Source organism: Sebastes fasciatus, chromosome 4 (assembly GCF_043250625.1).
Source record: "Sebastes fasciatus isolate fSebFas1 chromosome 4, fSebFas1.pri, whole genome shotgun sequence".
In the NCBI taxonomy this organism is placed as follows: Eukaryota; Metazoa; Chordata; class Actinopteri; order Perciformes; family Sebastidae; genus Sebastes; species Sebastes fasciatus.
The window spans coordinates 30,959,391-31,020,338 of record NC_133798.1 but is presented as its reverse complement, the minus strand read 5'-3'; the positions used below and the strand labels follow the sequence as shown (position 1 = coordinate 31,020,338).

Below are 60,948 nucleotides of genomic sequence, written 5' to 3'. Positions count from 1 at the left end.
ATTACAGTGAATGCTTTTCCAAACGGGAGCTGCTAACCGCTAACTTGGCATACTTTTAATGGTGCCAATTTGCCAAAATGTAGAGAAAAATAGGCTAAAAAAATGGGGCTAATTAACTGACTCCATATATATCCTGTTTATACTGCCATGGCGGGGCTGGTAGTCTCAGGTTGGTCTGACGTGGGCTCACGGTGTCGGACTTTGAAAACACCTGATTTAGATCAATTTGTTTTCCCATTTAAAGCACACAGAACATTTCCTACTGAGCTTTAACTGCTGAGACACTGCAGTGTTTCCTCTTCATTTCTGCATCGTCAGCTGTTTCACAGACAGAACCACAGCGCCACCTCGTGGTCAGTTAGATATAAGGGGAAGTTATTGAAGTCATACGTCAGGTTAGAGTTGTGTTAAGTGTTATTTCTAATGGGGGTATTTGTTTCAGGACTTTATGTTGAGATTCAGTCGGTGTTAAGATCTTCGGGTCATTGTGGAAGTATTTTTATTAAAGTTGAACTCAATTTATGTAATTTATCCTCATCTGCTGTTCTCCAGGTTTATTTTCACCTGGAAAAAGTGTTTTATTTTAAGTAGGTACTTCTAATTGTTGTTGGAGAGGAGGGATTTAAATTGAGTTTTTCCTGTACTTATTTTTCAGTTCAATAGTGCATAATGTGTCACTAAGTCTATTATAATTATTCCTGTGCATACGTCTTAAAGCAAGTTAAAATTGGTAAAACTGAAAAAATAAAAAATTACGAAATTAAAGAGCGGAATAAAATAAATCCAGGATAATGAAAATATAGTAAGAATAAAAAAATAATTAATAGATATAAAATATTAAAGAAAATTCACCTAAAGCTAAGTATTGATAAAGAAATAAAAAAAATGAAAGGATAATAAAAAAATAGTAAGAATAAAAAAAATAAGAATAATGCAAATTAAATTAAATGAAACCAGGAAAATAGAAAATGAGAAAAAAATGTAAAATAAAAATAAAACCAGGACAAGTAGAATCAGTGATTCAATAACATATTTTAATTTTTCAGTGTTTTAGTATAAAAATCCCACCGGCCTGCTGTCGGGCTGGTTTCCGCTCCCGTTGGCTATAACTGTGGTTTTTCCCAGAGAATCAGCTAAAGTACCAAATCTATTTACACACAACAACATCCACATCCAGAGGGGCCAAACAAAACAGGAAGTCTACCCATCGCTACCCTGCCAAAATAAAACATCAAACACTATCACCTCACCTCTCAGATTTAATGCTATTAATCAAAAAAAAAATAAAACAGAAGAGGAGGGGCCTCTACATATGGCTCCTCGTGTGCCCGTAGTATTTTCATACAATACTCTCTCTATAAAGTAATGCATATACATTTTCTGCTTTACAATAAATTAGTACAGGCACATTCTCTTCTCTCCTACAGCCGACTGTAGTTCAATTAAGGTGGAAAAGATGATTCTGTGACATTTTACAGAAGACTTGAACTCATCACAGCACACACACACAAAAAGGCTGAAAACCTGAAAAACAACTTAACTGTAAAAAAAAAAAAAAAAGAAACACATTAGTGGGAAACTTGTGGGCAGCAGATTTTTTTGGTTTCGGTGTGAATGATGCACTTTAGGCATTTTAAACTTTGAGAGCATCTATATAGATTTTATATAAATATGTACAAACAAAAAAAAAAGTAGTCCAGTAAAAACATTCAGGTAAAAAAAAAAGATGCAAACAAAAACAATTAATGCCAAAGACGATAGAACTTGAAGCTTGAGAATTCAATAACTTACAAAAACCGTAAAAAAAGGAGCTGAAATAATTCATTACAGTATGCATGTTTGTTTTTTTCTCTGTAGAGATAGCACCAGCAGAAACACCGACACCGTCAGTGGATCATCACCTCCGACTGTATAAATATCTGAACACCATGTACCAAACAAACTGAGGGAGTGAATAAATTAGTGTCAGGCCTTGTACAGGATATTTACAGGAGCTGCTGCAGTCACACACACACTGATGGACATTTTCATGGCAGTGAGATTGTTGCAGCAGTCTTGCAGCACATTTTTAAGGAGGTCAGAGGTCAAATCTGACACATTCAACAGGTTTAGACCCGTGATTTTTCAGTCCTCACAGCCCAGGTTTGACTTTTTTTTTTCTCTTTCAACTTTTTGCACCCGCTAACCGAGTCGTTTTCGTTGCATAGCTCTTTGACAAAACAGGATGGACGTCACAAGCTACAGTATTTTGGACAGGGAGGAGGAAAGGTGGTGGGAGGGGGGAAGAAGTGCGTGGAGAGACATGAAAACGATCTGGTTCCAGTTTGCAGGAAATGGTAAACATGACAAGTTTGTTGTGCGCATGAGGCAGAAACTGAGCACCTCTGCTGTGATGTGTTCACAACAAAAAGCTAAAAGAGGAGAGATGGATGATGGGAGGATTTCAGAGGTGTTGGGGGGGTGGGGGTGGGGTGGGGTGGGGGTGGGGGGTTCAGTCCGAGGCGGCGAGGCCGGCGCTCTGCTCCAGCCCGCCGCCGACGCGGTTCAGGTGGTTCATGGCTCGGTCAAAGGCGAGCCGCACAGCTTTTCGGATGCAGGAGGAGCGAGCCTCCGTCAGCTTGATTTTGTCGAGCGTCTGGTTGACCCCGAAGGGAGCCATCTTGGATCTAGGAAGCCATTGCCTGAGGAGAAGAGAGGACAAGAGGTCAGTGTTCCTGATGAATCACTGCGTTCTGCTGAATCGATTCATACTGCCTCAGTCTCTCACAGCTTATGGAAGAAAATGCATTTTTTACATGAACATGTTTATGCTGATACACTTGTCTTTCCCCAGATGCCTACGGTCCTGTGATTCACCATGACGGTGCATTTAACAGACACTGGATGTTCAGGAAATATCTCTTGCTGAATAAAGGCAAAACTGAGGTGATTATCTTTGGTTGCCCAGAATGAAAAACACACGCATCTGTAAGAGTAAAGGTCCCGACACACCAAGCCGACGGTCGGCTGTCGGACAGTCTTGGGCCGTCGGTCAGCGTCCGTCGGCCTAGTTTTTTCAGTGTGTTCTGCACTGTCCGCTTTAATCTCCCGGTGTCGGAGTTTTTTTGGCCGATTCAGCATGTTGAATCGGCGGCGGAGCTCGTCGGTGAGAGAAATCACTCTGATTGGCGGTTCAGCTCCAGTGCACGATAAGAGAAACAGAAGTGAGGAAAGCAAGCCAACAAGTAACGTCAAGAGGAAAAACACAGAAGGATCTTCTCATTTTTCATCTTCATCTCATCTGATCATTCCAACACACGGGTATTTTCACAGCGACGTGGCCATCTGGAATGAAGCTAAGTGGGGAGTGAGAGTGGTGAGAAAATGGTTGTCAAACGCCGCTTTGTTTCATGTACGTGTCATAACAACGGCTTGCATATCCGGCGTCCTCGGTCTTCCGGTTTCCCTTTTTGAATGATGAATACAGACTACCGCCGCCTGCTGGTGTGGAGAGTTATTTCATCTCACGCAGGTGCAGAACGTATGTGATAGTCGGCTGTCGTCTTTGCGGTGTGTTCAAGTGCAACTAACAAATACTCAACGAATGGCAAGCTTAAGGCCAGATGTTTGGCTGTTTTCTTGGTCTCGGATCAAAATTTTACCATTATATTAAATCAATCATCGCGTCAGCCTTTTATCATCTTAAAGAAAATAGTTATAGTAAGAGGAGTTATGTCAAAGCAGGATCCATGCATTCATCTCAAGCTGTCTTTTCTCAGCTCTACTAAAATAAATTCTTTGGTAGTTAAAACGTGTTGAAAATGCAGCTGCCAGACTAAGACTTTTTTTTTTTTTACTCCTTTTTACTTTAGTGAGTCGGCGAGTTCCTCACCAGCTGCGCTTGCTGTCGAAGAAGTGGACGAGGAAGAGTTTCTCTGCGGACCTGAACTGCATCCGCTCTCCGGCTCTGAGAACGTCCGGCTGCGGCTGGGGAAGCTCCACCCCGTTGTGCTGACCCCCCGTCCTCCGCACTCTGGGGTCCATGATCTGTGACGGCCAAAAAAAAAAAAAAAAAAGTGAAGCCGCCTCCTCACAGTATCAGGGTGGAGTATTTCCTGGTGGCAGCAGCCGCACAGAAGAAGCCCGCACTCAGAGACACAAGCATGCACGGCCGAGTCGAGCCGGAAACGCTCTGAGCGAAGCGGCTGACTCCACACACACCAAGCAGTCCATGATCGGCCAGCTGGAAGCTCCCGCATGGCTGTGAGCACAAATCACGAGCTACAGCACGCACGATGGCAGAGGGGCAGATGGGTAATGAGACACAGAGGGGACTAGCACTCACTCACCAGGGCGGGGTAGGAGGGATATCCACTACATTTAGCCCAAACTAGTTTTAGAGGCTCCAGAACAAATGGAGAAGCAGCGGAGGGCTTCCACACCTCTACAGGAACAACGATAAGCAAGTTATGAAGTATTCAATGTAGGCCTGTCACGATAAATACATTATCGACTTATCGTACGATATATATGGACATGACCTCGATCATGTTTACGTAATCGACTCATCGTACAAAATATACACATGACGTATCATTTTTACGTCATCGACTTATCGTACGATATATGGACATGACGTCCATCATTATTACGTTATCGTACGATATATGGACATGACCTCGATCATTATTGCATCACTTATCGTACGATATATTGACATGACCTCGATCATGTTTACGTAATCGACTCATCGTACAAAATATACACATGACGTATCATTTTTACGTCATCGACTTATCGTACGATATATGGACATGACCATCATTATTCCATTATCGTACGATATATGGACATGACCTCGATCATTATTACGTCATCCACTTATCGTACGATATATTGACATGACCTCGATCATTTCTACGTCATCCACTTATCGTACGATATATGGACATGACCTCGATCATTATTACGTCATCCACTTATCGTACGACATATGGACATGACCTTGACCATTTTTACGTATTGTACGATATATGGACGTGACCTCGATCCTTTTTACATTCCCAACTTATCGTACAATATATGGACATGTCCTCGATAATTTTTACGTTACCGACTTATTGTACGATATAGGGACATGACCTCGATCCTTATAATGTTACCAACTTGTTGTACCATATATGGACATGACCTCGATATTGTCCGTTGTGTTTACATGCGTGTTTGAATTTCACCAACATTTTAGCCAACACGGCGCCAGAATAAACAACAGGGTTTTGCCGACCATTATAAGATGTGGACATCGTGCGGACATTGTCCACATAGTCCATTTTATTTGTTGTTTTGGTAGTGTGGTTTTTATTTTTAACTAAAGCAGTTATCGTGACAGGCCTAATTCAATGCAACAGACACAGAGCACGTACAGTCTGGACACACAGCCATACACACAAGAGGACACAAACACACATTTTTTTAAAGATCGCCTTTAAAAAAAAAAACAGTTGAAGAGACTCCTGACTTTCACCGGTGAAAATGACAAACATTACCGGCGGCAGATTATATCGGTAATTCAGTGAGTAATTCGCTGCCAGACCAAAGTTAAACTTGTCTGTTTGGTTAAAGTGCTCTCTGTTCGCTGGTGACTGTACTCATCAAAGATTGTTTGTGAGCGTTGAAGCGCCACTCTGTAACATCCCTGTATAATTGGAGTGTTTTTGTAGTTCCAAGAAATCCAACAGAGTGAGACTTCTTCTCTCTAGTGGATTGCATCACGTTCATTTCAGAACTTATTCAACTTTATTTCGAATATCAATAATTTGTTTATAAACTTAAAAGTTTTGAATCAGGACCTTTTAGTATTTGGATTAAGTAGCTAATGAAAAATAATGAGTAACATTGCATATGTTCTACTTTGTAAGTATCTGACTAGCTGTATAGCGCAGTCAGATCTCAGTAAGGACAACATAGTTTTACATGTTAAACCAAAGATAATCATCACGTCAGCTAAAAGACAAATGGATTGGATATTGCTCGTTGTGTAGCCATGATGTGAGCCAATAATTCACTGAACCCACACAGAAAATAACGGATTTTACTTCACTTCCACCTTGTCCATAACAGGTTTCCTGTTTCTGGAGCTCATTTACCACTTCCTTTTATGGCGGAAACCTGCAGCTTTGAGTCTCTGCTGACTTCACCCAGGACCTCGGAGGCCCCTAGACCTCAGTTTGAGAACTAGTGAGGGGGGAGGAGCTGCTGGTTTGGTAAAATACTATTTCAAGATTTTTTTTAAAAAGACTTTTACTTCACTGCTCTTCGGGTCACACAGGTGGAAGAAGTGATGTAACGAATAAATAAATAAAAACCAAATGTATGCTCACACATTAACAGTATTAGTAGAATTACAGAGGCTTTTTAATAAGTTTAGTAAATCAGCAGAGAAAAGAGAAGAGTTGACCAATCAAAGCGTGCCGTGCCGCTTCATGCACATTCAGCAGATGACACCGAGCAGACCGACGTTGCTCTGCTCACCTGAAGAGATCTTGGCAGCTTTGGTGAACTCTCCGTTCTCAATGCAGGTCATCAGAGTGCTTTTGTCATCCACTGTACTCCGCCGAGCCGCCGGCGACCGCCCTTTACCGCTTTTAGACACGATGACGGTGCTGAAAGAGACGAGGGGAAAGCTAGATAAGGAAAGCGTTTTTTAAAATAAAAAAAATCAGAGGACAACTTTTAGATTTAATGATGATGGTGGTGGATTATGTCTTTGCGGCAGGTTTCATGTCTGAAACATTTCTTAGGTCAGCTTCTTGTTACAGTTAGACAATTTAGCTTACAACGTTGTCCTTTAAGTTACATTAAGATAATTTCATGTTATATTCTTGTCATTATTACTTATTATAAAATTATTTAATTCTAACAAAAATCTTTAACTACAACATCTCTTGTTAAAACATGTTTGTTTTTTTTCGCGGTAACGTGGGGTCAAGCCAGCCTTCACTCTCATCTCTGTGGTCAAATGAGCTGACGTTAAAACTGTAGAACACCCAAATACTGACATTTATGTTAAATACATTTATGTTAAATGCATTCAAACAGCCCCGATGGAGCTCACCATGGATGTATAAAGAGAACGGAGCTGATAGGAGAGCTAGTGACAGACTTGGAGAAGTTAGAGGAAGTATACACTTTTGACTACGTCCGGTTTTCAAAATAAGGTGTTAACAAAGGGAACTGTATATAAAAAATACATACATGTAAATAAGATTGATTGGATTATATTCACCAGAATAAACCATTACATGTCCCTTATAAATTAAAAGAAAAGGAGGGAAATGTCTTTATTCTTTGATTTTTGGGTTGCTGGAAAAAAAAAAAAAATTCCTGACAATGACTGATTTATTTGACTTCAGGACATCTCTGACTACATCCATGCTGAAAATCAAACATTTGTCCAAAATAAATGTCCCTAAAAGTGTATGATTTAACTTTTACCCATGGTCTAGTGTTTAAAAAGTTAATAAAAATCGCAATAAATCGTAATATCGAATCCCAATTCTTGTAGAATCACAATACTTAAAAATCGCAATACATATCAAATCGGCACCCAAGTATTGGATCATCCCAGCCCTATCAGCTAGTAACTGGGTCAGTAGTATCATCTCTGATTGATAAAACTGAAATAATTTTGTGTAAACAGTGAACTGCGAGGCTCTGGATGTTCTCACCTCGTGCTACAGAGGACGCTTCCGCTGGAGGAGATGCTCGACTCGGAGGCACAGCGGCGGCGAGGCTCAAGCAGGCGGGGAGACGGTGAGATTTCCTCGTCCTCCACCACAAAACCGTTCGCTATTCCTGAAGGGAGGGAAACCACAGGAAACCTGTCTCAGTGTAGTGTAGCGTTATGGGCTTAGTAGTACTCCGATCATTAAAATGTTTGTTTTTTTGCTGAAACATGACAACCGCTCTGAGTCAGTACCTGTGCCGAGGCGTTTTATCGGCGACTCCTCGTCATCGTCCTCCTCGCCATCAGCGCTGCTGCTGCGTTGTCTTTTCTTCGGCAGGAGGAGTGTCTCCAGTCGAGGGATCACAACTGACAGGAAGGTTTTTGCGCCCAGGGGCGACGGCAACGCGGCGGATGCCTCTTGGGTCTTGGGTGGTTTCTGGGGGCTGGTGCTCTTGGACTTGCGGAAGAGGACGCTGTTCCGTCGGTTGCCGGCGCCACAGGCTTCGGTGTGGATGTCGCCGTTGGGGAGCAGCGGGTCTGGGACGTGCCCGTTGGGCGTGTCCGTGGGCACTGAGGTAGATGTGTCGGTGTCGCCATCGAGCTCCATGGGAGCATGGTCCTTGCTGGGTTTGACGGCCTTCAGAGGGGGCGGCTCCGAGTCGCAGGGCGAGGTGTTGATCTGCGACAGTGAGGTTAACAGCTCTAACGTTGGCGGAGGTAAAGACGTGTCCTCCTGTGGCGTGCAGGGCTCTGCCAGGGGTTCAGGTAGTGGTTTCTCCTCTGACTTGGTGGGGGTCGGGGTGGGTTCCGGGGGGACTGATGGCGGTTTTCGGTGGGACTTCTTCAGGCTCATCTCGCTGCGGACTTCCATGATGGTCTTTTTGAGCAGTTTGAGCCTCTTGCTGCGCGACGGGCTGTGCTTCATGGCCGTGCTCAGGTCCAGCTTCTCCAGCAGCTCCTTCAGCTGATCCTCAAGAGGGGTCAGCCGACGGTAGGCGGGGCTCAGCAGCCGGTCCACTGAGAGACACAGATGGTCACATGATCATCACAGTATTATCTCCATTACATCACTCTGGCACTTTTACAGCTGATTTTGGCGATTTTACCAGAGCAAATACTAATACAGTACAGTTAATTATCAGTGCGGTCATTGATAGATTTCCTGTTTCTTAATGATCAATCAACTTACCGTCGTCCCAGGAGAAGGTGGCTGGCTTCTCCGGTTTTGGGGCTTCGGGAAGATGCAACCCGCTGGGGAAGTCGAAGCCGATTCTCTCGGCCTCTCTGCGGGCCCTGCGGAGGATGGCTCCTCCGTGGTCCTGCATCCGCTGACCTGCCTTGTAGAAGAACGTGTCCTTGGCGTTGTACTTCATGCAGTTGAAGATGATGAGGTTGAAGTCGGCCTCGAAATCCTCCAGGCTCCTGTAGTCGTGGGCGTCGATGCGTTTCCTCATGGTGGAGAAGTCCATGGGGTTCTTGATGTGGTCCAGGTAGTCTGGAACCTGCAGGAGACAGAGGGGACACGTTGGAGGCCGCCATTACAGACATCACTTCTTTTATAATTAAAACTCTACCAGGTGACGAATCAAGCACAGTGTAATTGATGGACAGTAAAGCAGATCGTTAAATGGTGGCATACCTCCTTGATGTTGACGGGCTGAGTGAAGATAGTGTACTGGTCCTTCTCCTGCAGCTGACTGAGCACGGCTCTCAGCAAGATGTTGAAGGGGGTCAGCTGGACCTCCAGCGCCGACTGCTGCAGCTTCATCTGACGGGAGAACACACGAGTGAAGAAAGGAGGTTAAACGCGCTTCAACTGTTTCACAAGGAATAGTGAGCCTGTCCGGTGCTCACAGAATAGGGCAATCTTGTAATAGGAGATACTTCAGAGACCAGGTCCAAAGAACACCGGAGCACACGGATTTGCACACCAAGCCGACATCAAAGAACTAGCGGCGACGAAGGCCACCCGTTGAGTCGCCTCGTGTTCGGCCAACTACCACGTACGTTCTGCGCCTGCGTGAGAGGAAATAACTCTGCACACCGGCAGGCGGCGGTAGTCTGTATTCACCATTAAAAAAGGGAAACTGGAACACGGCGGATATACAAGACATTTTTATGATACGTACATGAAACAAAATAGCGTTTGCCGACCATGTTCACACCTCTCTCACTCACCACTTAGCTTCACTCCAGATGGCCATGTCGCAGTGAAAATCTCTGTGTAATGGAATGATCAGATGAGATGAAGATGAAAAATGAGAAGAGCCCTCTGTGTTTTTCCTCTGGACTTTAATCGTTTTCTTGCTTTCGTCACTTCCGTTTCTCTTCTCGTGCACTGAAGCTGAACCGCCAATCAGAGTAATTTCTCTCACCGACGAGCTCTGCCGGCTTCTCCGCCGATTCAACATGCTGAATTGGCGGAAAAACCTCCAACACGGGCAGACTAGAGCCAACGGTGCGGGACACACCGAAAAAACTAGGCGACGGACGCTCACCGACGGCCCCAAACTGTGCGACGGCCGACCGTCGGCTTGGTGTGTCAGGACCTTAACGTTTCGACTCCAACTGCATCTTCATCAGAGTCAAAAGACAAGACAAGTGAATTTGTGTCCTTTTTTGTGTGAATGTTTTTGAGGTCGGTGTTTACCGGTACAAGGAGCCAGTGACAGCGAGTACATTGGGAAAATCGTATTACTATGTACTATGCAACAACAAATCTTTACTACAAGTAACTTTTAATCCAATTAAGTGGCTGCTAAGCTTTGAGTGAAAGAAACAGTGAAGTAGTAAATGATGAAGTGACTCTACCTCTTCCCTCTTCAGCTTCTCTCTCTTCCTGATGAGCTCCAGCAGCAAGCGAGCTCGCTCCAGGTCGTGGCGGAGGCGGTGCCACTCTTTCAGCTGCTCCTTCAGCGCCTGGTTCGTCTCCTTGCGGTCCTGCAGAAAACACACAAACTTTGATTCAGTAAGAAGAACGACATCAAAGGATGTTGCTCCACTGTGAGTGTCAGCAGCACTGACCATTTGCTTGACTTTGGGCGGCTGAGGGTTGGCCTGCAGCCGGCGGATCAACGGCACGTTGTTCCTCGACTGTCTCTTCTGCACCCAATAGCTCAGCACCCGCTCAACGAACACGCGCTTCCTCTGAACCGCCACCTGGTTCAGGATGGTGTCGAAACTGACCCACGGGGAAACAGAGGATATATTAATCAGTAAGTACTCATTATTTCAGAGGGGATAACCTGAGCAGAAACACAACCTTCTATCTGACAAGCTTTATATTTAGGGTCTGCATCTTTATATCTGTAATAGGTTGAGATCATCTTACTGCTTGTGATTCTTGACCCGTTGGACTTCTTGATCCACCGTGTTACAGATATTAACTTGGTGAGTACAATGTTATTATTACAAAAATAAGTTGTAATAAACCAGATTTAACTTAGCTTATTAATGCACGTTATTACATTGTCATGGTTTTCTTACCTTAACTAGACTGGTCGTTACTCGTGTTTATTGTCCACATTTGTGGACATGATCAGAAACAGGCCTGTCGAAAACCTTTCTGAGCTGTACATAAGTTAATATTAAAAAAATCTGGATGTGGATTCAGGTCTCAATGAGTAGGAACTGAGTGGACCTCTGAAGACCACTAGCGTGCACTGCACTGCAGTGATACTAGATCAGGACGCTGGGAAAACTAAAACTTGATCTAATTAATAGATCTTCTATTAAATGGTGATAACAATCACTTAGTTTTTGTTAACCAGCCAGTATTTTCTTTTTCCAGGTTTGTATTGGATTCTGTGGATCTTAAGATGCATTACTTGACTAATTTTCTGTACATATTTTATCGGTTATTGACACAATTATCTCAAGTATGATTTGACTCCTGAAACCTGACAGTGTGCAGAAGAAGAGAAAGTTTATCCGGTTGAAGTTAAACAGAGAGAGACTTGTGTATGAACTTATAATTTATGTGAGAGATGCATTCTGGGAGTCTTGTTTGCCTGCATACCTTGAAGCAGTGATACTGGGCCCAGAGTTGGTGGGGGTCTCAGGCTGTGGTTCTGGTTCAGGCTCCGCTCTCTTACTCTTCTTCTTCGCCCAGCCCTTGGCCCGGGACTTCCCCCTCTTGTCGGCCCTCTTGTGGCAGGCTCCGTTTTTCGGGTGGGGCTCATCGTAGATGTTGAGCGGCCGGCAGTCGCGGCCTCCAGGCGTGTGGCTGCAGCAGTAGGCGGTCTTTTTCACAGAGAAGGTGGCGCCGCCGGACAACGTCACTTCTTTGACGGGCTCCATCTTCATGTAAAGGCCTGCCTTCTGGGCGCAGCTGACATGGAAGGCGGTGTAACAGTTGATCTTGTCACATTGAATGCACGCCCCTGCGCCCTTTTCTTTACAGAGATAGCAGGTGAGCTTCCAACGTGCTGGCGGGATATTGCGGACACCGTCGATGGGCTCGATGAAAACAGTGTCAGAAAAGCCGACCTCAGGCACCCACAGAGCGCACGCTACATGGCCCCAGCGGTCGTCGTCAGTCTTCTTCAGGGCTCCGCCTCGGTTGGGGCAGAAAACGCACTCAGCGGGCCGCGACGGACACTGCAGGCAGTGGCGGCACAGCCACTGGCCCTCTGGGATGTACGGCACACCGTAGCACTCCTGGTGCACGGCGATGTTGCAGGAGTCGCAGAAGAGGATGACGTTACTGTCGGCTCCGTCTCCATCCATGCATATACAGCAGACGGCGTCCTCGTCCACCAGCGACTGCAGGTCGCTCTGACCCTGCGTATCGGAGTACGACTCCTTCTCAAAGCGGTCCATGAGGAACTCAAACAGGTTGTGCGACACCTGGCTGATGCCCTCGCTCTTCCTCTTCTCATTGATGAGCTCCAACCAGGCGTAGTCTTCCTCGTCCATGTCGTAGTCCACCTCCTCGTCCAGCTCTTCCGCCGTCCTCTCCTTGTATTTGTAATACGACACCGGCCTCTTCGGCACCACCGGCAGGTTATATTCAACCGTTCTAACCTTTGGCTCCAACAGGCCGCCGGTACTGCCGTGCGTGCCGGTGCCGCCGTGTGAGGCCATGAGCGCAGCGTTCTTCTTCTGCTGGTTGTTTTTGAGACGCACAGAGCGCACCAGGACCTGCTGGGGCTTCTCGTTGTTCTCCTTGTTGCTGTTGCACTCCATGATCTCCTGCGCCGTGGGGTCGTCGTCATTGATGACGTCCAGCTTGTCGTAGATGCTGAGCCGGTGCACGCGGCCGTCCACCTCCAGCTCCACAATCCGCTGAGCCTGTGCATACGTCAGCGTCTCCCGGTTGGGCGATGGCTTGATGGGAGACGAATCCCTCTTCATCACCGCAGGTCGGTGATGTCGACTTTTCTTCTTCATTTTGAAGCCGTGAAGACCCTGAAGACCAGACAAATGAAATAACAATTTGTAAACAACTCACTTGTGTGATGTTGTTGTGGCAGCAACTGACAATTTTTCATGTCGAAGCAACGACCAGCACACACACAGAGCGGTGTGTGTTGGATCTAACAGAACCTGCAGTAATGATTAACAGCTTTAACCCTCAATGAGGCATTGCAGAAACAAAGATTGGCATTTAATGTGTTTGCACAAGGATGTCATCACCTCTTCCAGCCTTCAATCATAGAGGACCAGACAATTATGTAAAGACAAAATGCACAACTTTTTATCTCTGTGAGTGATAATTTTTAGTTCCAGTGCTTTATACTTGTTCTGCAGGTCTATCAAACTATCAATTTATTACTAATGCAGTGCGTCTGTCACATGGTACAGACAAGTCATCTGCCCCGATAAATCTTTATCAACATCTATTCAGTGATGCTGATTATGCAAATGACCTGACTACATAAGGGACGGTTATTGTTTGACCATGTTTGATATCGGTGTCTGTATTCCCAAATACTTTATTTTGGGGGAACATAAACCTGTTTAATAATTTTCCTCTTGTAACAAAATATGCTTAACAGCTAAATGCATCAGCATTAAACAGAGAGCATTGCATAAATGTAATAAAGTGTAAAGTTAAACAAGTTTCCTGATTTAAATCAGACATTAATCGATCAAAGAACACCAAGACTCAGAATCCGACCAAACGTTCGATACTTGACATTTTTTAAATACTAGAGGCTGAAGATAAATTTCAGTCAGTAAAAAATTGAGGTTTCATATCCAACAACATACACAACTATTCAAAAGAAATGAACAATATCACTAAAAGGAAAGTGAAGTCAGCTCATTTATATAAGAGGGTTTCCACATGAGCATGAGAACCCTTCGTCAAGTGATTTGTACCAAAACAACTAACAATAACAAGTCTTGGAAGAACTGCTGTGTCTTTTGTAGTTCATGTTAGGGTATTAAATATTGATCATGTTTGAGTGTTGACTCGGGTATCAAAATCCTCAAATTTGAGAAGGAGGAAACATTGAATGTGTGGCATTTTTGCTTAAAAATGACTTGCATGATTAATCAGTTATCAATATAGTTGCCATTTTTTATGTCAATCAACCTTAAACGAATAATCTGCTCATCATTTCAGCTCCACATATAGAGGAAGCTTTACGTAGAGCTGAAACGATTAGCAGAATAATTTTAAGACACATTTGTTCTCTGCACTGTGTGGAAGCACTTTGACACTACTAAACCAAAAGATAGTCAGTTAACTCTCAGAGAATGAAGAGAAGCAGCTAACTCTGGCCCTGAACCCAAAGAATGTACAGTAGTTTAGTTCAACTTGAGTATTTCTGTTTTATGCTACTTTCTACTTCTACTCAACTACATTTTGGAGGCAAATGTTGTGCTTTTTACTCCACTACAATATTTGATAAATTACTAGTTATTTTGCATATTTTAGATTAGATTAATAGGTCCTTGGTCCTGGAATGATCTGCAGGCCAAGCTTAAACTTGAGACCCAACTGTAACAGTCTGCAAACTAAAACTAAAAACAGTATGCAGCTGCAGCTTGCATCTTTAAATGTGCAGCCCCAGTGTCTGTTTGTGCAGCTTTAAATTTATGAGATCATGTTGTGTTCAGTTGGCTGCTGGACGTAGTTACAGTAAAAAAGGGGGCAGAAACAGACTGTGACTGATAACGTTCACTGGATGAATGAAAGAAATGTACCGTCTGAAACGGTACAGTTTGCATAATGAGTATTTTTACTTGTGGTACTTTGAGTGTAGTTTCATGCTAATACTTTAAAGATATTGTGTGATTTGGTGTGGTATTGCTACTTTTTAAGTTCTTTAAATATCTGAGTACTTCTTCCACAACTGGTTGAGAGCAACTGAACACAAAGTGTCAACAATAACGTTGTTTCTGCTCTGTTGTGCAACTAAAACTAAAAAACAGTATGCAGCTGCAGCTTTAAATGTGCAGCCCCAGTGTCTGTTTGTGCAGCTTTAATTCATGAGATCATGTTGTGTTCAGTTGGCTGCTGGATGTAGTTACAGTAAAAAAAGGGGGCGGAAACACTGTGACTGTGATAACGTTCACTGGATGAATGAAAGAAATGCACCGTCTGAAATGGGACATTCTGCATAATGAGTATTTTTACTTGTGGTACTTTGAGTGTAGTTTCATGCTAATACTTTTAAAGATATTGAGTGGTATTGCTACTTTTAAGTTCTTTAAATATCTGAGTACTTCTTCCGCCACTGGTTGAGAGCAACTGAAAACAAGGTGTCAACAATAAAGTTGTTTCTGCGCTGTTGTGCAACTAAAACTAAAAACAGTATGCACCTGCTATTGTACCCTGCAGCTTTAAAATGATGAGATCATGTTGTGTTCAGTTGGCTGCTGGATGTAGTTACAGTAAAAAAGGGGGCGGAAACAGACTGACTGTGATAACGTTCACTGGATGAATGAAAGAAATGTACCGTCTGAAATGGGACATCATGCATAATGAGTATTTTTACTTGTGGTACTTTGAGTGTAGTTTTATGCTAATACTTTAAAGATATTGTGATATTGTGTGGTATTGCTACTTTTAAGTTCTTTAAATATCTGAGTACTTCTTCCACCACTGGTTGAGAGCAACTGAAAACAAAGTGTCAACAATAAAGTTGTTTCTGATCTGTTGTGCAACTAAAACTAAAAACAGTATGCACCTGCTATTGTACCCTGCAGCTTGCAGCTTTAAAATCATGAGATCATGTGTTCAGCTGGCTGCTGGATGTAGTTACAGTAAAGTAAAGTGCAACATTAGTAGTGATTATTCATTAATGCATTATAATCCAGTAATATTATATATATGATTCTGAAATGGGACATTCTGCATAATGAGTATTTTTTACTTTTGATACTTTGAGTGTAGTTTCATGCTAATACTTTAAAGATATTGTGTGGTATGCAACTGCAGCTTGCAGCTTTAAATGTGCAGCCCCAGTGTCTGTCTGTGCAGCTTTAAATTCATGAGATCATGTTGTGTTCAGTTGGCTGCTGCATGTAGTTACAGTAAAAAAGGGGGCGGAAACAGACTGTGACTGTGATAACGTTCACTGGATGAATGAAAGAAATGCACCGAGGAGAGCAGCTCCACCTCCACACCAGACTCCAGCTGGCCTGCCTGCAGCCGCTGCTTGGTTGCTGCTTGTTTGCTGGATCTCAGCAGCAGCTCGTCCGGTTTCTCTCTCTGGTTGAATGCTGGTGTAATGTAATGCTAACCACCACCAGCCTGCTAGCTCCTCTTTATCGAACCACAACGTTGATTATCGTCATTAATCCTGCAGCTTTAACGTGATTTACTCAAAAACACATGTGTTAGAAGAAAACACGACCCGGTGGTGTCCTCAAAACGGACCGTGGCCTCTCCGGTGGCCGGTTAAACCGCAGTAGGACACTCCGTCCACAACGTTAGCCTGCTAGCATTACAGCTAACGAGGAGGAGGAAAGATGGCGACCAACACAACAAGAAACTGCCTCGATTTGGAGTAAAAGGAGGCTTTTTCTCACAGTAAAGAGGACTGGTTTTGGGTTTAAACCAACCCAGAGTGTAAGGGGGGGTTATATTGAAGAGGTGAGGCTGAACTTACCTCGGTGTTTTCACCAATTCAGCTTTATATTTTATAAAAACAGCAGCAATGGCGGCGCGGCCCTGCAGGAGCGAAGCGGCAGTTAAATCCACATCCAGTCCGCTTCATCCGGCGGCCACTACCGAGGCGAGCTGGAGACGGACCGGCGGGGATCCAGGGCGACGGAGGCCGGTTCTCAGGGTGGTGTTTGTTACGTTGGTCACAGGGGTAATTTACTGATCAACACCGGCTGTTTGTGAAGCAGTTAGATAGAAAGCAGCAGAGCTCAGCAGCTGCCCGAGCTTCTCTTCCCCTCAACAACAATGCGGTTGTGCGAGTCCTCCTCCTGACGTCGTGTCGTCACCGCGTACAAAACCACTATTTTGGCAGGCAGAGGGCTTTTCCAGGTTTGGTATGTAGTGTGTGTACTATGTACAGGGGTACTGCACTTTACCTCCTGGAAACCCAGCAAAAACAGTGTCTTCCAATTTCTTTTACCATATATACTGTTGGGTGGTTTAATCTACTGCAATGCATCGTATTCTATGAGATAGCATTGCTATATTGTTGTTTAACTTTTGTATTTTTTTAAATTATGTTAGTTTAGATCTTTCTTCCTTTTTTATTATTGTTTTTTTTTCTCCTGGGGTTGGGGGGAGAGGTCCTTTGTATAAATAAGCCTGTGGGTTCTTGACCTCTCCTGACACATTTCTTGTTTTTTTTTCATAACTGGATTTTGTGCAGTTTTATATATATGTGCAAATAAAGAAATAAAATAAAAAAATACATACCAAACCTGGAAAAAGCCCTTTGCTTTCCAAATAGTGGTTTTGTACGCAGTGACGTCACGACTTAAGGAGGACTTGAATTAATTTTTCATAATCATTCAACATCAACACATCTGGAGATTCATCACTTAAAGGGATGAAAAAATAATCTGAAATATAACTAAAGCTTGTCAGACAAATGTAGTGAAATAAAAAGAACAATATTTACTTTATTTACTTTTTTTTATTTTGGAGTAGAAGTATAAAGTTGCATATAATGGAAATACTCAAGTAAAGTACAAGAATCTGCCCGAGCTTCTCTTCCCCTCAACAACAATGCGGTTGTGCGAGTCCTCCTCCTGACGTCGTGACGTCACAGCGTACAAAACCACTATTTTGGCAAGCAGAGGGCTTTTTCCAGTTTGGTATGTATTTTTTTTTTTCTGCACAGATATATATAAAACTGCACAAAATCCAGTCATGAAAAAAAAGAAATGAGAAAAAAACAATAACAAAAAAGGAAGAAAGGTCTAAACTAACATAATTTTAAAAAAATACATAAAAAGTTAAACGAAGTACACAAAATGTGCAGAAAAACCAACCAAACAGTGGAAAACAATCCAATAAAAATAATGAAATACATAAAAAAAACAGTACAGAAGAAAAGCAAATATAGCTAAACATATCAAAAGATAATTAGACATCATTAATGCCAAAAATACCAGGATGTCCTACTACACTCGGTCACATTTTGCAGTATGCAAGCCAGCATGCTTCTCTTCCCCTCAACAACAATGCGGTTGTGCGAGTCCTCCTCCTTACGTCGTGACGTCACGGCGTACAAAACCCACTATTTTGGCAAGCACAGGGCTTTTTCCAGGTTTGGTATGTACTGTGTGTACTATGTACAGAAGTACTGCACTTCAAGCTGAAGTAGGCGAGATTGGAGCAAAAATGATTAAAAAAAGTTATTTTTATAAAACGGTCGCTACATCGTGACAGAAGCATATGAAACAGGAAAAAAATCATGTTCCTCTGTGTCCTCCGGTGCTCCTAACAGCATCTGCAATATTTCACAGACCGGAGAAAAACAAGCAGTCAGAGCTGATCTGAGGTCCGCTGTCCAGCTGCCGTCTATGAGAGCCGGCTGTCAATCACTAGCAAACTCCGACCAAATGGTCAAACTAGGCCGCACTGATCAAATGTGAATCAATATTATGTTACGTTAATGGCTATATCTCTCCTCAAACGTTTTCAGAATCATCTTGTAGTGTACAGTTTATCTGTAAAATTAGAAAGTTTATGACGCCGCCGCCATTGTGAAATCTGGTGAAGGAACACCAAGATCTGGTCACATGACCGGAGCACAGCCAATAGGAACGCACTCTCTCTGAAATGACCTGTGATTGGTCAAAGTCTCCCGTCACGGGCTAGATTTTCTAAAGCCTGAAAACAGAGCCGTGAGGAGGTGCAGAAGTCTAGTTATCTTTCAGAACACTTGAATTACATTATGTTGAAAGGTTATTATGGAATTTTTGCGCAATGATGCCACAAATATACTGCCAACTGCAGCTTTAAATACAAATCGGAGATACTTGTACTGTACTTGAGTATTTCCATTAAATGCAACTTTATAGTTCTACTCCACTACATCTCAGAGGTAAATATTGTACTTTTTATTCCACTACATTTGTCTGACAAGCTCTAGTTGCATTTCAGAATATTTTTTCATCCCTTTAAGTGATGAATCTCCAGATGTGTTGATGTTGAATGATTATGATAAATTAAAGGATGAAGTGTTCCTTTATTTGTTGAGAAAATCCTTCTTAAGCTAAATAGACTCTTTAAAAAGTCTCTTCGATCAGCTGGAAAATGTATTGTCACAAAGCTGTTATTCTAAGCTCATGTAAAGCGGACTTTTCTCACTGGACAACAATATGTTGGTCTTATAGAATATGAGTAGATTAAACTACCCAACAGTATATAAAGTATTAAAATTAGCACAACCATAAACATTTACAACAGTGAAATGCTAATTGCTTACAGACAAAAAAAACGTAATAGATTAATAACTTAAAATACAATTGATGTAAACCACGATGTTGTTTGCCTCCAAGAAATGACTTTTATTTTTAAAATATAAAATGTTTACAATTCCTCAAGCCTAATTGATGAAGGATCTGTCACAAGATACTCCACATAAAATCAGACAAAACAGTAAAAACATACTCCTCCGATCGGAAAAACCTCCAGTACAGCGTGTTTAGCTTAGCTTAGCACAAAGACAGGATGGAGGGAAAAGGCTAGCAGTTTCCCCCTGCTTCCAGTCTTTATGCTAAGCTATGCTAAACATATTCTGGTCTTCTCTCTGCTCTGGATGCACAGAAATAAAACTGATTTCCATCTAGTTATCAGACAGACTTTTCCCAGAATGCCAGACTGTTTCTTTCATGATAACTCTGTTTTTTTTTTTTCCACCAGTCAGCAGCTGTCAGATGAATCACGTGGACTCGGCTGGTGGATCCGTCTCGTCTGGACTCTGGTTGGGATGGTTGGACTGGGCGTCTTCTCTGGAGAGCAGGTTGTTTTTACGGAGGTGGCAGGCCTGCTGGTAGGGGGGGCGTATGGGCAGCTGGGTGGGGGGCGTGTACTGGTACTGTTTACCATCATCCAGCTGAAGAAAGAAAACCATCAACAGGTCTGAGATTGTGTTTGTGTGAAGAAAATAAAAAAAAATACTATATCAACTAGTAACAAGAATCCCTTAAAATGCCCTTAATTCATCCATAATTTAACCCTGAAAACACACCAAACACCTTAATCTACATCAATGTGTTTGTTTGGTAGCCAGAGATCCTTCAATTTGTCCAATGATTTGAGAAAAAAAACACCTTAATTAACAAAATACGTAGATTTTAAGGGGTACATTACTTTTCCCTTAATTAATTAGCAGTATTTGACAAATCCATTAATGATCAGTTTAATAATATATATTTTTATTTAAGGGATTCTTAAGTCTTTTAACATTGCTGGCTTCATCTATCTTTGTAAAGTGATAGATTTTTGTCATTCAGACATGACAGGACATTTGCAGAAAGAGCTGCAGCATTCGGGGTTAATTAATGTATACATTAATGGATCGGTGGTGCAGTGGTTAGCACTGGCGCCTCACAGCTAGAGGGTTGCAGGTTCGAATCCGGCTTGGGACCCTTATGTGTGGAGTTTGCATGTTCTCCCCGTGTGAGCGTGGGTTTTCTCCGGGTACTCCGGTTTCCTCCCACAGTCCAAAGACATGCAGGTTAGGTTAATTGTGGACTCTAAAATTGCCCGTAGGTGTGAATGTGAGCGTGAATGGTTGTCTGTCTCTATGTGTCAGCCCTGCGATGGACTGGCGACCTGTCCAGGGTGTACCCTGCCTTCGCCCAATGTCGGCTGGGATCGGCTCCAGATGGATGGATGGATTAATGGATCATAATATATTTTTTTAATGGATTATCTGCACTAAGGTGTGAGGTGTAAAAAATAATTATCACATGAAAACCATTCCTGAATTGAAAAATTGAGGCCTATCTAAGGTACTAATTAAGGGTGGCTTTGATGTTATTTGTTACATTTTATGGGGTTTCTTCCCCTTAAAATATACATTAATATAATAACAATCAATTAATTTAACCATTAATTATCCCCTTAAAATTCCAATACAATACCTTAATTACATAATAATTGTAATGGATAAATAATGGAAGTTTTCATTTAAAAACTAATAAATTACATTTCATATTGGCAATAAATAAAGCACAAAAATAATTAAAATGACTGAACCAGGCTTGCTTTAATGTAAGAACCATGTGTCTGTTGTTCACTTTGACTCAGTAAAGATAAACCTGTGTCTGCTCACCTGCAGAGGGTAGGTCCTGTCTGAGTCGAAGGCGCTGAGGTCACCGCACGCCAGGAAGGGAACGATGACACGGTTCGGACCCTCTAACTGGTTAAAGTCCACATCTGAAGGACAGAGACCAGAACGCAGACTGAGAACAGATCGAGGAGGACCAGGACATGCAGGGGAACTAAAGACTGATCCAATTCAGATTGAAGCTACTGAAACATGACATACTTGTTTGCATTAATAGAACAGGAGCTTTTTAGTAGAGAAATTAGTTAAGCAGAGCCGGCTGACTTGTCAACAAACATGGTGCGTCTCAAGTGAAGGGAAGTGATGCTGCTTCCATCTTCCAGTGACATTGTGATTCTGGTCTGAGTGCATTCACATGTTGTGTCTTCCAGATCCAGATCAGATATCCAGACACGGACCACTTAAACGGAAAAGGGCTTTGTAGTTACCATAGGAATGATCCAGCAGCGGGTTGGACATGTTGGGGACGTAACCTTGAGGAGGAGAGTAATTCTGACACACCACGAAGGCCTCTGCACACAGACAGACAGACAGACAGACAGATACTGTAAGTAACTTGTCTACAGATTTCATGCAAACACAACAAGTTCAGATGTAAATTAATGTAGTTTTTTAAGATTATTGTCTTAAAAGTCTCAGGTGTGTATATATATATATATATATATATATATATGATAACTACATGAGCTGGGGGCGGGATTGGCTCCTGTTTGTGATTGGTTGGCAGGGGGGGGGGCGGTGGCTCACCAATGCTGGAGTTCCTGCTGCTGCGAGGCTTGGCGCAGGTCACACCACTGAAGAAGATCTTGAGCTGAGAGTACAGCAGAGTCACGTCTTTACCTCTGAAGATCTGAAACACAAAGGCCAACGAGGGGTTAATACAGTCTGACAGTGTCCATGGCCCATAATGCACCACTGCGTAAAATTATTTACACTGTGGGAATTATCCAGAATGTGTTTTTAGGCCACTGATTTTTGTTTTTGGACAAACAAACAAGAAATATAACGAGACTAATGTGTTGATTGGTGAGCTTTAGAGATGCTGGGAGGTTTCCCCGTTTCCAGTCTTCGTGCTAAGCTAAGCTAACAGGCGGCTGGCTGCAGCTTCAAATTCAACTCTCCAGAAGAGTTAAATCTATATTTAATACTAACGACTTTACAGCAGAGTATATTATAAATAACTCATCTGAATCAAAGTTGGACTCACCTTGGCCACAAACGTCCCTCCAGGTTTCAGGACGTGAGTTGTGATGTTCAGAGCGGCCAACAGGAGCTGAGCCTGGATGTACTCGTCCACGTCATGGAGCCCGGTTACTATGGAAACAGAACGGTAAATAACTCCAGACAGCTGAATAAAAAGGAGAGACTTGAGAACAGGTGAGGACAGACAGGTAAGTGAGCGTCTCACCGTCTGGAGCTCCGTCACACACCACCAGGTCGGCCGGCTGACCCTCAAAGTGACGGATGATCTCCTGAGCTGTCGACACCTGAGAGGAAGAAGAAGACGAAGACATAGGTCATGTGACGCACCGCCGCACTTCTTGTGTTTTACAAACCTCCTCAAGGAACCTCCTAAAAACCAACAGAACCTCCTTAAGGACTACAAAAACCTTTTCGTGGATAACTAGAACCTCCTCCAGAACCTCCACAGGGACCAAAAGACCCCCCCCCCCATTCATTGTGACGTGTCCTCACCTTGGTGATGTCTCCCTGGATCTGAGTGACTCCTGGCAGAGGAGCCATGGCCTGCAGGTCCACCGCCACGATCTTCACCTCCTCACCCCCCTCACCCTTCTCCTCCTGCCCTCTGAGTGGAAAAACAAAACAATGACTTAGTTAACACTATTCGTATTATTAAAATCCATTTCATTTCTGTCCAGGTGAGTGTATGTTCATTAAAAAGAAAGCAAAACAAAACCTGAGTTTCCGACTGAGGACTTGACTCCAGCTGCCAGGAGCTGCACACAGATCCACTGCTCTGTTTACACCTGAGAGAGAAAAAAAATATTTTTGACAAATCAGACATTTATGAAAAGACAGCGGAAGAATACAGTCAGGGACAGACACACGGATGGATACCAACGGAGCCCAAAGAGGTCAGGTAGCCCCTATACCAGAGCCAGAACGAGACTCTGGCTCAATTATACCCTTTCCAGGGGGCAGTTATGTAGGCGGAGACCAGTTTGGTGTCTTTAACCCATCGTCTGAGGTGTCCCGTGGGTGGTCTCACCTGTGAACAGGTTGAACTCGTGGTCGAGCTGCAGCAGCTTGAAGGCGCTCCTCGCTCTCCAGCCCTCCTCTTTGGCCAGACGGTAGTAAATGTCACGCTTGTCTTTGGAGGAGCGACCCATCCTGACCTGTGACCTCTCTGATGGAAAAAACAGACATTTATACTTGTTTCTCGTCTTTCAGTGGAATTACTGCAATGACATGATGATGACGTGATAAACAACTGTGATGGAATATTTATTTATATATTTCTTTATTTTAAAAAAAAATTATTAAAAGGGACTGTTTGTAACTTTTTAATCGTATAAATGTAGCGGGTCGGGACACATGCGCGCTCGCATATGCGCCCTCGCGTGTGGCCGGAGCCTCTGCTCCTCTGCCTGCTTGCCTTCACTCACACCGCGTGCGTTCTCGCTGTCTCGCTCAACCTCTAGACGTGAACGCGCGCTCACTACACACTGCAGAAGAGTTAGTTTAGCTCTGAGAATATCTAGTGAATGGATGTTTGTGCAGAAATAAATACTGCAGCTCCTCCAGACCAACGGAGGTTTCCCGTGTCTTGTGAAGTGACGGGGCTCCGCAGCGAGAAACGTTATCACCGGCACCCGGTCTGAGACGATAACGTTTCTCTTCCTGCAGCGGGGCTGAAGCAGGAAGAGAAACGTTACCGTCTCCGACTGGGTGCTGGCGTCTCTCTCCGGCTGCGGTCGGAGGCGATAACGTTTCTCTTCCTGCTTCAGCCTCAAAGCCAACACTAGGATCAGCATTGATTCATGGAGAGACCTTTGTCTGGTCAGCTAACATTACTGCCAAGCAGGTGAAATATAGTGATATTGTGGTTTTAGCTGACGTGTGTCGCCTCACTGTTTTGAGCGATGCTCGTTCATGTCTATGTAGAGCGAGCACAAGCGCGAGCCCGACGCTGACTTTCGTTGACTTAACGGCCACAGGTGTCGCTGTTAACAAGCAATTCTGAAAGTTACAAATAGTCCCTTTAACAAATAATTTTAATTTATTATTATTATTATTACTTATTGTTTAATGGTCAATGCAAACATTAGTCCCAACATTATTCCACTATCACTATCACTCCCTGTGTTCTAACCTAATTACACCGTTAACCAACTAAGAAAGTCACGATTTTAACAAAAATGATTGGCGATTGGTTTATTCTATGTCAGCCGAATTGAAAAGCGCTTCTTAGCGAATCTAAAAACGTATTTGATCATCATTTAATAAACACTATTGTCGTCCTAAAGACCGGTTAACCTTGTCTTATTCACTTTTTAAACAGGGTTTGGCGAAGAGAGCACAAGAAACTGCATATTTCATGTCTAACTGGGCTTATTGTCTAACATTAGGTGAGTCTATGTCTCTCGGATGAATATATACACGTTTAAACTAAAGAAAACATACAAAACAATAACATAATTGATCGTTTAAACACACTTTATGAACCTTTAACAGACTGTTTTACTTACTGTCCACGTTCAGGTGTTGTTGATGAAGGAAGGACCCCTGGCTGCTGGTAGCTGTCCCCGAAGCGCCTGTTCAAAATGACGTTGCCAATCCATTTGTACCATCTCTGCTTGAAGATTAAATACAGGTATTTATCTTTTCTGATCATACTTATTCTTTAATGATGATGATCAAAGATTTTTTTTTCTTGTAGTAGGCTACTTTTCAGTGATTCCCGGTTTCTGTCTTCTCAGTAGCTGCCACATGGTGTCGCTGCAGACACAAGAAACAGCTTCTATAGAAACAATATAAATAAATAATAAATAAATATAAAAACACCCTGAAGGAAGATCACAGAAAATATCACTGATGTCAATTAATAGGTACAAGTAAAGGATATTTAAATTTGTCTGTGTAAATAAAGAAACAAACAAAATTAAAATATACACATATTTTTTTAAACGAAAATACTTCATTCAAAAATGCAGGTGGAAATAATTAATTCATATTGGAAATCAGATTGTATTTTAAAAATAGATTTTAAAAAGTTCTGCTGTCTCAATCTCAATTATTTAGTATTAACACACTATGAACCAGTAAGATTGAAGATATGTGTCCATTTCTCCATTATATGAAAATTAAAAGTGAGGTTTAGTGTGTTTTTCTATTGCACTGTTTAAAGGATTATTAAATGGTTATAAATGTGAGATGGCCCAATATATTTAGCCAAAGTCTTATTACATGAAATCACACTGATTACCTTCAATTCAAGACTTAAAAGTACTGAGTCATGTTTCCGATTTAAATTAAAGTTACTCTGGAATTTCAACGTTTGTTTCCTTAATAGAAGACTATGAACCTTCTTGATAAACCCTTGAAATGAGAATTAAAGAGTTTTGACAAGTAATTATGTCAATTTTGTCTCCCTAGATTCTTAATATTATTAAATAAATGGTCACAAAATTAAGTGGTTGTTCAAGGTGGTCTTAAACATAATGTGAAATTAATGTTTTTTTCCTCCTTTATTAATGACTCCCTGGATCAATAGAAAGGAGGTTTGGAGAAAATAATGCAAATCTGAGGTCATTTTTTAAGTAATGAGGTTTGTATAAAGAAAAGCGTCTTAAAAGAGCAAAGACACCACACAGAAAATCAGTTTATATTCAAACAGGTTTAATTCGAAAGATTTCCATGAAAAAAATATTTTCTTTATTCCTGTCACAATTGTATACAACAGCAAAAACCACCAAATGAAATAAGCATCTGAGGAATTTGTTAAAACTCAAACTTGAACCTGATTTTATTCTTGTTTTCAGGAAGAATTAAAAAAAAAAAAAAATACAAAAATTAAAAACATTTTAGAAAAGTTAAACAACTTAAACAACCAAAGGAGGAGGAATGTCTCTACTACTAAATAAATACAACATAGCAAGTAGAAAATATATTTAAAAAAATCTAAAAAAACAAACAAATACAGTGTATTCAAAATACAAAACTGAATATTTGCATTGACTGTGCATTTTACACTCAGAGACCGAGGGAGAGGGAAGATGGAGGACATTATGTTTTCAGACAAAGTGATGAGATATCGTTGTGGAATCAATACTGAAACTCGGGTATCGTATCAACAGACATCCGAAAAATTTCAAACAATAACCAGCCTTGCTTGAACAAAGAAAACAACCAACTGTCTTGATGAACCTCGACTGTAAAAAAATAAAGTTTTGCTTCAAGAGGGTCAGGACGTCAGCTACCAGAGAGAACTGTCAGACTTACTTCTTTTATCAGATAATTCTGGATTTAAAATCATAATTGTTACTTTTAGCCTGTATTTTAATCAGGAAAAGTCCTCGCCTGTTTGTAATCTGACAAAAGTAAACCCTGAAGTATGTGATATGTTTGCTACATGAAGAAAACGTTTATACTCAGCAGAGTAAAAGTATCAAAAAGTCATGTTTTGGTATCAGAACTGAGACTCCCGAGTCTACAGAGGTGTGTGTGTTGAATGTGTTTCACGTCAGCAAGTGAGGGGTCTTCGCCCGTCTCTTTGCTGACATCACAGGGTGGGTGGGCTGTGTTTTGGCGGGTGGAGGGTGGTTCCTCAGAGGACAGGGAAACGTTCTTTAAAATTATGGAGATGTTTTTGGGAAATCCTGTTATTCATTTTCTTGCTGTCAGATGATCAAAATCACTCTGTACAAAAAACATTTTCCTTGGAAAAGAACAGGATTCTTCTTTGATTTAACCACATATATTTTATGTTAGAACTTTATTATCTGAACTAAAGGAACCTCTGAAGAACCCTCCACACCTCCAGATCAACTCCTGATCTGCAACACGTCGCCCATAGCAGCTTTCAAATTCAAGGCACTCAAACAAACAAGAACACCCGACAGGTGTTGAGGCTCTAAAAAGAGCAGCTCCATCTTCTGTGAACAGGAGGGAGCGCTGTGGAGCAACACAGAGTCATCCTGAACCATGTCCACGACTCGCTCCCGTCACCAGAAAACGCTTCCTCGCAGCGACAACGCCAGACGCACGAGGACATTCAAACCCCACCAGGAGGCAGCTGTCAATCAAGTCAATGCTACTTCCTCCAAGGCAGCCTCGCGTTGACCAATTAGAGGCTCTACTGGCTGGAGGAGGAGGAGTCAGCTGTGATGGTGTGGAATGTGATGCCATCGCTGTCTGTGTGCTTCCCGTCGCTGCCGGTCACCCAGGGGTGGAGGAGGATCTGCTCCAGTGTCGGCCGCTCAGACGGCTGCTGGCTCAGACACCAGCCAATCAGCTGCTGGCAATCTGTGACAGAAAAGTGAAGAGATGAACATTAACACATCTCTCGTTCAGAGCTTCCAATCTGAAACCTGATCCTGTGATCTGAGCAGAGTGGACTCGTCACGCTCGGACTGACCTGAGGAGATTTTGCGTCTGAAGTAGACCCGTCCTCTCAGGATCTCCTCGTCCTGTTCGAAGGGGATGTCCCCACACACCATGTCGTATAGCAGCACGCCAAGAGACCAGACGGTGGCCGAGCGACCGTGGTACCGGCGGAACCGAATCCACTCCGGAGGACTGTACACCCGTGTACCTGGAGGGAGAAAGAAGAGGAAGGGGGCGTTAGCTATTTTATCTATTCGATAATATGAAACAGTCTGATGAGGATCTTTAATGCTGTTGCAGTCGTCATGACAACAACATCATGTCAGGCAGGAAGTGACTGATCATCGCTAATGAAAGCGCTTACATTGGCAGGATTACGAACTGGGCATGTCTGGCGATATTGCACAGATGGGAGGTGAAATCCATATTATCGCCATGGGTGCCGCCAAAGTGAAGGAAGCGGAGATCTTCAAGATTCTAAATTTAAATAGCCAAACCAAATGGGAAAAATCCCCTCCTTTATCTTCTTTGAATTTGCTGTTGCCATGACGACTGCACCAGTATAAAACAGTAACTGCCGAAGCAGCTCTTAGATTCTATCAGATGATCAGACTCACCATCGAACTCGGTGTAGGCGGCGTCTTTGAGGAGGGCCCCTGAGCCGAAGTCGATGAGTTTGATCTGTCCGGTCCTCAGGTCCACTAGCAGGTTCTCGTCCTTGATGTCTCGGTGGACGACGCCGCAGGTGTAGCAGTGACGCACCGCCTCCAGCACCTGCAGGAAGATGCCACACGCCGCCGCCTCGTCCAGCGCGCCGCGCTCTGTGATGTAATCAAACAGGTCCTGCCCCGACTCGGGACGCTCCATCACCATCAGCCAGCCGTCCGCCCGTTCCCACCAGTCCAACAGCCGCACCACGCCACTAAACGCCCCGCCCACCTTCTTCAACAGCACGATCTCCAGAGGAACCACCGTGCCGCACTGAGAGAGAAATATATCATCAACTCTCTGTCCATGAATTATAATACATTTCATATTGTTGACAGATAACAACAATGAATACATGCAAAAACCTGATGTAATGTATATGCACATAATGCTGTACATTATCATTCATTTCAAACCGTTTCAAATCAAGTGCTCTTAAGGTTAGTAAATGTGTCCCACAAGGGCCTAGTCTTGTTCCTTATCTATTCATAACTCATTAATATAATCCTTTCTTCCACTCCACATTGTACATACTGTTCTGTTTTTTATGTATAACCTGAAAATGCATAAACACACTTTATAAAACCCAACTGAGGAAATTCCTCGTTACGTCTGCTCTCTGATTACTGCCAAATACAGTAAAGTTATGTCAAAGTTCATTTTCAGCTTACTGTAACTGCAACACATGTTCACACTGAGCCCAGAAACTGAACTGTCTTTAAAAATTATTCTACTGCAGGATAGAAAGAGCCCAAATTTAAATTCAAATCTCTTAATCCATTTGAAGACGTTAAAATATATTTAGGTGTTTTAAATACCACTTGTAATGCTTAAATGTGGAACTAATTTGTCTATTGTGTATGTAAATAGTGTATTTTAATTGTTTTGTCAATGTTTTTTTTCTTGTACACAGGCTTCTGTTGATAAATGATCTTGATCTCAATGAGACTGCCTTTTTAGTTTAAGGATTAACTAACTAATATAGCAGCTGAAGTGGTTATCAATCTGACAGGAAGTTGTATAAAACAGTTAATCTGCAGGTAAAATCTCACCAGAGAGCCCCACTCAGTCACTCTGTCCCTGCACACATGTTTCACCGCCACCTGCATGTAAAAATAAACACCATTAGCACAGCCTCCATACAGTTATACATAACATACAATATAAAAGGGTAGAATAAATTATGTAAAAACACATAAAGAGCTTTTTATAATGTATTAACAGGATTTTCCCTCCAGTTTGGGGTTATTTCATGAAAATATTATCAAACATGTAACCACTTCCTGTTCCCCAAAGAGTATAAAGCAAAGTAGCAAGATTATTTTTCAAAATAAGAAGAGTGTAAAGCTTCATAGACCACGTTTCTTTGTGAAAACAAAGACCACATGCCAGGCAGAACTAAGCTAGATAACTGCAATAGTGAAACAGGAAGTACAGGGAATAGACACTGCCTTCAAAATAAAAGCACAAAGTCAAAACGTATTGCCAAGTAGGTTTTCACATACAAGGAATTTGCCTTGGTATTTTGGTGCATAACATATTAAGAGAAAATAAAAATAATAGCAAGTGCTGTAAAAGTCAACAAACAAATATATAAGAGATTTTCCAAAAAGTATGGATATATAGTACATTTTATGTACCGTTACTGTGCATTGCTTGGAGAAGCTGCTGCTGTAACACAATAATTTCACAATTTTGGGATCAATAAAGTACATCTATCTATCTAAGATAAGATAAACCTTTATTAATCCCCGGATGGAAATTCAGCTGTCAAAGCAGCAACATCAGCAAACAGAGTGAAACACAGGAGAGGTAAAGGTATACAAAAATTATAAAAACGATAGAGATATAAAAGATACAGAGTGAATGGGTGAACATAGTGTGTGCAGTCCGTCAATAAATAAATAAATAAATGTAGAATGTGCAATTAATAAATGTAATATGTACATATGTGCAGTCTATAAAGTGGTAAATAGGATGTATAGTGTAAAGTAAGTGTAAAGTGCGCCAGTGGTTAGAGTCCAAGATGGTTGCAGATAGTGCATGTTAAAAGGTAGATAGTGTATTCTAATATATTATTTATATTGTGTATACTATAGATATTATCTCTGGTGTTGATATGTATATTTAGTGTATATTTACTGCGCATTGCTTGGATAAGCTGCTGCTGTGACAAAATAATTTCCCAATTTGGGATCAATAAAGTACATCTTCTATCTATCTATAAATCACTCAATCAATCTGTCTCCACTCCCATGTTGATAAGAGTATTAAATACTAATCTCCCTTTAGGATTACATTTTGAATAGTTAAGTGCGGCTTTTATTTTGAAGGCAGAGCCCGGAAGCGCCGCTGGTTGCAGTGTGTAGCTTGCTGCTGCTGGTTAGCCGCGGCCATGTGCTGCTGCGACCAAAACAAAGCAGCTCTCCGCGCTTTTCTCTTACCGGCAGCCCGTCGGCGAGGCGGACCGCCGAGTAAACCGTGCCGAATCCTCCGCTGCCGAGCACTGAACCCAGCCGGTACAGCTTCTCAAAGGGCTGCTTGTCCGCTTTAGCTAAAAAAACAAAGAAAAGAAAAAAAACATTAAGATTTACATGTGAATTGGAGGGTTGGAGTGAAATGTTGCGCCAAAATCTATACCCTCCCCCTCCCCCCCCACACACACACAAACCATGCGTTTTATTCCTCTGCGTGTTGTTTTTGTTATCTTAACAATTACTCTTTAATATACGAGAAAAATGCTACATTTGCTCAGATAATACACCAAAAAGAAGCAGTGAATACATGCAGCCACATTAACCCACAATGTCCTCAGACGACCCCTGTTGTTCTCGTGCCAGACGTTTAAAAATGGTGGATCATCTCCAATATCAAACCATTTAAACCATGTTATCAATGTGATTCAAGTAAAAAAAACAATCATAATGTTTCAACAAAGAGGATATAGATGTTATTACGACATAATAACACATTTTGGCACCAACACCTGGCTTTCAAAATGGCCCCAGACTGTATTATCTAAAGGTCATGCAGCAGCACGCATCCACTAAAGATAAACCAGGAGTGGTTTGAAAATGTGCGAGTTTAAGCCTTATTTGGATTTTTTCTGTTAAAATAGCAATTTTTAGCTGATCTTAAGCTCTAAAGTGTGAGGACACGATAATCTGAAGCAATCGGCTAGGTTAAATTGAATATATTTGGGTTTTCAGATGATGAAAATCGACTCAAAGTGTTAAGTCTTAACGTTACCTTGATGCAGCTTCGCCGGTAGATCCATACTGGACGACATGTGAGAGAAGGAGCCGAGCTTAGTGAGCAGCATGCTGCTTCAAAACATCAAGATACGCCGAGACATAAATCCACAGACAACAGCCGTGTCCTCGCTTCTTTTTAACGGCGCGAAATGAGACGGTAACACGGTGAGTATCCGCTGGTAGTCCGGTCAAAGAGAAGAGTCAGCCGGTCTAAGCAGCATCCAGAGAAACGCGCCACTCTACCTCCCGCTCCGCCGCCTGCCGGTGCCCATATTTACTAAAGATCAGATCCTTCCGCCTGCGCACCCCCCGCTGAACATTACATAACCTACGATTTCATACTCAAACTAACACGTGAGTAAAAACCGGTTTGACGAGTAGTATCGATTCACAGTGAATTTAAAGTCGGTAACACAAAAGGGAGCTATAAAACAGTGAGGAAAGAGGTGGACTAGTTTTACGTAGTAGGATTAGGCGCAATGATTCAGGATCACTCGGGCAGTGATGCGGCTCATCAGAAAGGAAGAGAACAGATGCTTCAAAATAATCACATATAATAAAACAATTAAAACAATTTTATAAATAAGAATAATAATGACAATGATATAAAGTTGTAATAAGTATTATAATACTAATACTTATACTATACTAATGTATATATATATGTATATATATATATATATATTCTACATGTTCGAAATAAATTTTGAAATGCAATGAATGAAATTAAATAATAGGGAATTTAATAACAGGTATATGACAAAATCCCATTGTTTACATTCAGGTGAACCCACTGCCCTGTGTCTCAGCCTGATTCATCTGCAGTGGTTTCCTACATTTCCCAGAATGCCTTTCAAAAAACACTAAGAGTGCATGAGACAAGGTAAATGTGAGATAATGTGATGATATTATTGCGCAGTTGTCTGCGTTATCCCTCATGTTCTCCTGCATACTCCCACTTATTATACTTCCGTGGCTTTTTTAACTAAAAAATAATGTATGCTACAGATACTGTTTATATATCAACACATGCATATACAGTTTCTGGCATTTTCGTAATACATTAATACATTTTTTGTCTTTGGTTATGTTACTTATCCACCTGTTTCAATTTGAATACTTTTTAAATTCCACACACATGCGCTATATTTATAACAATAGATGCAATACAAACTCTTGCACACTGATCAACTCCACATGAGCTCATTATGATATTTAAACCATAGACTGTCTATAAAGATGGATGACATGTCCCCACTTCCTCCCACTGTACAGAAGTGAAGCCAGAATATCCCGGATACGAGCACTGCCATCTTGCGCTTTTTACGTAATTTGGAGCCAGAGTCTGCACAGTAGAGATCGGGCGGTGGAGCCGCAGCATCGAGGTCACGTGCCAAAACCAGTGGCGAGCGGAGCAGGAAAAGTTAATGGAGGTTGGTTTGTCCGTTCTGGGTTGCTGTAGAAACATGGCAGTGCGACATGGTGGACTCTGTGAAGAGGACCCGCTCCCTATGTAGATATAAACGGCTCTAAGGCAACGAAAACAAAACAATTCTTATTATCAGGTGATTATACACTAAAGAAAACACACTTATTAATATTATATTCCATTTCTGCAAATAGATCCCCCTAATTGTTACACACTGGTCCTTTAAACCTGCAATAAGATACAATTTTCTTTGGCCATTTGGGCGCCTGGGAAACAAATTTTGACCTCCACATTAAAATATCATCACATTTTAAGCTAATATGTTAGCATAACAGTTGCTTATATACACATCCAGCAGTTACAGAGCAACATGATCATTCATTTTTTAGCCACGTTTGTGTCACCTGATGTGTGAAAGTCCAATATTCTCTCTCTTTTAGCTCTATTTTTGGTCTCAACCAACTTCTGAGGAAAATATCTGTCTCTTTAGCTGCTAAATGCTCCACTATGATCACTAGCTAGTCTCTAAATGTGTCCTTCTGGTGGTTGCTGCTGGGCAGGTAAATGTGCTGTAAAAAACACATAGATTATCAATTGAAATAAACTTATTTACATCCTTTTTTTCCACATAATATATTGTATTTCTACTTGGTGGTAACAACATTCTGCAGTATTATAGTGCATTTGTCTGTGTAGTCGTATAATTTCATCCCCTGACATTGTTTCTTCTTTTGTCGTGCTGTAACCGAGTGGAGCACCTGCAGCTCATCGGATAGATCAAAGCAGCAGCGCAACGTTTCCCAGAATGCCCTCTGCCTGCTCATAAACTGCAAGAGCCGGTGGGATTGTTTTAGCTGAGGAGGCAGCGGCCGGGTCATATGACCTGGTGTATTACTGTCCCAAAGAGCCCTAATGTAGGTCAGCCCCTCCTCCACTTCACTGTAAGTGAATGTAAAGAGACAGATCAACAGAAAACAGATGTAAAGACGCAAACAAAAAGCTGCTGTTGTTCTTCAAACTGATCTGAGCTCACAGAGCTTATAGGCCTGTGGGAAGACACCCAAAATTTTGAGATACCCCTACCGGAGGTAGAACAAAGCACAACAATGATTTTCATATTCTCCTAGGTCTCCCATATATGAAATGGATTCTTGTATAAAAATATTTTACTGCAAAAATGGTTAAATTGACAGATATTATGACATAACCCATAAATAGAAAAAGCGCAAAATGAAGCCAGGCCGAATGGGAGATGGTACACCAAAGCTCATGTAATTTCATAATGCTAGCTCTGATTGATCCCAAATTTGATGTGATAATGGCCAGGGGGTTCCTCTACATGTGTGAAGAAACAGAATGTGAATATATTGATGTGTTGAGGAAATACAGTACTACAAACACATAAGTACAATAAGCGGAAGTATCAAATTTGAAGGTCTATGATGAATGTATTCATTTACTTTTAGTTAGCTTTGGCTGGGATTGTCATAGAAACACCAATCAGGATTTTCTGGAATGGTATGACTGTACTGAATCCAGCAATATATGATATGTAGCTGTAGCAGGTATAGTCAATGGTCTACATTAAGAAATGTATCACATGTTCCAAGCATAAAATGGGGGTAAATGGCATATCTGCAGTCAAAGGATACTTATTAATACACTTCAATCAGGTAGACACACCAGTTATTAAAAGTTTTGTATAAACTTAAATTTAAGGAGTAAATAAATGTTCTTGATGCAATTGCAAGTAATAATTTGCACTTAAACCTTTAAGTAAGGGATAATGTACAGCGAGCCGGTCATTGTTGGGGAATAAACCTTGACAAGGTGATGCGGCACCCCGATGCAAAGCATCGCCCTGAAGGGGTTTATTTCACAACAATGACCCACTAGCTGTACATTATCCCGCTTATTACATGGCTAATTACTTCAGAAATCAATAATTTGACACAAAAACGATCCTCCAGAGTCCGAGATCAGAACTGCGCGCATAGCAACGGTCTGTTATACATAGCAACTGTCTGTTATACATAGCAACGGTCTGTTACACATTGCAACGGTCTGTTATAAAGAAATAACAGAGAGTAGAACGCCATGATTGACCGATCAGAATCGAGTATTCAACAAAGTCATGTAATAAGTATGAATATATAACACCCATATGAACATAAAACATTCCCTGGTCTATTTGTTTCTTGCTTTTTCCATCTTTTGAATGCAGCATGTCCATCCACATTATCTTCGGTCACAAAATGTGTCATGTTTGGACCGTCAGGAAAGGTGCACAAGCAAAACTCAGTTCACACTGAGAAATGCATTTGAATTTCATCACTGCAGTATGGGTGTGGGATGTTTCTGAGCTTTTGTGGAGCCGCTGGTTTCTGGAAGAACGTGGCCTCATGGATCCGTCTTCTGACTGTCTATTCTTTTCCAATGGGATTCCAGAGAAGTGCCTTTGGAAGATGGCTATGATGCCACATTGCTGGCTGATAGAGTATGGTCTAGACCTGCTCTATATGAAAAGTGTCTTTAGATAACTTTTGTTATGATTTGATGCTATATTAATACCTTGAATTGAATACATTGCTCTCAGAACATGTTGCTTGAAAGCATCTTCAGTCAGGGGATGTTGTGCCGCTTATTCATTGATTGTGGATGCCAAACTGCATCTCAGCTCATCAAGGCTAGTGCATGGACTCCTGTTCTCTTTTGTCCTCACAGATGGAGTAGTGCTGCACGATTATCAAAATTGCATCGATATGGCCTACTGCAATTTTCGAATCGCAGTATTTGTTAAAATCGCAATATTTGTTTACGGTAACTACTTGTTAAAGGTAACTACACCACCGAGCTCGCGTACCACTGGTGGTACGCAAGCTCGCCTAGTGTGAGAGGCGGCCCCTTGCGTAGTATGAGAGTTGTGTGGAAGAGTTTAAGTACCAGTTCTAGTGCTACCCCTTTGACAAAAGTCAACAATAAGTAATATTCTTATTAGGAATAAATTTGCCTCCTGCGTGAACTGTGCATTGCTAAATAGGGTAGGCCTACGCTACTGTATTTTAACATCGGTCATAATGGTGGTACTTGGAGAGCCAAATATTTTCTGAGGTGGTACTTGGTGAAAAAACTTTGAGAACCACTGTTCTAGGTCATTGAACGTCTGAAAGTCTGAGTTGTGGAGACCCTGCAGAAGAACCATGCCATCAATGATGTACGCAGATTCATGTAGTTCAGTAATTCAGTAGTTGCTGTATTTCCTCAACTACAGTCTCAATTTTCTTAGCAAAGTCAGCCTTTGTTGTTTTCCTGAGGCTTCCATCATCATTACACAGAGACAGAGGGACAGCAGCAAGTTCATGAGCATCTCCCTCTGCTTGGAAACAGCAAGATGTCTTTGGAAGAGCACATTTGAATCCATGCGATCTTGTTTGCTGGTCACAAATTACTTTTTCATGTCTATGAAAGTTTCACAGTGTTTTCATTTTCCGGGTCCCCCTCACAAGATGGCTGATGTCAGTAACCACAGCATAGTGGATAACATGAAATACCTTTCTGACACTGATGAGAAGAGTTCAGAAGCCCTTCAGGAACCATGAAAGCTCTTTTGCAACCTTCTCAGAAACAACAAACTCTGAATACCGAATTCAGAGGAACCATCTGCGTACGTCATTGATGGCATGGCTCTTCTGCAGGGTCTCCAGAACTCACACTTTCAGACATTCAGCGACCTAGGTGAGAGCATCTGGAGGAAGATTGCAGCCTTTTTTTGCGGGGATCTGTACTAAACAAAGATGCAGCCTTAAGGCCCAGATACACCAAGCTGACATCAAAGAACTAGCGGCGATGCGGCAGACTTTTGCGTTGCCTCATGTTGTTTTCGTCTTGGCCGACAAGTTGCATTTGAACACATTTGAACTCGTTCTGCGCCTGTGTGAGAGGAATTAACTCTCCACAACAGCAGGTGGCAGTAGTCTGTATTCATTATTCAAAAAGAGAAATAGGAGAACCGAGGATGGTGGATATACAAGCCGTTATGATACGCACATGAAACTAAGCAGCATCTGCCGACCATTTTTACACCACTCTCACTCACCACTTAGCTTCATTCTAGATGTTCATGTTGCTGTGAAAATATCCGTATATTGGAATGATCAGATGAGATGAAGATGAAAAATTAGAAGAGTCTTCAGTGTTTGTCCTCTTGACTTTACTCGTTGGCTTGCTTTCCTCACTTCTGTTTCTGTTCTCGTGCACTGATTCGTTTAAGCTGAACAGCCAATCAGAGTGATTTCTCTCACCGATGAGCACCACCACTGATTCAACACGCTGAATTGGCTGAAAAACCTCCGACACGGGCAGACTAGAGGGTGCTGGACACACCGAAAAAAAACGAGGTCGACGGACGCTCGGCGACATCCCCAAACTGTCTGATGGCCAAACGTCGGCTTGGTGTGTCATGGCCTTTAACAGGATAGGAGGACTTCAACGGTGTGGCTATTGTCTTTGATACAACCATTCCCCAACAATAAAATAATTGATCTTGAAAGGAAACAAAGAAGCACGGTTTAACTCAAAACACCTACATATGTTATTACAGGAAAAGCAAATGTTCCAAACTACAGAAAGTGCAGCGGGAGCAAAGATGATACAGGACCACAGAGAATCTCTGCCTCTTTGGCAGGAGGCTTTGAAAATGGTTAGAGGTCAAGATGGTCAGCCAGTCACAGGTAGAAAAAGCTTTGTAGACCTATACAGTAACGAGGAGGAGGCTGACACTAGATAAGTGTTGAGCCAATACACCTTGCACAGTCACATTCTTGCCTTATCATCAAATGCAATGAAATATATGTACCCAATCTGTGCTATTTCACAGAAACTTGGAGTTCAATTCTATGATTGTCTACCTGCATGCCACCCCCCCATAGGCTGTGACACCACAAGTAGCTTGTATAGAAAAGGGAAAATGACAGCTTTTACAAAGCTGAAGACCTCACTGATTTACAATAAATGTCAAACTTTGGATTATCTTGGAAGCTTGGAAGAGAAATTGCCTGTGGCAAGAAAATATGCCCTCCATTAATGGTTAATGGACTTGCATTTATATAGCATTTTCTAGTCTTCTGACCACTCAAAGCGCTTTACACTACATGTCAGCATTCACCCATTCACACACACATTACAGTACACTGATAGCAGAGTATGCTAAGTTGCCAACTTTGCCCATCAGGGTGTAATCTAAATACTCATTCACACACCGATTGCTCAGCCTTCAGAAGCAGTTTGGGGTTAAGCGTCTTGCTCAAGGACACATTGGCATGTGATCGGATGAGCTAGGGATCGAACCACCGACCTTCCGATTAGTGGATGACCTGATGAGGAAGTTTGGCATCCACAACCGATATATCAGTAGCCCACAGCCCGTTCTCATTCCCAGAGCATCAAATATCAATACTTTTTCACGTCCGTCGGCGTTCGATATTATCGCACAAGGCACCCTTTAGCGCCGGTATGAGACACACTGGGATTTCCATTATCTACAATGTAAACTCATCCGCGGCAACAGTAAACACTCAGAAAAAGTGCTTTGGAGACGTAGTTTAAAGAGTGAAAGAGACACACAGGGCGGGCGAGAAAGTGGATGGGTCCAACAAACACAAGGCTTTCATCCAGGAGACCGCTGTTCCGTGTGTTAAGTGTCACTTTCAGAATCAGAAAGGTGTTTATTGCCAGGTGTAAGGGGTATACACGAGGAATTTTCTTTGGCTTATTGGTGCGAGGCAAACAGTATAATAACAAAGAATAGATAAACGTTAGAATAAAATAAGAATAAAAAATGTACAATTTACAAAATAAGCTATAAAATAAACATGGTATAAACAGATAGTGCAAATATTGTCGGTGTGCAAACAAAACAATCAGGTATCAGAGGGAGAGAGAGGGAGAGAGAGGGATACTGTAGGGGGTGGTATTGAGAGTGTATGAGAGAGGGGGAGAGTCAGTGTCGGGGTAGAGGGGTTGGGGGGGGGGGGGCCGTAGTGTGTGTGTGAGGGAGAGACAGTCACAGGGGGGCGGATGGGTTGTTGGAGAGCCCCACTGCCATGGGGAAAAAACTGTTTTTGTGGCGTTACAATCAGCTCTTCATTCGTGTCCCGTGTTCACAACGGCTTGCCAGTTTTCACTGTACAAAAATAGTAATTTTAAGCTCAACCATGGTGTTCTTTCTTAAACCTAAGCAAGGGTTTTGTTTAATTCCCAACGTCAAAAACGTGTTCATTGCAACCAAAAAGTGACGCAGAGGGGTCTGACAAAGCCTCCGTATGACGAGTGACGAGTTGGGATGAGAACGTGTTGCGGTACAACTCCCCGACTGAAGATGCTTTCAACCAACATGTTCTGAGAGCAATGTATTCAATTCAAGGTATTTATATAGCATCAAATCAAAACAGAAGTTATCTAAAGCCACTTTTCATATAGAGCAGGTCTAGACTATACTCTATCAGCCAGCAATGTGGCATCATAGACATCTTCCAAAGGCACTTCTCTGGAATCCCATTGGAAAAGAATAGACAGTCAGAAGACGGATCCATGAGGCCACGTTCTTCCAGAAACCAGCGGCTCCACAAAAGCTCAGAAACATCCCACACCCATACTGCAGTGATGAAATTCAAATGCATTTCTCAGTGTGAACTGAGTTTTGCTTGTGCACCTTTCCTGACGGTCCAAACATGACACATTTTGTGACCGAAGATAATGTGGATGGACATGCTGCATTCAAAAGATGGAAAAAGCAAGAAACAAATAGACCAGGGAACGTTTTATGTTCATATGGGTGTTATATATTCATACTTATTACATGACTTTGTTGAATACTCGATTCTGATCGGTCAATCATGGCGTTCTACTCTCTGTTATTTCTTTATAACAGACCGTTGCAATGTGTAACAGACCGTTGCTATGTATAACAGACAGTTGCTATGTATAACAGACCGTTGCTATGCGCGCAGTTCTGATCTCGGACTCTGGAGGATCGTTTTTGTGTCAAATTATTGATTTCTGAAGTAATTAGCCATGTAATAAGCGGGATAATGTACAGCTAGTGGGTCATTGTTGTGAAATAAACCCCTTCAGGGAGATGCTTTGCATCGGGGTGCCACATCACCCTGTCAGGGTTTATTCCCCAACAATGACCGGCTCGCTGTACATTATCCCTTACTTAAAGGTTTAAGTGCAAATTATTACTTGCAATTGCATCAAGAACATTTATTTACTCCTTAAATTTAAGTTTATACAAAACTTTTAATAACTGGTGTGTCTACCTGATTGAAGTGTATTAATAAGTATCTATTGACTGCAGATATGCCATTTACCCCCATTTCATGCTTGGAACACATGATACATTTCTTAATGTAGACCATTGACCATACCTGCTACAGTTACATATCATATATTGCTGGATTCATCACAGTCATACCATTCCAGAAAATCCTGATTGGTGTTTCTAGGAGAATCCCAGCCAAAGCTACCTAAAAGTAAATGAATACATTCATCATAGACCTTCAAATTTGATACTACCGCTTATTGTACTTATGTGTTTGTAGTACTGTATTTCCTCAACGCATCAATATATTCACATTCGGTTTCTTCACACATGTAGAGGAACCCCCTGGCCATTATCACATCAAATTTGGGATCAATCAGAGCTAGCATTATGAAATTACATGAGCTTTGGTGTACCATCTCCCATTCGGCCTGGCTTCATTTTGCGCTTTTTCTATTTATGGGTTATGTCACAATATCTGTCAATTTAACCATTTTTGCAGTAAAATATTTTTATACAAGAATCCATTTCATATATGGGAGACCTAGGAGAATATGAAAATCATTGTTGTGCTTTGTTCTACCTCCGGTAGGGGTATCTCGAAAACTAAAGCACTTTTGGGGGTCTTCCCACAGGCCTATTAGACATCCCTGTAATCACATCACTGTTCACTCACTGCTGCAGTAAAATGAGAGGTTTCCTAAAGGGTCTCGGAAACACTACCGCTGTTGTCCACAGGGGTCGCTAAAATCAACACAAAGTTTATGTACAGATTAGACAAACAAGATATAGGGTGTGTTCCAAATCGCATACTTTTTCTTTTTACTTTTAGTACGTACTGCAGCTGCCCTTACAAAGTACTTACTGTGGCATGCAGTATATGTACAATTGGGATGCACTTGAACTTTGACCCTCTTGCTCATATATCCGCTGTGCAGAGGAGTGATGGTCAGAATAGCCAGAAAAGCATGCTGGCTTGCGTACTGCAAAATTTGACCGGCTGTAGCAGGTCATCCTAGTATGGTTGGCATACTGCATTTGACATACTATGTATAGAGAGGCGAAGTCCTTTCCAGAGTACCCCATGGGACCTTATTTCAGAAAAAATATATACGGTAGTCAATGGAGAGACACAAATAATTTTTTTGTATCCCATTTAAATCACACATATGATGTTTGTCAATTTAAAAGATAATTTTGCAAGTCAAAGTCTCATTTTGTTGTAGGTTTGTCGTAGTATCATTTAGTTTTGTGTGAAACCGCTCAGTGAACTACATCTCTCGTCTCGCACAATAAACGTCACCAACCCAAGCTAGTGTGCTAACTGAGCTATGTTCCACGCACAGATGAAACGTTATCTTACCTGATGGGTTTTATCCAGCGACTCCTGGTATTTTTATAATCCGGGAAGAATAAGAAGGATCAGACCCGTTGCTGGTGTGAGTTCATACCAGTAGGAAACACACAGGCATCGTAGTTTCAGAAAGAGAGAGACGTCATTTATGCGACTTTTGGGTGTGTCATCTCTCTAATTACGTATTTTTCACAGTCTGATACTTCAACAAACTGAGACTTTCTTGACTTGCAATATTATCTCTTAAATTGACGAACATCATATGTGTGATTCATGGTGCAATTCAAACAGGGTCAAAAAATGATTTGTCTCTCGTCGTTGACTACCAATGGTGGTCCACCGGAAGGGGCGGGACTTTGCGGAAATTGAGTACATATCCCCCAAATGTAAAAGTATTGGGATTTTTCAAAAAAAAATTCGTGTTCGAGTTTAGTAACTGTTCAAAAGTTTTCTTTTCTACGTCATTTCAAATTCCTCTCTACAAGGAATAAAATTGAAAGTCAAATAAAAAATTAAAATAAATTGTCTTTAAATATATGGAGTCTAAAAATGGTATAAAAACTGCCATGTGTTAATTTTTTAATTGTAGGTTACTAAATGCCCAAATATGCAGATAAAATACTGAATACTGAGAGTGTCCTCCAGCTTTGACTAGTAGTAGTAAAATATGGATCGTTTTCGTTGAGATTCTTTTACCAAAAGTAGTTCCAGTGAGAAATGTTTCCAATAAAGTCGTGGATATTGTTGAGATATTTTTAACGTTCTTTTCATCTCCACTGTATTTTGGTAAAAGCAAACTCTCCGAAAACTCTCTGTGAATCAAACAAGCTATTGTCATGCCTAGATGCCAAGTGAGAAAATATGTTTTTGTGCTTTGGTTGAACTGATCCTTTAAGTTTGCAGCAGCAGATATCACTGGCTCTGTGTTCACATGTTGCCCACGACATGAATGTGACTCAGGTCATTTGTTCTCTCTTCTATTTTTATCTGCGTCTATTTTTGAAACCTGTGAAAGAACAGAGAGTGAAGCTGCTTCGTACTGAGTCACGTCTCTCCGGCTCCTCTCCAGGACTTTTGGAAACGCTTCCACCTCTGGTTTCATTTCCATGGAGGATATTTTCTTGACCGTTAGAGAATTGCAATGTCAGCACAGGGCAGTGATTTGGAGGACGGCAGCAGCTGTGGCGGCGCAGACGAAAGATATCTGCCATGCTGTTCCTCAGCTAAATTGACCATCGTGGTCGGAGACACTCATTTCTCTGAGGAGAAGATGCTTCTGGTTCAAAGCTGCGACTATTTCCGAGCTCTGTATCGCTCAGGGATGAAGGAGTGTCGGCAGGAAGAAATCCACCTCAAGTGTCTGCATGCTCGAGGTTTCCTTATCGCCTTGGCGGTGTTACGCGGCGAAAAGCCCAACCTGGACGGCGACGACATCGTTGAAGCCATCGAATGTGCTGCTTTTCTGCAGGTGGCGCTGCTCACCAAGCATCTCATCAACCTCATTGACTCTGACAACTGTTTGCTGATGTATCACACCGCTGCAACCTTCGGCCTCATGGATCTTTACCACGTTGCTGCGCTGTTCATCCGAAACATGTACGTCGACCTAGAGGCGGAGGTTAAGAAATCCTTACCGTCAAACCTGATCTCCTACGTCGAATCTTTGACCTCGAGTGTTTTCGTGGCTGTGGGCGCTCATGTGACCTGCGGTGTGGATGAAACCGTACACGCTGCCTCCAGGACGGTCTGCTACCTGGATGAAACTGGTAACAATTGGAAAGTATTGACAGATCTTCCGCTAGAGGCCAGCACCTCCATGGCTGGAGTGACTGTTTTAGACAACAAGCTTTACATTGTCGGAGGAGTTCATGGACTTCACAAACAAGTCGTCGACTGTTCTTTCTGCTACAGCGTCGAAAACAACAGCTGGAGCCGGATCTCCGGTCCGGCACAGCTGCGATACAATCTCAGCCTCGTGGGTGTAGACGGTCGTCTTTACGCCATCGGAGGAGAGTACGAGCGAAAGTTGATGTCATCTGTGGAGACATACGACGTAAAGACCGGGATGTGGGGGTTTGCTGCTCACTTGCCTCGACCGGCGGCGGGAGCAGCGTGCACCAAAGCCATGAGCAGGATATTTGTGTGTTTATGGAGGCCGATGGAAACCACAGAGATCTACGAGTACGTCTCAAGGGAAGACGAGTGGCGGCTGGTTACCACGCTGATCAGGCACCAGAGCTACGGACACAGCATGGTCGGCCACAGGGACAACCTGTACGTCGTGAGAAACGGGCCGTCTGACGACTTCCTGAGATGCCTCATAGACTGTTATAATCTGAGCTCGGGCCAGTGGTCGTCTCTGCCCGGACACTTCAGCAACAGCAAAGGTTCGCTGTTCACGGCAGTGGTGAGAGGCGACTCTGTGCTCACGCTCAACAGGAGCATGACTCTGGAGTTCGCGGTCGACGGGAAAACCTGGAAGCCCCGACGGCAGATGAAGGGTTTCCCCAGAAGTGGATCTGTGTGGACGTTTCTGCTCCGGCTGCCAGACGCTCTCATGCTGCAGTAACGGCTTCACCTGCTCTGGGATTTAATGGACATCAACATAATTTTACACCCTGACATGTATTTTCTACTCGTGTGCTTCAATAAATTTAAACAATTCCTGTTTATTATTTTCTTTGGGTCTTTGTTATTTTGTATTTCTCTCATCGATAGTAATGTTCTCACCAAGCTATTTTCTGAGATCTGGGAACATGGTGGCAAAAATAAGTATTGTTTCTCGCATTACTTCCCTTCGTGGTTGGGTTGACGGTAAGGTTGTGTTTAAGTTAATGTAAAGGGAAACACAAATTGACGGGGAAACAGACTTGGACACAACAGAGACCCTCTCTACTCTCATCATTTCAAGTGTATACGGATAAAATCCAGATGCAGTGTGACACATTTTTGGTTAACACTCAACCACATACATGCGTCTCCGTTGGCCATGTCACAAATGTAATCACAGTCAGTGTTGGTGTTCCCGGGCTGCGTGCAAATCAGGGTCAGCCCATTACCACCACAATCTGGTCAGACCAAGACGACTAATTTCAGTGATCCTGCGAACAGAACGTTCAGTTTAATTTTCACTTTATAAACTGAATAAATTGTCAAAGTTAACGGGATAACACGTTAACGCAAATTTGTTTTAACGGCACTAATTTCTTTAACGCATTGACGCAATTTGCGATTTTTAGGTTGTAGCTCAGTTTTAAAGGCATCATATGAAACTAGAAAAACCTAAGGAATCCATTGGTACCAACCATGTCATACTAAGCTTGTCACAAAGGAGGCTAAATAACGCTCCAAACTTACGCTAAAGTTTGGCGAGGAAAAACTGTCATGCCCATTTACAAAGGGGTCCCTTGACCTCCGATCTCAAGATATATGAATGAAAATGGGTTCTATGGGTACCCACGAGTCTCCCCTTTACAGACATGCCCACTTTATGATAATCACATGCAGTTTGGGGCAAGTCATAGTCAAGTCAGCACACTGACACACTGACAGCTGTTGTTGCCTGTTGGGCTGCAGTTTGCCATGTTATGATTTGAGCATATTTTCATGCTAAATGCAGTACCTGTGAGGGTTTCTGGACAATAATTGTCATTGTTCTGTGTTGTTAATTGATTTCCAATAATCAATACATACTGCACATACATTTGCATAAAGCAGCATATTTGTCCACTCCTATGTTGATAAGAGTATTAAATACTTGACAAATCTTTGAATAAAGCTGTGATTTAGACAATAGAAGTAATTTAAAGGAAATTTTAAGAGATAAAAGCAGACTTTAAGAGATAATTTATGACAATATCCTCCATCATCATCATCATCAGGATCTGTTTTCTAAATGTTATTCATCTCATAGAGTCGGTGTGTCTCTCGGTGCTGCTGGCTCCATGTGAACTGCAGTGTTTGTCTTCACACAGAGCTTCTGTTTCCTGCAGCAGCCTCTGTTTCCTGTTGGCACCGAGCGATGATGATGATGGAGGTTAACGGCAGGCAGAGCCAGGCACCACGGGCAGCCGGGCAGGACGCCAGCAGCTGGCAGCGATGCTAAATCTGACCCAGAGTAAAGAGAGAGGCCGGGGTCAGGCCGGGACACGCCGTCCTCCACAACCTCCGAGCTTGAGCCTTGGACCGAAGCCAGGAGCCAGAGCTCTGAATCAGTGATGGATGAGCTTCTATCTGAGGACATTAATCAGGTTATCAGAGTCTGACCACATGTGAGGGGCTGCTGTCTGCCTCGCTGCATATTACAGTTAAAACTCACTTTTAATGATCTGTATTAGTCAAAACTGTTCAGCTTCTACTCATTTTTTAACAAAAAAGAAAGAAAAAAGAAAGAGCTATAATTCCTCTTTAAAGATTTGAGGTTGCAGAATCATCTTTTAAATTAAAACGTATCTTTTTTTTAAAACAAAAAATATATAATTACATATATATATATATAAATATAATAATAATAATAATAATAATTATTATTATTGTTTGGTATTTTACTCCATTTTATTTTTGTATTATTTTATTTGCCTCATTGCACTCCTGGAATGTTTTAATCTTGGTTCAACCATGTAAATCACTTTGTTTTAAAAAGTGTTTTATAAATAAGATTTTTTATTATTATTATTATTATTATTATTATTATTATTATTATTATTATTATTTGTAGTAGTAGTATTCACTCCATGTTTTTCCCTAGTAGTGGAATGTAACTAAGTACATTTACTCAAGTACTGCACTTAAGTACAGTTTTGAGGTACTAACTTTACTTTTCTATTTGAAGCTTCTTTATACTTCTACTCCACTACTTCTCAGAAGGATATATTGTACTTTTTATTCCACTACATTTATCTGACAGCTTTAGTTACTAGTTACTTTAACAGAAAATGGAAATATTCAAGTACAAGTACCTAAAATGGTACATAAATACAGTACTTGATTAGCTCTACTTAATTACTTTCCACTAGTGGTGTTACTATTGGAGCCATTTTGCCACCAGTTTGTTTGTGTCAAATTCCTCTGACTCTGAATTACAACCAGGAGGTTGACGTTGATGGTTTATCCCACTTAACACCGCCATTACAATATGACATGAACGGAGCATCCGTCTTGATGAGGAGACCATGTGAGCGAGGTCACAAAGGTTCACCTCACACCTCTGAAGTCGGATGCTGACAGACAGATTCTTCGACATGTTCAGCCTCAAAACAGGAAGTGTGAGGGTGATGTTTTGCTCTTCTTCTTTTACTTTCCAAGGCAGACAGATAAGCGCTTTAAAAAACATTCAGATTGGCTGATAACAGGCGAGCGTATATTTGTTTTGACTGCAGGTCAGCGAGGTGACACGCTTTATGATCTCTGTGTTTACATGCGGTGTGTTCTATCCAACCAGCACTGCAGAGGAACTAGGTTAGTCTAAATACAGCCCTTACACACACAGTCACACACACGGTCACACACGTGCTGGTAGTCTGAAGTGGTGATGTCATTGTTGCCGTGGTGCCGTTGACCCCGGGGCGGCCCCTGATCCTCACCCTGACATCTCAGACATTCAGTCGAGCTTGACCTCTCGCCGAGCTGCTGTCACCGTGAAACAAGAATCCATTAAAATATCATTAATCTTTCATTAATTTGAATTCATTCAAACGTCCCTTAATCTGTTCATTCATTTGTAAAAGACAAAAAACAAATCCTTTAAAAACATCTTTTCAAAAGTCCCTTATTATATTAAAATAATATGTTATAATAGATTAAGTAAAATATAAATTATAATGACTTTCCCCTTAATTTACACATTCGTTTGTTATTTACAAATCCCAATTATTAACAATTTAAGGTGTTTTACATGTTAGGCCTATAGATATACAAGCGGTTTAACTTTTTTTTTTAAATTTCTTTACTTAATATCCAGAGCCCTTAATTATCAAATTAAGTTGATTTTTAAGAGGTACATGACTTTCTGTTTTGTCTCTGTGTCCTAAAATCTGCAGCAACACCAGTTCAAACCATTAATTAATGGAAAAATAAATGGACTGTAAACTGGTCTTTATTTTTGTATATTATCTGTACGATTTAAGGGGTTTTAAGGTGTTAAATTAACCTTAAAATCGACCTATAAATAGCATGAAAGCCATCCCTGAATTGTCACCTTAATTGATAAAATTAAGGACATTTTAAGGTATAAATTAAGAGATCCCTTTTATGACACTTGGGCAATTTTAAGTTGTTTTTTTTAACCTATTAAAACCCCTCAAAATGGGCAGATAAAATAGTAATATCTTACTGTACATTAATTTATTCATGTATCAGCCCCCTTATAATCCTATTATAATACATTTGTTTTATTAATAGCTCCATTGTTTGGAATTTTAAGATAGAAAATGAAGGGATTCAGTTTCATAGTGTTTTGTTTATGGAAAAGAAATACAGTGAAATGTCCCTTTAAAAAATTAAGTAACACTGACTGAAGGAAAGGAAGTGTGTTCTGTTGTACTGAGTGTGTGCAGGAAGTCATCCAATGAGGCCATTTAGTTTGATATAAAAATGTTTTATATAATTAAAGGTGATTTCCTCAGTGCATGAATTAGAAGAAAAGAGGTCCATCCGTCAGATACAACCTTAACTCCCCCGCCAGCGTCTCCTCTTCACAGCCTCCATCACAGAGACCAGTGTTGTCTCCTCATCACCAGAGTTCAGACTTTAAATGGCCGTCTCTCTCTTAGCGGGGAAAAAGAGCCTATTTATAGACTGCAGAGAGCAGCAGCATGAAGTTGGTCTTCTTTAAACAAATGTGGCATTAAGGAGCCTCAGTGGTGCGAGTAGTAGTGGGAGAAATATTCAGACCTTTTTTCTTTAGTCAAAGCAGCAATACCACACTGTAATAAGTAAAAGTCCTGCATTGAACATTTTACTTTAGTAAAAAGTATAAAAGTATTAGCAAAAAAAATGATTTAATGTATCAAAAGTAAAAGTACTCATTACGCAGCCTGTCATCGCAATGCTACCGTATCATAGAACATATGATCCTTTTATTATTACTATAACATTACTATTAATGATGTTGCAGGTGAAGGTGGAGCAAATCATTAATAATCAGAATCAGTTTTATTTGCCAAGTACATAAGAGGAATTTGATTCCGGTTTTATGTGTCTCTCTAAACGTACTTACACAGAAATAGAATAACAGCTAGCGATAAGGACAACAAATGTGAGGAATAGACAGAAAGGATATGTACACAAGTAGTGAAAGAAATGGGTGTATATATAAATATTTCATATATATATATATATATATATAAATATATATATATATATATATATATATTATTTTTTAATTATGTAATAAAGGACTATAAAAGTAAAGGTTATTATATAGCTTCAATGTTTGGGTGTCCATATTATTTTGGCAGTAAAGTTTGAATGCTGACTGAGTTGATTTTCCTAGAAATGAAACCAATCTATAAACTGATATGATTTGTCAAATTATGGAAAGTATACAGTTTTAAAACATGCAAAATTCTAATAAGATAATGTCCTTGAATAGGATCTTATTAAAGTTTAGTTTTGCCATTTCACGCTTTATTTAAATTTCCTCAAAATTTCAGTCAAAACACAAACGACCTCCGTCCTGATAGAAACTGGTGTCCCCTCCTTTGTGTCTCTTTGTTATGAATGAGACCCCCCACCACCACCACCACCACACACACCCACCACACCCAACCTCCCCCAACACCCACTTCACCCCCGTCAGAATAAGCAGACAATGATGTGTGACTCCCATGAATATTAAATGTATGAATATATTTTAAAGCAGCTGAGCGTGCGTGTGTGAGTGTGTGTGTGTGTGTGTGTGTGTGTGTGGACAGCCGGGGAGGCGGCGAGGAGGCGTGGTTCAAGACATTTCTCACCAGGCCCGGAGACAGCTGACCTTTGACCTGTTAACTCGTCTCAATATGTTTTTTGTACGCTTAGTTATTATTAGCATGATTAGCGTGGTAGCATCCAGGAGGCTGCTGGTAGCTGAGGGTCGTTCATCATCTCAGCGTGTCGTGTTTAAAGACAAGCTGCTGAAATAAATCAGCGTGATTTACAGACACACATTAATCTTTGTTGTCGTGGAGCATCAGTTTGAGCTTCTTCTTTTGGTCTAGGTGCAGGTTAGCAAGCAGCTAACGAGTGTACTTATCAAAACAGTGAATTCTCCAATTGCTGACTTTGTAGCTTCTAATCTTCGGAGGACGAACTCAGGTTTTTTTTCGCTTTTTGATGATGCTAGGCTAGCAGTTTCCCCCTGCGTCCAGTCATTGTGCTAAGCTAGGCTCTTATTCTCGATGGTGCACATTTGTACAATGCATGCATATGTACAAATTAATAAATGTAAAATGTATAAAACACATTTATATCTGTGATGTGTGGCACTGCAGTCTGGAAGTGTGTTACAGGCACATTTGGATCTTGGGTATGAATACTATCAGTGCTGCTCTCTAAAATACAAAATCCCAGCCTGGATTAACAGGTTGTGCGGAAAACTCAGTAATATGTATATTGGAGTTACGGTGTTAAAAGGCCTTAAAATGGTAGACTGGTGTTCCTTTAAGAAACTGACAGGAACCAGAGGAACCCTGGTACATGTTACATGTACTGTATGTTTCTTCTAAAGTCAGAGGGGCCCCAAGGGACAGATGGGCGACAACCAGCCGACGACACTTTGTTGTTGTGCGCTCAGTTGGTTAACAGCAACCCCCGACCCACCTACCCATTCTCTTCAGAGGTCAAAGGTCAGAGGGCGTGCGAGGTCATCTGGAGACATGAAACTGACTGTGCTTTCCCTCAGCATCTTCATACATATATCATCTGTTCAGATGTATTATTTATTCATTTGTTTTCTGTTATTTATGGTGTTAAACATTGATTATTCTTATTTATCCCTATTGTTTTATTCATTTTCCAATTTTTTCTCCTTTTTTTCAATCAATCACCAGTAAGAGGAGCTGTTACCTTAGTGATAACCAATACATGAAATATAAGAGATGTTAAAATAAAGATCCAATCATAAGACACAGTAATAAATAATGCATCTGTCGAAAATGGGGGGGAAGAAGCTGCAGCTACTGCCAATCATGAGGAAGCATTTTTCATTCATCATAATTTTTATTTCATTTTTTCTAATTTTCTTATTAGATCAAAAAACAATTAAGTGTTTGTGTGAAAAATATTCAATTTTTGGCAGTTAGAAAATTTGTGACACCCTTCATCAGATCACCAAAACCCCAGTACTTATCATCCTCACCTTCATCAGTGGTAGAGTGGGACAAACAAGCAGTGAAGCTAATTCTTCCTCGGATTATCTGTTGTTGATTCACTTTTGTTAGTTAGCCTATGAAAACAGGATATTGCTGGTCTAATAATGCCCATTTGTTGATAAACACTAATTCTAAGTCTCCTCAGAAATCATTAAAATGTCACAAACAGCCAAAAATCCACAAAACAGATTGAGCTTTTTTCCTTTTTTGTTTATTAAATCATCCACTTTTTGTTTTTTTACGAAAACAGGAAAATGATTTTCACCAAATATCACAATACAAGATTCAGAAAATGTAATTTCTTTAAAAGTTGGTTTGATTGACATAAAAAAAAAGTGCTATAAAAAATAAAGCTGCATTGCCTTGCATCCTTCGTCAATATCAAAATCAGAGCCTACATTACCCATGATGCAACTTGACAGCCGACAGTTAGGTTGGGTGTTCTCACGAGAGTTCCTCAGCTTGTAGACATGAGGCATGAAGACGTGACCTCTGTTTGGAAGACCCACAGAGGCCTGTTAAATTTATTTATTTATTATTTTTCAAACTATTAGTCTCCAGTCCCAACCACGCAACTAAAAAAGCCTCAACTTTAATCACTTAACGTAACTCCCCGAGATCTGCAAACAAACAAACAGTGATATCTAAACAGACTAGTGATGTGTAGGTTACGAACCAGTCGGTTCAAAGAGCCGGCTCTTTTAAGTGTCCACAGGGGCGTTTTGTATCGCGATGGGACGCAACGCTTCCCAACATTGGACGCTTGTTGGGCTGTCACTAGACACAGGCTGTCCCCACCTGATTGAACGAACGCTTTCCCTCCTTTGGCTGCTGCTCCCAGCTTTCAAACCAAAACCAGTATGGAGGCCCGTTTGGAAACTTTCTACTCTTATTTCATGAAAATAGTTCACCAAAATGTGTTTCTGAGAACATTTGAGGCGAGAAATAACCCATGCAGTTGCTGAATCTGTCTTTATTTTGGATCGACAACGTTTATTTGAAAAGATTCTCGGGAGTTTCGAAAGGCGGCGACTCGCGTCAGACCTCAACTTTATGCAAATGAGGAGCGGGCGTTGTGACGCTCCGTCTCTCGGATCGCGACGCCACGCTACCAGAATGCATTGCGCGGCTGCTTACATAGACAATGATTGGGGAGCGTGGAAAGCACGGAGCCTGTGGACACGTACCATGAGTGAACGATAAGAGCCGGCTCCCGTCCAAGAGCCGTTTTTTAAAAAAAAAATTATTAATTCAAGGCAGAATGATTGGACAATTTTCTCCGCGCCACGGGCACTCCATGCGGTGACTGTGACTGAATGTTGTGTTAATGACGTCCGTGCGACCAATCAGGTGATGACAGACAAGTAACATACCATCAAGCAGGGAGGGGCGGCGCACTGACGGTCTACAGGTACAGAGCAGGAGGGACAGGAGGAGAGAAAGAGAGAGAGAGGAGAGTGGTGCGCGAATAGCAGACAAGATAAGTGACAGTCGGAAACGAAGCATCATGTAAAATTATGATATTCTGGAAATTATTAAGTTTAGTATAATTATATTGAATAATTTAAGTGATATATGTGCACACATACTAATCATAGGTCAAAACAACTAAAGCTAAATTTGACTATAAAAGGCAGAAGTGGTAAAATGAAGAGCCGTTTGTGAGCCGAAAGAGCCGGCTCTTCTTGGTGAGCTGAGCCAAATGATCTGGATCACTAAAAAGAGCCGGAATTCCCATCAGTAGTAAACAGACCGTTTCGGTGACTCGAAGGCGCCACCTTGTGTCGGGACGCAGTGATGCTGCTGCGGAAGGAGATCATGGAGAAAGGAGGCGATAGGAGGTCCTCAGGCTGAACTTCAGACGGGAAATAAAGCTCGGCTGTCGGTAGGTGTGCTCTTGCAGAGTTTCAGTTACACAGATTCAGTCACAGCTTTTGTTTCAACACGAATTTAACACCGACAAACCCTGAAGACAACAAGACTCTGAGACTCTCTCTCTGCTCTCTCTCTGCTCTCTCTCTGCTCAGACAGTAAGTGCTTCATAGACTTCATACACGATACTTTTGCAGTTTTTTGGGGTTATAAAATGTTTGTGGACTTTGAGCTTATATATTACAGGTCCACAGAAGTCATAGATATATCTCAGCCGTCTGTCCACAGTAGAAGCAACGTGTCTGTAAGTCTCTGTAACATGAAGGAGTCTCCTCCAGCGGTTGAAGTGTTGAAGCTGCTGTAACGTTAATGTGACTGATGGAATGTAACTAGCTAACGTTAAGTAACGCATTCTAAATGTACTCAAGTACTCTCAGTGGTGGAGGAAGCAAGGTCTGATGTCGCACGTGTTTATGATAAAGCTGCATTTAAACAAGACAATATTAATATTTATTGAGTTTTGTTTGTGCATAAAACCAAAAGTACTGTGTATGTTAACTTTTTTTTTTTTTACAATCAGAAAGATATAAAAAAAAAACACAATAAAGAAAACAAACATGGTTACAAATGTCCATTATCAAAGAAGAGTGTTTACAAATCCAGTATCTTGTCATTTATACATCCGTTAGTCCACAATAAGCATTTTCCACTGTGTCATAAATCAACCATTTCTTCCGTTTACTAACAAAAACATTTTCTCTCACTCTAAGCTGCAAAGTCATTTTTTTTTCCAAAATATAAATCTCTCTTATAATTTCTAACCATTGTGCGATATAGGCAGGGTCTGAAATTAACTTTTTTCACCGCCTGCCATAGTGGCATAGTTTGTCTGCCACTCAGATATTTTATCTGCCACTTTTGAAATCTCTGAGCTAAATGGAGGAATAACATTTTAGATCTGATGTCTTTCAATGTTTGATATATTTTACATAAAAAACATTATATACACGGTAAATTACAGTGTTCAAATTACACCTTTGAGGGAGGGTACTGTACACAGTACTGTACTTTGTTATTGTCATCTATATGGGGTTATTTGCACAAAAACACACACTTAAAATGATTATTTTAATATTTGCTTTGATTAAAATCTTGGTAAGCTGCTTAGAGCTAGTGTTATGAAGTTAAACACGTCATAAATCTCTCTCTATTATCAATTTTATATTACTGTGAAAACATCTCCTACAAACAACTGGATTTATTCAAGTTTCTCACCAAAAACTAAATTTTACGAGATTACATTTGAACACATCATGATGTAATTAACGTTCACCCAATAGTAATTTTTCCTGAGCAGACTTTGAACGCCTCATAATAATAACTCAATGGCACCTATGAATGTAACTAACGTTAGCTAGCTCTCAGCTTTATATTTTCCGTCAGATTCTTAGTTCATCTTCTAGATGTTCTAAGCTGGTTGTAGTAGTCTGGTATATTTATAGTGTATTCTAATATATTATTTATATTGTGTATACTATAGATATTATCTCTGGTTTTGATGTGTATATTGAGTGTATATTTACTGTGCATTGTCTGGATAACCTGCTGCTGTAACACAAGAATTTCCCAATTTGGGGTCATTAAAGTACGTCTATCTATCTATATATCTATATATATATTTCTCTACTTTAGTCTTTTCTTTTCATGTCACTTGAAAAGAACAGTGTGGTATTGGTACTTTTACTAAAAGTGGCAGTAGGCAGTATATTTTTGGCATCATTGGGCAAAAACTTCATAATAACCTTTCAGCATATTGTAATTTAAGTGTTCTGAGAGAAAACTAGACTTCTGCACCTCCTCATGGCTCTCTTTTCAGGCTTTAAAAAAATATATATCTTGTATTAGAATACATTATAAATATACCAGACCACTACAACAAACTTAGAAAATATAAAATATGATCTAAGAATCTGACAGAAACTATAAAGCTGAGAGTTTTCTGTTAGACAGAGGAAATAGTTACACATGAAAAGGAAAATAAAGTGATAAAATGACAGAAAAGTACAGTACTTGAGTAAATTTACCGGTAGATAACTAACTTACATTCCACCACTGAGTACATACACTGTTGAGTAGTTTAATCTATAATCTCTATGTATCATACTTTTTAACTTCATAAATTGATATACCTATTCATTGTATTGTATGTAAAAATCATCTGCAGTGGTGAAATGTAACTATGTACATTTACTCAAGTACTGTATTTATGTGCATTTCTTTAGGTACTAGTATTTTTTTCTAAAATATCCATCTACGTGTAGATGGGCTTCAGAAAGGGATCTATTTGTGCTCTCTATAAAACGTTTACTGTATGTCAGTGCTAAAACCATGGTTTTAGGCATTTGAACAAACAAGTATATAATAGATAAATATAATAAATATGAAATGTTTCTGGTAAGCTGAATTCACCATCTTCCATTATTAGGAAACAAAAGTTTCCTTTCTTCCCTCCAGTGGTATCTGTCCAGTCCAACAGTTTTGCTTTCATTATTTTGTCACATCTGTCTCTGGTTGTTTTCTATCTGCTCAGTTCAGGATGGACAGGAAGCAGTGTTGTGTGAAGTTGTCGGTCGAGCCGTCCAGAGGGCTCATGGATGAGAAGTTTGTCGTCCTAGTCCAGAACGTCTTCCCTGGTTCCCAGCTGACCGTCTACGCCCTCTACCAGTGTGAAGGTGGATACAGCTGGGAGTCGTTCGCTCACTACACCGCCAACGCCACTGGGACTGTGAACGGTACGTGGTTCAATACCTAGACCTGGAAAATTAAAGAAAATTAATTTAGAAATGTTTGCAGATATCGTAAAGTTTGTGATTTACAGCAACACACATTTTGTTATAAAATTATGCAACTGTTTGGAAAGAATGAACATCAAAATTTGAAATAATTTTTCATGCCTTTTACCGTACAGTTTCAGAGGATCCCAGTCTGGGCGGGACATATTCTGGAGTTGAACCGATGGGTCTAATGTGGAGCCTCAGACCCGTTCCAGGCAGCAAACCTTGGCTCAGGTAAGCCAACAAGGATAGAGCTGTTCAGATGATACCAATCAATACCGAATCAGTATCAGAGTCAACTCTTTCCCATCATCCCTCAGGATGAGGAAGATGAACGTCCAGACTCCCATGGAGGTCAAAATCTCCGTGTACCAGGGTCACCAGACTGAGGGCTTCGTGGATCAGGTGCCGCTGGCCGGTGTGGTGGTGGAGCGCTGGTACATGGCGCCCGGCGTCCGCAGGATCCCGGTTACAGAGAACGGACTCACTGCGACCCTCTTCCTCCCCTCAGGTAGGACCAGAGGAAAAACTAGTCCGCCCACTACCGATTCACTTACCAGAGTGGACTAGACAGAAAAGAAACCCCAAAAAAGCCGATAAGCAAACAGTGAAAATAGCCCCAAGGCAAGAGCAGCTAATGGCCGACTGACGCTCTGCAGAGAAACAAATATTAATAATCTTAAAAACACTTTATTACCAAACATTAAAATACATACCGATTAAATGTTAAAACTAGGGCTGCCAAGTATTAAATACTCTTATCAACATGGGAGTGGACAAATATGCTGCTTTATGCAAATGTATGTTAACAACACAAAAAAATGACAAATATTGTCCAGAAACCCTCACAGGTACTGCATCTAGCATAAAACAATATGCTCAAATCATAACATGACAAACTGACAGGCAACAGCAGCTGTCAGTGTGTCTTCCCAGCTGGGAAGCAGGGCTGAAATACATGAACACCATGAATGTCACACACATTCAAACCCGACAGCATAAAACAATACACACAGACACCAGTCTTAAGCCGACCTGTTGATCCTGTCCTCTCGTCTTCTTTGCACGCCAACAGACAAGTGAAAAATGTTTCCATCAGATATATTCCTAGAGAAGATCAGATAAACAATATCATTGTTGTGTAAACTGAGAATTGTTTTTGGTGTTTTGACTCGTCTGAAGGACCGGGACCTTTCCCCGGCCTCCTGGACCTGTGGGGGGGTGCAGGGAAGTTGGTGGAGTACCGCTCAGCGCTGCTGGCTTCTCACGGCTTCGCCTCCCTGGCCCTCGACTACCTGACACCTAAAGTCACCATTGAAACTGGGAAGATGGTGGACAATGAGTACTTTGAGGTAAAACCTGATGAGTATCTAAATTACTGCTCAGTGCATCTGAAAACATACATGCTACTGTTTATTCACACAAAAGTATGTTGAACGATAGTACACATATTGAGTATTCAGTGCATTGTCTGCGATTTTGGCCGGATATCTGCCTTTAAAAGACAGACTATGTGTAACTTTAAATAATAAAATATAAATTGGTCTCCCAAAAATTTCTATCAAGACTGCAGAGGACATGGTGTGATCATGAAGTGCAACCTGCATCCTGTTAATAATCATTTATTTTGGCTGTGAGACAGAAAGAGTCACATTAAGTCAGGTTCATGTTAAGTTATGTGGGTTAAAAGTCTTTGCTGCAGACACCAGGATGTGTGTCTGTTATCTTTCTGTTTATGCGTCACTTAACACATAAAATCTGGTTCAGAAGTTCATTGACCTTTACAGATCAGAGACTAGTGTTGGCATTAAAGACAACAGGAGGAAGTGTCATTCAGAGTTTTTGTTAGTTTAACTTGATATTAAATTAATTTCCATAACACTATTATTATTGCTACATTTCTACTTTAATAATATTATAAATATGTAGCACCGGGCCTGACCCTCTAATAGGGATGTGACGGTGAGGAAATTTTCCCACCGGTTAATAAAGTCGTGACAACACCGGTGTTAGCGATTACAATGGACATTTTACAAGAAAAGATGACGGTCAATAGGTGTAGCGCGCTTACTTTGATCTTTAATGTCAGGTGGCTATGTGTCTGGCCTCTCCGGTCCAGCTTTCGCTGCGGAGCAGAAAAAGCCATGCTGTGATTTGGTACCAAAAAGTTGTAACATTTGGAGATTTCTGCATGAATTGCATTTTTCTTGGCGATTGGATGGCGAGCACTTCTGTTGTGTAAACTGCTCAGAAACCCCCTTATTGTCAATCTAGCTAGGAAAGCCATCCATTCTCTGAATGCTCTAGGTCTCTAGTCTGTGGCTGTAAAGTTTCATGAGGCTGTGATTATCCTAGAGGTCACCACAGGTCATTTTATACAGTGAGGTCAAGTTCCAAAACATGGTCTCACTACAATGAAATGGCTACTATGGGGACTAACATCATCACACATGAATACAGATGGGCTCATTGGATCCAAAAGAGTCTCAGCTTTACAGTGTTACCTAATTTATGTAATTCAAGACTTTTTAGGGACTCCAGTATGCAGAAATATTCAAATACACCATTTTAGTATAGGCGGAAATAACACATTTCTACTGTATTCAAAAGACTGAATGGTTTTTGCCCCAAATTGCATGTTATTATCATAAAGTGGGCACGTCTGTAAAGGGAGACTCATGGGTACCCATAGAACCCATTTTCATTCACATATCTTGAGGTCAGAGGTCAAGGGACCCCTTTGAAATTTGCCATGACAGTTTTTCCACGCCAAAATTTCGACTACCTTTGGACCTTCGCTCTAGCTCTACCAGAGCTCTAACTGAGCCTGCTACAATCAAAGATTAACCTCAATGGTGTAATATGTTCATAACTGTTTTCTAGTTTAACAGTTTGACACCAGGTTTCATTGGCTGGAAAGGTTTTTCATTTATCTCTAAATGCAGATCCACTGTTGGAGAGGAAAAACCCTTTTAATAGGAAAAAGGGAAATCTAAGGAAAATCATCACAGAAATGATCGTTCCTCCAGGACAGATGTGTGAATTATTATCTGAAGATTTAGATAAGACAAAGATAACATAACTGACTGTTTCTTAAAACGTGATTTCACAACTTTAGTCGCCTGACACTGAGAGGAAAGGTGAGAGTCAAAGATCACACCCAGATTACAGCAGCCTGTAAACTACCAAGACATAATGAGAGCTGGTTCATGGAAACGTGTTGCCAATTAAAAATATTTGAAGTTTGAGTTATTATAGATGTCACAAGGTTTATGTCATCTAACACTGAATACCAGATAAAAGGATGTAGACCGCAAGAAATGAAGAAAGACGTACAAAGCTTCATCCTCTACAATACAGAGTGCAATCTTGGTTTATATGCATGTTAATATAAAGTATGAAAATCCACACAAACTTAAACTTAAAATTTCTTTTCTGCCTGTATCACAAAATGTTCAAAGCCTGGCCTCTGTGATACAGCTGTAACAGTTTGTTTTCTGACATGTTTTCCTGCTGCAGACTGCCTACAGACTCCTGGAGCAGCATCCTCAGATCCTCAGCAGCAGGATCGCCATGATGGGTCTTTCCTTCGGCACCAGTGTCACCCTCAAAACAGCGGTTTACTCCAAAGTTGTAAAGGTAAGACGGCTAGCTGAAAGTTACTTCCATCATCTTGATACAGCTTGAGGCTGGCCCACGCTAAAAGATTTTTCAAATCTTAACAGATGTTGAAAATGTGAGACCACACAGATAACGACATGTTGTGTTAAATTGAACAGTTTTGAACCCATAGTGTGTGGAGAGCAACGATTTGGCCAAAACAGCACAAAACACACTAACAGATTCATTCATGAACAATGTTGCGGCCTCTCAAACTAACGAAGGCTCTGGAGAGAACGAAGCTAGAAAGGACGCCATGAGACAGTTATGTGAAAAGGAAACAATCTATTATCAGTCAGGAAAAAAATAAATGTCAGAATGCAACTAAGCAAACAAAGGGTTGGAGATCCCAGTTAAATGAACAAAAGAGGGGGAAGTCGCTGGGCCGGCCACGCAATGGGTTGTCGCACCCAGCTCATAACCCTAAACTGAAAAGGGAGTTTACTAAAAACTAAACTAACAGGGATCTCCAGCCCAAAAACAAAGTAACAAAGTAAATTCTGGGAAATATCATCATAGATCGAAAAAAAAAGGAAACAATGGAGACCCCTTAATCAGTGCCACGTTTCTGCTCAGTGTTCTGGCTGCTCATGAAGCTCTAAGTTGATAGTCAGATAATAATAATTGTTGTTTCCACATAAAGTTGTTTTATAAATTGCTCCTTTGTCATTTTGTGTAGTTTTGCTGTTCTGTGTCACTTTTTGGATCTTGCTTGTCCATTAAAATGATTTCAGGTTTCCGTCTCCACTGGTCATGTGTAAACCTCTGTGTGTGTGTGTGTGTGTGTGTGTGTGTGTGTGTGTGTGTGTGTGTGTGTGTGGTCTCTGGTCTCTCAGCTCAGGTGTATAGTGTGTATTAGTGGGAGTCATGTGCAGCCGATTGACGCAACTATGGAGCAAACATTTATTGCCTATAACCAGTAAGTTGATCTTCCTTCAGTTACTTTCATATTTTTGCTCTCTCCAGAGAATGAACCTTACATTTGAATGACCCCAAGACCTTTCCTTTAGCGCCACCCTCAGGACAAACTTTGATCTTTCTCTGAAGCATTTTTCAGTGTTTTTATGTTGTCCAATCAGAAACGTTGATAAGACTCGCTTCACCGAGGAGAATCACGTGATCTGGCGAGATCTGCTGCTGCCCATCCCCACTGACCCCTCACTCAAAGTG

At 41.2% G+C, this 60,948-nt stretch overlaps 5 protein-coding genes and 1 long non-coding RNA gene across 9 annotated transcripts in view; 3 read left to right on the top strand and 3 right to left on the bottom strand.

Moving 5' to 3' along the window:
- Nucleotides 1–1,013: 1,013 nt before the first annotated feature.
- On the bottom strand, nt 1,014–17,605 carry LOC141766616 (bromodomain-containing protein 1-like). 2 transcript variants are annotated; one of them, XM_074633584.1, is made up of 11 exons: nt 16,771–17,605; nt 11,724–13,114; nt 10,730–10,886; nt 10,517–10,645; nt 9,345–9,473; nt 8,895–9,207; nt 7,958–8,722; nt 7,707–7,833; nt 6,511–6,641; nt 3,872–4,026; nt 1,014–2,681 (listed from the first exon to the last, which is right to left on the bottom strand). In XM_074633584.1, exons 2-11 carry the CDS (start codon nt 13,094–13,096, stop codon nt 2,667–2,669), a joined length of 3,294 nt encoding a protein of 1,097 aa, XP_074489685.1. In that variant the 5' UTR covers nt 13,097–13,114; nt 16,771–17,605; the 3' UTR covers nt 1,014–2,666. The 2 variants fall into 2 exon arrangements, with proteins under 2 accessions (XP_074489685.1, XP_074489686.1); XM_074633585.1 differs by lacking the exon at nt 3,872–4,026.
- LOC141766619 (uncharacterized) lies at nt 4,023–6,264 on the top strand. Its single transcript, XR_012593660.1, has 2 exons — nt 4,023–4,293; nt 6,100–6,264. It is a non-coding gene; the product is annotated as an uncharacterized LOC141766619 (long non-coding RNA).
- Nucleotides 17,606–17,740: 135 nt separating the features above from the next.
- On the bottom strand, nt 17,741–25,299 carry ftsj1 (FtsJ RNA 2'-O-methyltransferase 1). 2 transcript variants are annotated; one of them, XM_074633588.1, is made up of 11 exons: nt 25,140–25,299; nt 23,660–23,797; nt 23,348–23,417; nt 23,125–23,236; nt 22,838–22,916; nt 22,637–22,743; nt 22,177–22,279; nt 21,858–21,941; nt 21,415–21,518; nt 19,995–20,190; nt 17,741–18,579 (listed from the first exon to the last, which is right to left on the bottom strand). In XM_074633588.1, the coding sequence occupies exons 2-10, from the start codon at nt 23,778–23,780 to the stop codon at nt 20,017–20,019; spliced, it is 954 nt and encodes a 317-aa protein (XP_074489689.1). In that variant the 5' UTR covers nt 23,781–23,797; nt 25,140–25,299; the 3' UTR covers nt 17,741–18,579; nt 19,995–20,016. The 2 variants fall into 2 exon arrangements, with proteins under 2 accessions (XP_074489689.1, XP_074489688.1); XM_074633587.1 differs by lacking the exon at nt 17,741–18,579 and having other exon boundaries at nt 19,619–20,190; nt 25,140–25,294.
- A 973-nt stretch (nt 25,300–26,272) lies between these two features.
- Nucleotides 26,273–32,228, bottom strand: LOC141766602 (serine/threonine-protein kinase pim-3-like). The gene is made up of 6 exons (XM_074633573.1): nt 31,954–32,228; nt 31,149–31,258; nt 29,757–29,807; nt 28,614–28,977; nt 28,028–28,204; nt 26,273–27,915 (listed from the first exon to the last, which is right to left on the bottom strand). Exons 1-6 carry the CDS (start codon nt 32,024–32,026, stop codon nt 27,746–27,748), a joined length of 945 nt encoding a protein of 314 aa, XP_074489674.1. The 5' UTR covers nt 32,027–32,228; the 3' UTR covers nt 26,273–27,745.
- Nucleotides 32,229–42,972: 10,744 nt separating this feature from the next.
- kbtbd13b (kelch repeat and BTB domain containing 13b) lies at nt 42,973–44,722 on the top strand. Its single transcript, XM_074634352.1, has one exon. The coding sequence runs from the start codon at nt 43,204–43,206 to the stop codon at nt 44,629–44,631; it is 1,428 nt and encodes a 475-aa protein (XP_074490453.1). The 5' UTR covers nt 42,973–43,203; the 3' UTR covers nt 44,632–44,722.
- Nucleotides 44,723–53,411: 8,689 nt separating this feature from the next.
- LOC141766600 (peroxisomal succinyl-coenzyme A thioesterase-like) overlaps nt 53,412–60,948 on the top strand; it is an 11,140-nt gene continuing 3,603 nt past the window's right edge. The window contains exons 1-8 of one of the 2 annotated variants that reach the window (XM_074633568.1): nt 53,412–53,442; nt 55,875–56,076; nt 56,253–56,352; nt 56,439–56,629; nt 57,301–57,470; nt 59,638–59,757; nt 60,615–60,697; nt 60,858–60,948. The exon at nt 60,858–60,948 is cut by the window's right edge and continues 3 nt beyond it. In XM_074633568.1, the coding sequence (XP_074489669.1) occupies nt 55,881–56,076; nt 56,253–56,352; nt 56,439–56,629; nt 57,301–57,470; nt 59,638–59,757; nt 60,615–60,697; nt 60,858–60,948 (951 nt within the window). In that variant the 5' untranslated portion in view covers nt 53,412–53,442; nt 55,875–55,880. The remainder of the gene's footprint in view (nt 53,443–55,874; nt 56,077–56,252; nt 56,353–56,438; nt 56,630–57,300; nt 57,471–59,637; nt 59,758–60,614; nt 60,698–60,857) is intronic. The other variant, XM_074633569.1, reaches the window with a different exon arrangement.

What these genes read in the sequence shown, in the direction of transcription:
- LOC141766616 (XM_074633584.1), bottom strand. Translation starts at nt 13,096, where the DNA reads ATGAAGAAGAAAAGTCGACATCACCGACCTGCGGTGATGAAGAGGGAT. An exon ending in AGCCCGTCAACATCAAGGAG is followed by an intron (nt 9,208 to 9,344) that starts GTATGCCACCAT and finishes TGTCTCCTGCAG; the next exon opens with GTTCCAGACTACCTGGACCA. An exon ending in AGCTGCCAAGATCTCTTCAG is followed by an intron (nt 4,027 to 6,510) that starts GTGAGCAGAGCA and finishes TGGCCGTCACAG; the next exon opens with ATCATGGACCCCAGAGTGCG.
- ftsj1 (XM_074633588.1), bottom strand. Translation starts at nt 23,780, where the DNA reads ATGGGTCGCTCCTCCAAAGACAAGCGTGACATTTACTACCGTCTGGCC. An exon ending in TCCAGGGAGACATCACCAAG is followed by an intron (nt 22,917 to 23,124) that starts GTGAGGACACGT and finishes TCTTCCTCTCAG; the next exon opens with GTGTCGACAGCTCAGGAGAT. An exon ending in GTGTGACGGAGCTCCAGACG is followed by an intron (nt 22,744 to 22,837) that starts GTGAGACGCTCA and finishes CTGTTTCCATAG; the next exon opens with TAACCGGGCTCCATGACGTG.
- LOC141766602 (XM_074633573.1), bottom strand. Translation starts at nt 32,026, where the DNA reads ATGCTGCTCACTAAGCTCGGCTCCTTCTCTCACATGTCGTCCAGTATG. An exon ending in ACCGGCGAAGCTGCATCAAG is followed by an intron (nt 31,259 to 31,953) that starts GTAACGTTAAGA and finishes TTGTTTTTTTAG; the next exon opens with CTAAAGCGGACAAGCAGCCC. An exon ending in GCCTCGCCGACGGGCTGCCG is followed by an intron (nt 29,808 to 31,148) that starts GTAAGAGAAAAG and finishes TTTTACATGCAG; the next exon opens with GTGGCGGTGAAACATGTGTG.
- kbtbd13b (XM_074634352.1), top strand. Translation starts at nt 43,204, where the DNA reads ATGTCAGCACAGGGCAGTGATTTGGAGGACGGCAGCAGCTGTGGCGGC.